At 39.9% G+C, this 72,089-nt stretch overlaps 1 protein-coding gene across 1 annotated transcript; it reads left to right on the top strand.

The window, feature by feature from the left end:
• The first annotated feature begins 33,790 nt into the window (after positions 1-33,790).
• CSRP2 (cysteine and glycine rich protein 2) lies at positions 33,791-71,588 on the top strand. The gene is made up of 6 exons (XM_043965161.1): positions 33,791-33,956; positions 49,679-49,796; positions 62,171-62,339; positions 68,248-68,377; positions 70,353-70,446; positions 71,250-71,588. The coding sequence occupies exons 2-6, from the start codon at positions 49,685-49,687 to the stop codon at positions 71,324-71,326; spliced, it is 582 nt and encodes a 193-aa protein (XP_043821096.1). The 5' UTR covers positions 33,791-33,956; positions 49,679-49,684; the 3' UTR covers positions 71,327-71,588.
• The last annotated feature ends 501 nt before the right edge of the window (positions 71,589-72,089 follow it).

Genomic DNA, 72,089 nt, shown 5'->3' with positions numbered 1-72,089 from the left:
TGGATTCAGGAGGACCTGAGTTCAAATCTGATCTCAGACACTTTAACACTTGCTAGCTATGTGACCCTGGCAAGTCACTTACCCCAATTGCCTGCATACCAAAACAAAAAAAAAGTATTATTGATTCAAGCCCTATTTCCATCTTGATTTCCCTCCTCTGGACATTTTCCAGGTTATCAGTGTCCTTCCTAAAATGTAATTCCTGGTAGAGAACATAAGACTCCAAGCATGAAGTGATCAGAGCATTCAATGCCCTCCTTATTCTTGAATATTTTGCCACTCAACGCAGACTAAGATTGCGTTACTTTTATTGGTTATCTAAAAGGGATGATGGTCTCTTTATGGTAGTGTGTGAGTAGAAGGTGAAAGATTGATGAGTAAAGTTCATTAATCCCTTTTGGCTAGCTCACCATACTTGTGAGGACAGCATGAATCATTCCCGATCCTCCCCTTCAGGTGTGGTTTTCTTTGTAGTCAAATTCTCCAATCTATCCCCTTACCACCAGGTGTCCATCACTGGCGTACTTATCTACTTCTCATCTGAAAAGGTGTTCCAGGTGTCAAAACACACTTGTGAGTCATATTGAAATTGCAGTTCACTAAAACCACAAAGCTTTTTTCCACAGAAAATATTGTCTATCTATGTCTTCTCTACCTCTGTTAATAATATCAACTATCTTGCTAGTAACCCAGTCCTAAAAATGCAGTCATCTTTGTTTCCTCACTGCCCCAGTCATTCACATTCAATCATTTCAAAGTCCTGCTGGTTCATCCTTAGTGTCATATGATGACATTTACTTTATTTGAGCCTCACAACAACCCCATAAGACAAATATTAAATAATTGATAATTACATAATTATTGATTGATTAATAATTAAATATTATCCCCATTTTGTATCTGAGAAAACTGGGATTCTTTTAGCCATGATCACACAGCTAATAAGGAATGAGGTAAGATTTGAACCTAAATCTTTATGACTCAAAATCTAGATCTCTATGTATTATTGTACCACACTGCTTCCATATGTGACCATAATATACAATTTGCCTGGACTATGAGAGCTTCCTATGCAGCCACACTGATCTTCTTAGATCATAGTATCATAGATTTAGAGTTGGGGTGGAATTGATTGGTCTTTAAATCTAACTCTTTCATTTTAAAGATGAGGAAATGAAGGACCAGGCAGAGGACTAAATTGTACTAAGTCACTCACACAGTAAGTGGTAAGGCTGGGGTTTAAATGCAGGTTCTCTGATTCTGGATCCATTGTACTATACTGCTTGCCTCCTTTTCTTGTTTGCTAGGATTATTAATGAATATACCAACTAAATTTCCTTCTTGAGAGACTAATCTGTCCTGAACCATCTTCTGTTTTAGAGTCTATGCCCACAGGATCACACACATCTCTTTTCTCTAAGGTTTTGAGGTTTTGGGGTTTTTTTAATCTCTTTCATGAATTTATTCTACCTCAAATGAAAATCTATCTAAATATGTCATCTTCAGGGACAGCTAGCTGGTGCAGTGGATAAAACACCGGCCCTGGATTCAGAATGTCCTGAGTTCAAATCCCACCTAAGATACTGGCTGTGTGGCCCTGGGCAAGTCACTTAACCCTCATTGCCCTGCCAAAAACAAATTAATTAATTAATTGAGAATATATAAATAAATATGTCATCTTCTTTGCTTGATTTTAAGCTCCTAGAGTCAGGGATTATACCTTGTTCACCTTGGTAGCCCCAATAGAACCTAGTGCGGTGCCTTGTACATAGTATCAAGTGAGGGTCAAATGAGATTTGAGAGAAGGGAGAGAGAGAGAGAGAGAGAGAGAGAGAGAGAGAGAGAGAGAGAGAGATTGAGAGAGAAACTATGCAAGCCTTAAGGACCACATAAATGTTAGCTAGTATATTGTACCTATTATTACCACTCTAGAAGAGGACCTCATCACCTCATGCCTAGATTATTACAATAGCCTGTTGGTAAAACTGCCTGCCTGGGGTATCTGCTCACTCTGATCCATTCTCCATTCGGTCATTAAAGTGTTTTTCCTAAAACAAAGATTTGATCATGTGACCCACCCCTATTCAATAAACTTTAATGGCTCCCTATTATCCCCAGGAGCAAATAAAAAATGCTCAGTTTGTCATTCAAAACCCTTCATAACCTAGTCCTCTTCTACCTTTCCAATCTTCTTACATCATTTTCCCCAACACATTGTCTTTGATTCAGTGACTCTGGCTTCCTGGCTGTTCCACAAAAGAGACATTTCATCTCAGCTCAGGGTATTTTCTCTGGCTCTCCCCTCCTCCTCTCTGACTACCAACCTCCCTGGCTTCCTTTAAGTCCCAACTAAAATCCTACGTTCTACAGGAAGCTTTCCCTAACCCTTCTGAATTCCAATGCTTTCCCTCTTTTAATTATTTTCTATAGTTTGTTTTGTATACAGTTGTTTACATGTTGTCTCCCTCATTAGACTATAAGCTCCTGGAGGGCAGGAGCTGTCTTTTACCTCTTTTCATATCCTCAGGGCTTAACACAGTACCTGGCACACAGTAGGCACTTAATGTATGCTTATTGAATGAATTAATATTATTAGTAAATGCTCTATAAATGTTTGTTGCAATCCATTAAAAGGAAGGGAGGGACAGCTAGGTGGTGCCGTGGATAAAGCACCAGCCCTAGATTCAGGAGTACCTGACTTCAAATCTGGCCTCAGAGACTTGACATTTACCAGCTGTGTGACCCTGAGCAAGTCACTTAATCCCCATTGTCCCACAAAAAAAATTTTTTTAAAAAGGAAGGGAAAGATATTGGGGAAAGTTGAGACATTAATGTAGTTACCGAATGTTTTGCACCTACTGAGAGCAGAGCAAGAAGAATTAATAAGAAATTAATAAGAAATAAGAACTCTGTTTTTTCTAGCTGGCCCATACCTTAAATCAAAGCTTCTTAAACTGTGGGTCATGACCTCATATGGGATCATATAACTGAATGTGGGGGTTGCAGAAAAATTGGCAGTAAATGTTTTGTTTATATAACTATTTTATATACCTATAGAACCTTGGGCAAAAAAAGAGTTGAGTGGAAAAAGTGTAAGAAGCCCTGCCTTAGGGGGGCAGCTAGGTGGCACAGTGGATAAACTTCTAGCCTTGGATTCAGGAGGACCTGAGTTCAAATCCAGCCTCAGACACTTGACACTTACTAGCTGTATGACCTTGGGCAAGTCACTTAACCCTCATTGCCTCACCTACCTCCCAAAAAATCCCTGCCTTAGGTGATAAATTAGAGTTTTAAAACTTAGATTAATGGAAAACAAACTGATTATTTCCAGGAAAAACACTATTGCATAATATTTGACAGTGCATAGAGTGCTGGATTTGGATTTGTAAAAAACTGAATTTAATACCTGCCTCCAGTACTTATTAGCTGTGTGACTCTGGACAGATCATCTAACCTCTCAGTGTCTGTTTCCTCATCTGTAAAATGGGGATAATGATAACATCTACCTCATAGGCCTCTTGTGAGATTCAAATAAGACAAAATATGTAAAGCATTTTGCAAACCATAAAGTCAATGATATACTCCTAGTAAATATTTTAGCAACTGGATCTCCAGAGGAGAAAATAAATGTACCCAATTTAAGTTTACACTGCATTATTAGTATGTTTTCCACCACTTACCTAAATCTGGACATTCAAGAAAACAATTAATTGGGGCAGGGGCAGCTAGGTGGCGCAGTGGATAGAGCACCGGCCCTGGAGTCAGGAGTACCTGAGTTCAAATCTGGCCTCAGACACTTAACACTTACTAGCTGTGTGACCCTGGGCAAGTCACTTAACCCCAATTGCCTCACTAAAAAAAAATAAAACCAAAAAAACAATTAATTGGGGCAGCTAGGTGACACAGTGGATAGAATACTGACTCTGGAGTGAGGAGGACCTGAGTTCAAATCCAGCCTCAGACACTTAACACTTACTAGCTGTGTGACCCTGGGGAAGTCACTTAACCCCATTGCCCCACCCCACCTCCCAAAAAACCCACCAATAAATCAAGCCCTGATTTGTATTGATTTCTGATTGGTAAATGCTCACATTGAAATTTAACAGTTCTTAAGACTCTCTTCTAGCTTTCTCCAGCTCATCCCTAAATAAATAAAATATAAATGCTAGCTATCATTATTACCAAATTTATTTCAGTATTTTTCTATTAAACATTTAAATAGAAACACCATTGAATAATACAAGACCCTGCAAGGCCTGGAAAACTAATTTTATATCACTCAGTCTCTCTTTATAGCAGGAAATAATTGGACTCTTTCTAACTCATGTGATATTCATGCCTGTTGATTAGAACAGTTCTCAGCTTAGATTCAGCCAACATTCTTGGCTAATAAGAAATTCATATTTGACTTCAAGACAAGGAGAAGAAAATCAAAATGCAAATCAAAATTGGGTGGAAACTATGCCTTTTAGACAAGAGAAAGAATTATTTGTACAACATCACAAGTCAGTTTTGAAAGAATGTGTGTAAATGCCTGGAATCCTTCAAACAAACCATTTCTTCTAATAGATAAAACAGCCCCAATGAACAAAAGGCCTTTTTAGTAGGAGAACAATATGGATGTGGAAGTTAGGTTGATAGCTGAACAAAGAACACAGAAAGTTCATGTTTCAAAACAGTTTTAAACAAGCTATCGGCCTGAATTACAAATTCTGTGAACACGAACAACATAGATTCCTAAGGCAAATTTAGAAAGTGACACTCAAAAGTCATAAAAGGACCAGAATATCAACTTTTGAGGGAGATTACAGTTAACCTTGTTATCTGTGATATGGATACAGTTATAAGATCTCAGCCTTGGTGTAGATAAAACCAGGAGGCAGGAATCCTTGGGTTCAAATCTCACCATCTAGACACAGCACCTGTGCAACTATGGGCAAATCTCTTAACCTCTCTTAACCCCATCTATAGAATAAGGATGATAATGCCCATAGCAGATTCTGTGAGGTTAAAATTTGGCAACAGACATAAAGTGTTTTGTAAACCTTACCCTAAACAGAAACCATAAAGTGCTGTATACAGGAATGTCAACTATCTCAGGGAGATCCCTGAGCTTGGCTGCTTTTTTTTGTAGGAAAATATTAAACAAAACAAAACAGGAAAAAAAAGTCTTAATAATTCATGCAAAGTAAAACTACCTGCTGTTTGCAGCTGTGTGACCCAAACATCCCAGGTCTCAGCTCCTGTTTATCCCTGCCCCACAGAAGATAAACTGGTCTGGAAACTAGACAGAGTTGTGAAGTCGGAAAGGCTGATTTCTATCTTAGCCTCCTCTTTTTTTTTCTTTTTTATATTTTTTTCCAATTACATGTAAAAACAAATTTTAACATTCATTTTTTTTTCCGGAGCAATGAGGGTTAAGTGACTTGCCCAGGGTCACACAGCTAGTAAGTGTCAAGTGTCCTGAGGTTGGATTTGAACTCAGGTCCACCTGAATCCAAGGGTCCATGCTTTATCCACTGTGCCACCTAGCTGCCCCCTAATGTTCCTTTTTTTTAAATTTTGAGTTCCGGGTGAGAAGACAATTTGATGTAGATTATACATGTATAGTTATACAAAACATAATTCTGTATTTGCTTGTTTATGAAAGAGAATACCAGACCAAAAAAAAAACCAAGAAAAATAAAGGGTTTCTTTTGTTTTCTTTTTAGCAGGCTTCAATCTGCATTCAGGCTCCATAAGTAAGTTCCTTTCTCTGGAGATAGATAGAATTTTTTATCATAAGTCCTACGGAATTGTTTTGGATCATTGTTTGCTGAGAATAGCTGCATTCACAGTTGATCAACAAACAATGTGCTGTTACTGTGATATTACTTGTGTTTTGCTTTTCATCAGTTCATATGTCTTCCCAGGTTTTTCTGAAACCATTCTGTGTAAGCCTCCTCTTTCAAAGAAACTTTTCCCCCTCCTCAGCAGGCTTCTCTTTCTCTCCTGAGTCCAGGTCCTGAGTACACACCTACTCCTTTTCAATCTTTCCAATTAAAAGAACACGGGACCTGAACAGAGCTTACACTTACAGATTTATTGGGTGATTAAACTTTCACTGAAACTCAGTTCCAGAAGATCATTGCCTCAACCCAAGCATTAACATTTCAAGTCTTTTCTCTCTAATTGTCCAATTTAGTTAATTGCACAGTGCTTTTCAGTGGTCTCAAGTTCCATGGCAAAAAAAAAAAAAAGTCTTTTTAACATCAAGCTGAGCTTACTTTATAGCTGGTCTTAAAGGTAAAACTAACTTGGTCCTAGTAAGGGGACTTCACTGGTGGGTATTGATAGAGAAGTAAGAAAGGAGCTAGTAACAAGCTGCAGTCAGATATATACATGTGAATGCTGATCACTAACCAACTGGGAACATTCATATGTCCAAGCCAGAAATTGGCAAACTTCAAATCAGTACTTAATTTATTGTTTTGTTGGTTGCCTCTACTTAAGAAAGTAGTGGAGAAACTATGAATAATGTAGATTAAATTCAAAAGTCTGTTGAGAATACTTTATCTCCCCCCCCCCTCCTTTCTGGAGAGCCAGTTGTTAAATATTTACCAACAAATCCCCAATTACATGGCTGTGGTAGCTGAATGTTAGAGTGTAAACAGTGTTGGACTTGGAGCCAATGAACCTGGGTCCAAACTTTAATTCCCACATTTACTGTGCATCCTTGGGAAATAAATCGACCTCACAGGCTAGCTGTGGTGAAATTCTATAAACTTTGGGGCATTCAAGAAATGTGAATCATTATTGTTATTATGCAGAGAGAACTTCTAAAGTTTGTTTTTGTTTCTTTAAGTAGCCATCCTTATAAAGCAACATGAGAAGCTCCAGTACATAACAGTTTGGCCAAGGTTCAAGTCCTGTTTCTGCCACATAGGACCCTGGGCCAGTGACTTAACCTCTGCGTGTTCTAGGCAACTCTCTAAGACTTTTCTAAGGCAATCAGGGTCAAATGATTTGCCCCAGAGTAACACAGCTAGTAAGTGTCTGAGGCAAAATTTGAACTCCAGTCCTCCTGACTCCAGGGCCTATACTCTATCTACTATGCCACCTAGCTGCCTTTTCTCTAAGACTTTGTTGTTGTTATTCAGTCATTTCAGTTGAGTCCAACTCTTCATGACCCCATTTGGGTTTTTCTTGAAAAAGATACTAGAGTCGTTTGCCATTTCCTCCTCCAGCTCATTTTACAGATAAGGAAACTGAGGCAAATAGGGTTAATTGACCTGCCTAGGGTCACACAGTAAATGTCTGAGGCCAAATTTGAACTCAGGAAGATGAGTCTTCCTGACTACAGGCACCATACTCTATCCACTGCACATAGCTGTGCCCAAATTTAAGCAAGTTGTTTAACCTATCTGAGTCTCTGTTTCCTCTTCTATAAAACAGGAAGATGCCTAATTGAATTACCACATAGAGCTCTTGTGGAGACAGCACATACAAAAGTGCTTCAACAAAGTACAAGGACTCGTCAAAGTCCCATAATTAGATATTTAGAGTACTTGCCACATGACTACGTCAAAAGAAATGGTTTCCCTGTGATTTTGGAAGCATTGTGTCATCTCAGTGGATTGCTGCCCTTTAGCAAGTTACTATCTTCTTAAGCATTCCTCTGAGAGCTATCAGTCAATTACCACAGAGCCAAGATACCAATAATTGCTAGGTTCCTGGTCTAAAGACTTCTCTAAACTGATTGCAGGCATGACAGACAGCTAATGACAGAGCAGAAGCTAACCAGCAGGATTTGGTACTGAATAACATCTGGATTCCAAAATAAATACCAAGCTATTTTTAAAGTCACATTCATTGCAAAAGTACAAATAAGTAAATGTATCGAAATGTTCCTCTGAGCTGGGAGATAGATTCAATGACACTATTACCAGAAACATGATTAAAATGTTCTGTATTTTCAGAGCAGTCATTCAGAATGTCAGCTCTCCTTGTTTTGTCTGCCCCCTAAGCCCTCCCCACTGTTATACCCCTAAAAGGCAGCTATGAATATCATTGCCCTAAGATCAGAACCTTATGTGTTTCCCATCCCCCCCTCCCCCCCCACCATCCTAACCCTTCCCCCAAGTCTCCTTTCTCTTGATTTCCTGTCAGTGCCTAATTCTGGTCTGGAGAGGGCCAGCTAGAAAAATTCCAGACACAGAACAGAAAAGACAGAGAGACAGACAAACAGACAGACAGACAGACAGACACCAAAAGAGAGATAGAGACAGACAGAGACAGAGAAACAGAGAGACAGACAGAGACAGAAGCAGAAAGAGGCAGAGAAGCAAAGAGAGACATAGAGAAGCAGAGAAATACAGAGATAGAGAAACAGAGACAGAGACAGAGAGACAGGGACAGAGACAGAGAGGAGAGAGAAGTTGGGGTTTGTTCAGTCATTTCAGTCATAGTCAACTCTTTGTGACATCAATTGTGTGTGTGTGTGTGTGTGTTGTGTGTGTGTAGTGGTTTGCCATTTCCTTCTTCGCTCATTTTACAAAAGAGGAAACTAAGGCAAACAGGGTTAAGTGATTGCCCAGGGTCATTTGTCTGACCCCACTTAGAGCCCTACTCCAGGTCCTTATCACTCAGCTATATACAAGATAAAAAGAGGAATTATGAAATGCTGATTTTTTTTAGGCATTAGATATGTCCTACATGAGGTACCATTAGAAAGTAATGTGATATTTGTTTGTGGGTTTTGTTAGTTTTTAATAAATGTATCATGCTTTACACATGCAAATCTCAACAAAATATGCCAGAAAGGAATGGCTAGTCAGCATCTGGGGTTGGGGCTGAGATCAAGGCTGCGAATAGGAAATCCATCTGAGAAGCAAATAAGCATAAGCTAAAGAATTCAGAGGAATCATATGGTATAACATGGGATGCAGAGAAAGAGCCTGTTACACCAAGGAATAGGCAAGCAATAGTCAACATGGGCTGATTTCAGTGAGATACCAAAGAGAGAAGGCCAAATAGAAGAATATAGCTAAAACTGAATATAATGTAATAATGAACAAGTTCTGTCCCAAGGAGGAGGTGTTGCAAAAAATTTCTAAGTTGCCGTGTTAGACAAAGAAAAGCCAAAGTCTCAAGCCAAATAAATAAATAAAAGGTTTATCGAGAGAGGGATTCTGTCTCACAATAAAGCTTGGCCTCAGGTCTAGAACTCAAAGACCTGAACCTCAGGATCATGACTTATTAATATGTGACAACTCCTGCCACAATTTAAATCCTAGGGGTACAAATACAATAAGTATGAAATAGGAAGAAAGAAACCACCAGCCAGAGACTAGCATAGTTACTTGCCATTCTATATACCTTACTTAAAATAGCCCTCTTACTAAGTAACAGGCTCATAACATAGGAAACCATGCATTGGAATGTGTCTTTGCTATCTCAGACAAAACCTATATTCCTCTGGGTTGTTTTCTGCTATGAAGAATTTCCACCATATTGGTTAAGTGTGGCTTTCCAACTTCTCATCAGCTCTGATTGGTCCCTTATAGGTCAGAAGTTACTATTTTAGGTATCTGACCTTTAAGCTGATTGGTAGCTATACCTAATCACAATCGGAAGTCAGATAGTTGGAGTCTAAGTCAGTTGTAGAGTAGACATATTGACAATATAGTGTTTTCATTTGCTCCTTTCAAGATCTATCTTACTTCATTATCATTTGCTTAAGCTAGTAAAAAAAAAATCTAAATATTTTAAATCACGGTTTGTAGTCTAGGAACTGATTAGCACTACTGTTAAATCACTTATATCTAAGGGATGGGGACAGTCCTTGCTCACAGAAGGGAGAGAAGTCCTACAATAGATCTCTTTCCCTTCCTTGTAGAGGTGGAGGGCATAGGGGTATGAGATACTGCATATCTTCTTAGGCTTGGTTTCATGTGTAGATGTTGAAGAGATCTTTCTTTTTTATTCTTTGTTACAAGGAATAGCTATAGCTATCTATCTCTATCTCTATGTATATATGCATATATAGAGAGATTAATATCCAAGACAAAAAAAAAGAGCTGATCCAGTGTATTATTAGAATTTAGAGAAGAAATTTAATAAAAAAAGCCCTGGGGGCAGCTAGGTGGCGCAGAGTGGATAAAGCACCAGCCCTGGATTCAGGAGTTTCCTGAGTTCAAGTCTGGCCTCAGACACTTGACACTTACTAGCTGTGTGACCCTGGGCAAGTCACTTAACCCCCATTGCCCCACAAAAAAAAAAGAGCCCTGGCCAAGGAATCAGGACTGAGCTTTGTTGTAAGATTTAGATACATAAAATTGGACATAACATGTACCTCTCAGGTTCTGTTTCCTCATTTGGTACATGATATTGTTCGCAGTGCCTAGATTTAGAACTAGAGAGAAAGAAGCTCCAAAACTACTTAGTCCAGCTCTCTCGTTTTACAAATGAGGAAACTGAGGCTCAAGAGTTTATAAGACTTGCCCACAGTCACACAGTAAGCAACTAGCAGGGTAAGATTCAAACCCAATCCTCTGACACCAAATCCAGTGCTCTTCCACTTTACGTGACTTCTCCTATAAAGAAGAGAAGGCAGGGTCTTTGTCTTCAATGAGCTTACAGCCTAGCAGGGTAAGCCGGTTAATTTCATTAGGCCTCAGTATTCATATCTATAAAATGGGGATAGTGATGGTACACCTGCTTACTGCCCCAGGACTATTGTTAGAGTATCAGAGTAGCTAATCTAAGGGAAAAATATCTTGAAATTTGTGGATTGTTATATAAATGTAAATCTTATTGTAGTTATAAATTGGGTGAAAATGGATAGCAGGAGACAGCTAGGTGGCACAGTGGATAGAGCACAGACCTGGAGTCAATCTGGTCTCAGACACTTAAACTTACTAGCTGTGTGACCCTGGAAAGTCCATTAACCCTCATTGTCCCACAAAAAAAAAAAAGAAAAGAAAAAGAAAGAAAAATGGATTGCACCTTTGACTGCATCGAGTGAAAAGAGTTCCCAATGAGGTACTTTCTTCATTAATGTACTTTTTAGTCTTAGGGAGTTGCCTGGGGACACTGAGAAGTCAAAATATTTGCCCAGGTCATGTGGTCAGTATGTGTCCAAGGTAAGACTTGAACCTAGGTCTTCCTGGCTTAAAGACTAGCTCTGTAATCATTCTAACCTGTTGCTGTTATGACCACAGCATTGGCATCAGTACTATTGCTCTAACCTTTGTATGAGTATGAGTTATGCTTTATAGGCACCAAATGAGTCACTGAAGGTTTTTTCTGGACTTCAAAAGATTTAAAGTTTTAAAAAAATATATATGTTTTTATTATAAAACTGTCTATCTGGTTAGACAAAGAAAGGGAAGAAGCCGTTAGGATTATTGAGAAATCCTATTTTGCAAGTCATCTTCTGAGCAAATCAAAACCTCTGAGCCACTGGAAGCCTTTTACTATGACATCATCACAGGTAGGTGACTATCATAACAAACATTCATGTGGCCCCAACTCTATTTCAAAGCAGTTGTCCCCATTACCACATGTGCCTTTCAAACATCTAGCAAAGCATGTTGATAAGAAGAAATTAAAAGAAAGCAGAGTTGAGTGACAAGGGGAAGAATGTTGGAGACGCAGTGAATTTGGTCTAGAGACACTTGGCAAAACATGAAGCAACCAAGAAAGACAGGAATGCCTGTGTGTGTCTGAAGGGTAATAAACGGAGTAGTAGTAATGTATTTTAAATTATCTACAGCCATTCAATGAACGTATCTATTGTAGAGGGAAAGCACCTTGTAGTAATAGTGAGTTGGCCTCAGAGTCAGGAAAACTTGGGTTGAAGTCCAACTATGGCATCTACTGGCAGTGTGACCATTGGCGATTGTCTTAACCTCCCAGTGTTTCATGTAATGCTCTAAGATTGTAAGTGAAGTTACAAAGGAACAGCTACTAAGCATTATATAACTGTTAGCTATTAGTATCATTTACTAATCTATATGAGTGAAGAGGGTTTCCATAGCCATACCAGGAATTCTTTATACAAATGAAATTGCAAATCTAGACCTGAGATATAAACTTACATCAGACAGATTTTGAATTTAATTTTGTATAAAATATAATTTTCTGTATACACACTGTTTCCCTCCAGTAAGATGTATTTCTTTGTGGGAATAGACTTTTCTGTCTTCTTATCTCGGCACTTAGCACTGTGCCTGGAACAAGCTTAATAAATGCTTCTTTAATGAAAGTAAATTAAATAGCGATCACCTACGGGCCAAAAGCTGCAGCTATTGCATGGTAGATATAGAGCTAACAAGGGAACATCAGAATCTAATTAAACCAATCCTGTCATGTTAAAGATGGAGAAACTGAAGACAAGAGTAATTGAGTAACTTGCCTAAGGTGACGTGGTGGAGAGTGGATTCCAACTCTGCCTCCAAATGCAGCATTTGAATTATTATGACAAAATAGATCCTAAAGCCAGAAGAGACCTCAAAAAAACATCTGGATCAATCCCATCATCTAAAAATGTGGAAATTAAAGCCAAAAAGAGGTCATATGACTGTGCAGGCTAGCAGATGGTGTCAGGGGTAGGAATTGAACCCATATCCTCAGAGTCAGAGTCAATACTATATTTCTTGCCGCTATTTAATTATTTTTCCCCTCATCAGCTCCTTGAACTTTTTTATTTTTTGGAGGGCAGGGAGTTCTGAAGTAAAAAATTACAACTATTTACTTTGAAGAGAGGTATGGTAGAGTATAAGGAATGCCTCAGGCAAGTTAATAAGCATTAAGTGTTTGATATATGTTAAACCCTAGGAAAACAAACACAAGCCCATTGATAACTTTTCTATCATTTAGAGTTGTTTTTTGTTTATTTTTTTTTTTTTAGTGAGGCAATTGGGTTAAGTGACTTGCCCAGGGTCCACACAGCTAGTAAGTTGTTATGTGTCTGAGGCCGGATTTGAACTCAGGTACTCCTGACTCCAGGGCTGGTGCTCTATCCACTACGCCACCTAGCTGCCCTAAAATTATTTTATTTATTTGGTTGGTTGGTTTTTTTGCACAGGGCAATGAGGGTTAAGTGACTTACCCAGGGTCACACAGCTAGTAAGTGTTAAGTGTCTGAAGCAAATTTGAACTCAGGTCCCTCCTGACTCCAGGGCTGGTGCTTTAACCACTGCGCCACCTAGCTGCCCGATCATTTAAAGTTTTAAGATATGCCTACATTGCTTAACCATTGTCATTTGTTCATTGCTAATATATATATTAGAGGTAAGCCTTGAACACAGATCTCCCTGACTCCAATGTTGGCCCACTCTCCACGTTATTACAACTACTTCTTAGATAGTTAATACTACTAAGGAACAACACAGTGGATTGGAAAATATTAGAAAGCATAGGGTGATAGGGATAGGCATGCTTTTATGGTTATTTTTCAGTCATGTCCCACTGTCTGTGACCCCACTTGGGGTTTCATTGGCAAAGGTACTAGAGTGGTTTTCCATTTACTTCTCCAGCTCATTTTACAGATGAGGAAACTGAGGCAAACAGGGTTAGGCGACTTACCCAGATCATGCAGCTAGTAAGTGTCTAGGCCAGATTTGAACTCAGGAAGAGAGTCTTCCTTATTCCAAGCCCATCGCAGGCTCTATTCCCTGTGCCACCTAGCTGCCCTAAGGAACTAGATACATGATTTCATTAATACAGGAAACTCCCAGCTAAAGGTATTTCCTTTCCAAATGCAGATCAGCACCTTCTCTATAAATCATAATTTTAGAGAATTGTCGAGAGAGAGCCCTGAAAGATGACATAACTTACCTCGGGTCACAGAACTAGTGTGTGCCTGGTCTTTGTGGCTGCAAAACCAGCCTGTTACATACAAGGGCACATTGCCTCTCATCAGAGTACATGTAGACATGAATACACATGTAGAATAATCTCTTCTAACGGGTCCCCCTGTAGCCTCAGAAATCCCCAAACTAAGAACCTGGACAGTTGATTTTATTAACTACACATCAAGAGTTGGCCAAGCAAATGGTAAATCCATCTTTTATATTTCGGTTTAGTAATCAGCAATTATATTAGTGGCATAGCAAGGAAGGAGCTTATTTACCTAAGAGGTTTATCTTGATGAGCCTTAAGTAAAGACAGTTTTTAGTAGCTGTGAAAAAAACACTTTGGTGAAGAATTAAATTAACACAATTCCTTTATCAGACTGCACCTTTGCTAAGACTGCTCAATAGTAGGACATTATTAGTAGCTATGGATGAGCCTGTTTCTTTGGGAGGAGGGGTGTTAAATCTGACATGTAATCCGACAGCAGATGAAAGCACATTAATTTGTTGTTTTGTTTGGCACTCAGTATTCCCATCTTTGTTTTGACAATCATCTCATGTGGTCACAGTACAGAGTAAAGCCACAATTTCACCATGTAATTTAATTATGCCAGTCCAATAATTTGTACTTTTACACAGATGAGCTAAACTACTTCCCAGAGTAAATTGTGTTCTAAGGTCAAAAGGGGGAGAGGGGTAAGTGTCTTGTTTCTTTTAAGCCATATGTAATTTCTTAAATGGAAAGTCAATGTCCTTGGCTTAGAGGGTCTAATTTACACCTAGAGTGGCAATAGAATACTTTGCTATTCCAACATATGTATGATTTCATCCATGTGGGCAATCCATCACTAGACAGATCACAACTCATCATGACTTCTCATCCTGGGCATTCTTGGCCCTGCCAGTATGACTATCTTTTAAGGGGGTTGGCCCAAATCACTGGAAACTTTCCTTTGTTTTTTTTTCTAATTTAAGATTTGAATCTAAATTCTACCCTCAGACACTTACTAGCTGTGTGACCCTGGTCAAGACACTTAACCTCTCTCAGCCTCAATTTCCTATTCTGTAAAAATAATAACAGCACCTACCTCCCAGAGTTTTTGTGAGAATTGAATGATTGGGGGGGGGAGAAAAGAATAAGCATTTGTTAATGTTGGATCCCACAAATGGCTTGGAGGAGTAAGTTCCCCCATAAGCAGAGATAAAAGAGATACTAAAGAATGATGCTGGAACTGCCAGTATTGTGATTAATAAAGATTTATTATAAGCAACTCACACTTGGGTGGTAGAGGTCCATGATGGCTAGCAGACACAAATGAATTGATCCTGATCCCTCATGCTATCCCACCCTAAAGGAGATCCTATTATAAGGGAGGGGCGAACAAGGCATGCAGGAGAGAGGCCAGGTGTACACACATGCTTCCCTGGGAAACTATTGATAAGAAAGACCCCAAGTTAGCCCGTCAAGGATGAGCTAACAATATGGCAGTGTGCCTGGAAGATGCACATGCACACAAACCTCCCTTTATGTAACAGGGTGAATTTGGAGGTCAGATTTCCTTGTGTGACCCAGACATCCAGCTAAAGTCATTGTACCCCACAATTAAGTACCTACTATGTGCTAGTTACTGTACTAAAGTGCTTTACAAATATTACCTGATTTGATATATCTAAATCCCTTGTAAACCTTAAAGTGCTATGTAAACATTTGCTATTACTTTTATTGCTATTAGTAGTATTAGTAGTACCCCTCTTTCACATTGCATACTCATCCCTTCCCTTTCTTCATCTTTTATGCAATATTTCCAATGTTTATTCTCATCGGTGGTATGTTTAAACCTACCTTGCATCTTTCTACTGGTCAATCTGAAAGTTTGATTCTTCTGAGATTATAGCATTCCATGATTTGTATCTATATGGCATCTCCAAGAGAACTTTCATGTTCAAAAGATGAACTTTTGTAGCAGCAAGCACCTTGGGCTCATTGAAAGTGCCCCAGTTTCCAGAGCAAGCCATTGTGCCCTCCTATTCCTGTTTGATTCTGGGACCCACTTCCGGTTTATCATCTGACCCGGAGTGATGATATGCTAACTCAATGGGCTGATTGTGAAAATGTATTTCATAATCTGGGAAATATGTTTTTTTCATCCACTTAATTTTTTCACTATGAGGCAGCATGCTTCAGAGCAAAGGTATCAAACAAGTAATGCAACTGGGAACACTCTGGATTGTAGCCAAACTAGATTAAAATGTAATTGGGGGCAGCTAGGTGGCGCAGCAGATAGAGCACCGGACCTGGAGTCAGGAGTACCTGAGTTCAAATCCGGCCTCAGACACTTAACACTTACTAGCTGTGTGATCCTAGGCAAGTCACTTAACCCCAATTGCCTCACTAAAAAAAAATAAAATAAAATGTAATTGGGACATACTTAACAGAATAAATAAAAATACAATAAAACATAGATAACGTTACATTTAAAAACTAAGTCAACATGTAGCCAGCAGGGATTCTTATGTGTGTTGTAGTATAGTAGCCCCTGTTTCTATTTGATTTTGACAACACTGTTGTAGAGGAAATGTCATTCATACTTCATTTCAAAGAGGACCAGTGACATCATGGGATGCTGTCTTGACTTGTATATAAATTGGATTTAAGTGAGGCAGAGTTGCACAAAGTTGTCAGCCTCACTCTCTCTTCCCAAGTCATCCAAGTCCATTGACAAGACAAAAGTCAAGATGACTGTTGATGGCCTGCGATGAAGTGGATGGCCTTTGCACCTTCAATGCCTGACCAGTTTCTAAGCATTCCCTAACATCGGCTTCATCCATTGGAACTAATTGTTCTTGTCTCCCATCTCACCAGGGGAAGTCTTCACATGCTCAGGGCAGACATACACCAGCAGGTTTGAGTTTTGTAAATTAATCTCAATCTGATTTCACTCATCTGATCAGATAGTCTTACCAGGGTGTTATAGCGTCTTGGAACCACATGTGAGTTGAGTGTATGGGGTATTCTGGAAGGACTAACACTTCTGGTGTGAGGGCTTGCCAAGAACCTTTCAGGGCTGCTCATCTGCCTCTCAACCAACTCTGTAATGGAAATAGTGTTGGCTTGGCATCCCAAGAAGCTTATTTGAATCCTAGACCTGCCACGTATTACCTGTGTGACCTTGGGAAAGTAATCTAACCTTCTTAGGCTTCAGTTTCCTCAACTGTAAATGAGAAGAATGGATGACCTCTAAAGTCTCTTTCAACTCTAAAACATAATCTGGTGATTTTATGAATGGGAATGGATCACATTGATATGATTCCTTAGTGCCTGTGCTAACTGCAAGCAGAGAACCCGGTGAACCTAATTATCAAAAGAAATCCCTCTTCTGTTTATACCCCATGCAAGACAGACTGCAAGGTATTGACAAAAACCTTTTCTGAAGCATATCTTGTGTAATGCAGACACTCAGTGAGTGGCTGAACAAATATGGTTGCATATTTGAATCTTGCATAATTATTACATATGCATGAGAAATACCTCATTGAAGAACAGTATTTTTGTTCTGCGTTCTGTTCTCCCAAATCGAATGATTTTGTTGACATTAACAAGTAATAGATAAAATATGATATTTTGTCTTCTCCTCTCAGCAAATTGTGTGACCATGAAAATGTGGTCTGTTACAGAAGTTATCAGGGCAAGGCTGCTTGATTCCTTCTTATGTTTTCATTAAGCTAAGGAACAATTCTCAGAAATGTTTCAGAAAGATGGGAAAGTAGACATGTGGGTTATTATTTGATTATGTCTTCTCGGTCCTCTTTTGAGAATAATTATAATTTTTGAAAGTGTCTATTCTCTCAATCTTTTGCTCTTTGAAATATTTTGAAAATTGTTCTGAATACCTTGAAATTTGTGTCACCTCCTATGTGGGTTTCTTCCGAATGTATTTGGTCAGGTGCAGTGCTTATTTCTGATTTCATCATCTTAGTACCATTTATTGGTCTTGTGAGAAAATAATGGGTTTTGGGGGGGTCTCTTCACTCGAGGGAGCCTTACCTGACCTCTTTTAAGGCCAACCCAGAGTCAGAAGAATTGCAAAAGAAATAGAGATTGACCTTCCTGACTACCTAAAGGAAGTTGACTCACCTAGGCGACCCCCTAAGTCATGTCAGTCAATGGACTGGCCAAATAGATTGGATCAATGTGCAGTGACCCACCTTTACCTAAGAGAGGATAAAAACTCTCAGGGCAAGGAGGTCTCTCTCTTCCTCTCTTCTCTCCCCTGCTCTTCTCGCTGCACCTCTCCCCATCCTGGGATTTTATGCTGAGTCTGAGATGCTGGAGAAGGCAGTCATGTAGTCCCCACTCTCTCTCTTTTCTATCTAAGTATGTAAGGATTCTAATTCTGGAGCAACGTGTTCTCTATCTTTACTAACATTTAATATGCTTTAACGAATGCTTAATGTCGGGGCAGCTAGGTGGCGCAGTGGATAGAGCACCGGCCCTGGATTCAGGAGGAATCTGAGTTCAAATCCAGCCTCAGACACTTAACACTTACTAGCTGTGTGACCCTGGGCAAGTCACTTAACCCCAATTGCCTCACTAAAAAAAAAAAATGACTGCTTAATGTCCAAAACTGGTACAGAAGCCTCTAATTTATAAGTAGCAATATATTAGAAACAGCTAAGTTCCCTAAAACCTAGAACAGAGACAGGAACCCCCATGTATTTTCAAACAACACAGTCTGATTCATAGATCATAGATTTAGAAATGGCAGGACCCTTAAAGGTCATTGTAGTTCAGCTCTGGTAGTAAACAGGACCAAGATTAACTGACATCAGCTCTGACTCTCAATTCAGCACTTCTTCTGCCATATAATGGATCCTAAGGCAGTAACTAGGGCCCAAATGTGGTGACTCTACTAGCATCATTGATAACCATCTTGTTGTAGAACTTACAACAGTTCTACTCATTTCTAGCTTGCTGTCCCCCTAGAGTTATAGATTTATAGCTAGAAGGGATATCTAATCCAACCATATCATTTTTGTTAGTCAATAAACATTTATTAAAAAGTTCTGTTATTTCAATCATATGCAGCTCTTTGTGACTCCATTTAGGGTTTTCTTGGCAAAGACACTGGAGTGATTTGCCATTTCCTTATCCAGCTCATTTTGTAGATGAATAAACTGAGGTAAATAGGGTTAAGTGACTTTCCCAGGATCACACAACTAATAAGTGTCTGAGGAAAAATTTGAACTCAGGAAGATGGGTCTTCCTGACTTCAAACTTGGCATCTTATCCACTTTACCACCTAGTTGCCCTAAACATATATTAAGCACCTATTTTGTTCCAGGGACTATGCTAAATGCTGGAGATACAAAGAAAGGTAAAACATACTCTCTGCTCTCAGAGCTCACAGCCTAATGGGAGAGAAGAAATGCAAACTACTATATCCAAGCAAGCCACATACAGGATAACAGAAGGGAAAATTCTTTAGAGTGGAATAATCAACAGAAGGAATGTGAGGGCCAGAGAGATTAATGAAAAGACTTGCTTAAGGTCATATAGGTAGGTAATAAGTGATTGAAGAAGAATTTGAGCCTATGTCCTCTGCCCCTAAATCCAGAGCTTTATTCACTGCCTTATGACGCTCCTTCCAGATTCAGCTCCCAAAGCTCTTGGGATCATCTAGCTTTTCTGAGTTTCATGCCACATATTTGCTTTTTTCCCCTCAACTGCTTTTTTTGCTGTTATCTAAAGCAATTCAGTTCATAATCTTCCATCCTTCTTTTCCTCTTCACTTCCCATAAGCAATATTTTCACAACAGCAGAAGCACATGAGAAGAAAATTGTCAGTTTGCAGAATGTTATTATGGAAAGAACACTAAATTTAGAGTGGGGGATGTGGGCTTGAAACCAGTTCTGCCCCTTATGACCCACCAGTGGGTCTTTGGATATTACATCTGGGCCTCAGTTTGCTCATCTATCACACAAGGGTTCTAGATTAAATGTTCACTAAAGTCCTTTTCAACTCTAAAATTCTTAGTTCCTTAAGGGCAGTCATAGATTGAGATTATTAAATTCTCTAGATCTGAGCATGGTTATTTCTGCTTTTGTTTATACTCTCACCCTTCAAATCTATCCCCTGGAATGCTGTATCCTTTTTCTCTGCTCATCCAAATCACAGGGGAAGCGAAATGGTGTAGTGGATATAGCACTGGTCCTGGAGTCAGGAGGACCCAACTTCAAATCTGGCCTTAGACACTTGACACTTCCTAGCTGTGTGACCCTGGACAAGTCACTTAACCTCAATTGCTTCAAACATCTGGACCCAAATCTAGTTGTCCTTGATGTATATCTTGCTACTGGACCCAGATGGCTCTGGAGAAGAGAGTGATGCTAGTGACTTTGCACAGCCCTGCCTCACTTAAATCTAATTCACTGCAAATCATGACATCACTTCCCAATATCATTGTCCTCTTCAAAAATGAAGAACAAACAACAACAATCCAAATCATATTTTTGAGCAGGGTCTATTTTTTTAAACTAAAGAAAGTGTGATTTATATCTTTCTTTACATCACATATATTTCCCACTGTACTCTTCCTTCTACCCTCTCTGAGAGAGCCATCCTTCATAATAATGTTTTTCTTAAAGAAAAAAAGGAGAAAAAGTTATTCAAAAAAATTAATGTTGTTATATAGAGCTCAATATTCATGGTTCCCCACCTCTGCAAAAACAAGCCAGAGGAAGTATGTTCTTCTATTTCTTCTTTGGTGCCAAATTTGATTATTAAAATTTTAAGCATTCAGGTTTGATTGTTTTATTGTTATTCTTTGCAGTTACATTGTTATAATCACAGTGCATATTGTTTTCTTGGTTCTGTTTACTTCACTTTGCATCAATTCATATGTCTTCTGATGCTTCTCTGTATTCATCATTTTTCTCTATCCTCACAGCACAGTAATATTCTATTACATTCTTGTTTAGCCATTCTCCCGTCAGTGGCCATCTTCTTTGTTTCCCTGTCAAGGTTTCCCTGTTCAGGTCCCATCTCTTTTGCAGGATCCTCTATTGTCTGTATCCCATTCAGTCTCACCAGAAAAGCCCACCTAAACTCCAGTGTGGTGTTGTGAAAAGTTCTCTGAACTGGGAGTCATTGGAGCTGGGTTCAAATCTCAACTCTGATATACAACACTGCTGTGTGACCTTGGCGAATCCCTAAACATCTATGGGCTTCAGTTTCTACAGCTATAAAATAAGGTGGTTGACCCACCAAGGTCCCTTATAGCTCTAAATCCTATGATCTGTAACCATTACCAAGAGAGCCAATAAGTTAGGGGAGAAAAGGGATTAGAGTGATGTATTTATATTGTATGTATGTATGTATATGGTATATATACACATAGGCATATGTGTATATACAAATATGTGTTATATGATATATTATCCTCCCAATGGGTTTAAGGCTCTTCTTTTGATTTGCTAAATTAACAAACAAATGATCGCTATTAACTATTTTCTTCTTATGTGTATTAGGAATGTATTCACCAAATTTTATATGTCCTTAGTGCTACATGATATTAAGATAAAATCACATCTGGGGAAACTGAGTAAATTTACATTCTCTCAGTAACTGCAATAAATCCTTTACTGGGTGTTCCTTTTAATTCTATCTTCATTTCTTATTTCCACTCTCTTTTTAAACACAGTGATAACTTCTTTAGGCAATAGATAGATTTCTAAAAAGTTGTGTACACATTCACTTTTTGTAATTAAATGATATTGTAATCCAACATAGCAGATGGCACTGCTTCTTTGGAAGTTGGAACAATGATAAAAAAAATTATAGCAAGAAGAAAAAATGACTCAACTCCTGTTTTATTCTGATTTTCTATCTGAAAGAGGATGATTTTAAGCTGGGTTACATAGAACAACAACAAAAAATTTAACAGGGAATGAGAACCAATGATAAATGAAAACACAGTAAAAGAGCTTGTTAGATGCCCTCCATGAATAGAAGTCATCGGATCTCAATGGACTACATACATCCCAAAGTATTAGAAGAATATGTGAATGTGATAGCCACATTATTGTGAATGATCTTTGAAATACTATGAAGTAGGGAGCAGCTAGGTGGAGCAGTGAATAGAGCACTGGCTCTGCATTCAGGAGGAACTGAGTTCAAATCCAGCCTCAGACACTTAACACTTACTAGCTGTGTGACCCTGGGCAAGTCACTTAATCCCAATTGCCTCACCAAAAAGAAAAGAAAAGAAATACTATGAAGTTGAAGGGGTGCTTCAGGACTAAAGTCAGGCAAACGTGGTCCCAATGTTCAAAAAGGAAAAGATAGATTTTTCAAGACACAGGAGAGTAAGCTTGTTCCTGGAAGGAAAAAATATATATATAATTAAAAGAATAGTTTGTGAGCCCAGAAGGGAAATGGTAATTAACATGAGTGTGGCTTCATTAGGAAAAAGTCAGTATTGTTAATATAGCTATGAACTGGTACAGTCATTCTGGAAAGCAAATGAAAGCAGATCCAAGGTTCCTCCTCATATCCTTCAGATTGGGGAAGTTGGACATTGCACACATTTTCAGATTTTTTTCCTATATATTAATCAGTTTTACTTATTTTTCCCTTTTTTAATCCTTAAAAATACTATTTATCATATGATATATATATATGAGATATATATATCAAAGAGGGAGGGGGGGCGGCTAGGTAGTGCAGTGGATAAAGCACTGGCCCTGTATTCAGGAGTTCCTGAGTTCAAATCCGGCCTCAGACACTTGACACTTACTAGCTGTGTGACCCTGGGCAAGTCACTTAACCCCCATTACCCTGCAAAAAAAAAAAAAAAAGAGGGAGAGGGATAGTGAGAGAAATTATGGTGATGTAAAATAAAACAAAATGCATGAATAATGACTTTTTAAAAAAACTTCTTGTTGAAGGTCTTAACAAAAACCTCAGTCATATGATCTTTTATTTCTAACAGTGCTCTTCTAAACTGAAGTTATAGCTAAGTATTAAGGGTTTTTAAAAGTTTTTCTCTTAGCTGAGAGATTGTACTACTTTGGAATATCTGTGATCCTCCCTCCTCAGAGAACCCAAAACAGTGGTTCTCAAACTTTTTGAGAATTAGGACCCCTTTACACTCTGAAAAATAATTGAAAATCCTCCAAGGAGTTTTTGTCGATGTGAGTTATATTTATTGATATTTATCATATTAGAAATTAAGACATCTTAGTGTTTATATGAAAAGTTTCAACCACACTTTGAGACCCACTGCTCCAAAACATGTATCAGATAGTAAATATGGCTCCCACCCAAGTATAAGTAGATATGATGTAAAGCAGATGGTATCATTCTTGGTTTAATTGTACAATATGTACTAGGAAAGTCATGTGTTGATAACTCCATTGAGATTTTTGTCCCTAGTTTGGTATGCTTAGCATGTTCAGCAGTATGCAGTTTAAGTGTTCAGGCAGTGGATCCCTTGAGGATGATAAGATGTAGGTCTGGACTTCTCAATGCCAAACAATGCTAACTTCTTCCCTCTCTCTCTTGAGAGTCAGCATTTTGGTCCAAATAACTTCTAGAAGGAAATCTGTGACCAATATTCCTTTCACAAAATCTTATCAAGTGTGAGGGGGTAGCTAGGTGGATAAAGCACTGGCCCTGGATTCAGGAGGACCTGAGTTCAAATCCAGCCTCAGACACTTGACACTTACTAGCTATGTGACCCTGGGCAAGTCACTTAACCCCCATTGCCCCGCAAAAAAAAAAAAAATTTTAGCAAGTGTGAAAACTTTGGGTTTGGGGTTGGGAATACCTGGGCCCATGTTTCAAAACAGTGAGTCACCATTAATATATGGCTTATGAGATAGGGAGCCAATGCAGACAAATTCCAAATTACTGGTGCTTATAGTTTCTATATTTGCAGCATGCATTAGTAATAGTTTTCTTTGTACAAGAAGAACCTAGTTTCATGCATCTTTGTGATGTCTTCAGCCACCTTGGAACAATAAACCATTGAGCTCTAGGGTCCTATCTTGACCCATCTCTCCAAAATCATCAAGTAAACTTTAATGATCATAGAATGATATATGCTGGGGAGAATCAATGGCTTTCTGGTGAGATCGGTAATAACTTGGTACAGTACTCCATTGTACAACTCCAATTTGGTCCATCATCTGAATAGTTAAGTGCTTTCTTAAAACTGGAACTTGAGTCCTTCAGCATCCCTGCCTCAACTCTTGGCTCATATCTCTTTTCGTAGTTGATTATCAGTCATTTGTTCTCACTTCCAGTCATCTACAGCAACCAAGATGAAGGAGACTGGTTCAAATAAGGGATATTCACATACATGGCCATAATGCCATCTGCTTGTAACCCAGTTTCCTGAGTGTTACATTCCTGAGTATCCATTCTTTCTTTAGGTGTTGCTACATTGCCTTTGGGACTGAGCTCTGTTTCCACATTAGTCTTCCCCGGTCAAAGGCATGCTAGAGCCAATTCCAAAAAGCTGGTTGTTATATTTTCAGTATGAACATTTACATATTGGAAATTGGCAAATGCTACAAATCAAAGCTTGTGGTTTTGTTAACTGTCTAGACTTTTAAAAGTGATGGAAAAAACATTAATAATGCTGATTAAACTTTAGAGCATCTCATGGGTCCTTTTATCTCCCAGAGAGCCAGTTGTTTACCAGCATAGTCCTGCCTGTACTGTATGATAAAGTCATAGTTTACTAGTGCTATTACCCATCTCTGGCAAATTCAATTCTCTGCTGCTCATAATGTTAGTGGATTATTATGTAAATATTGAGTATCCCACTCAGCCCCCATATGTAACCTTTTTGAGGGCAAGGATTATTTAGTTCTTATCTATGTATCAATAGTGCCTAGAATATTCATTAAGCACCTACTATGTGCCAGATACTCTGTTAAATGCTTGATAAATACTCAATGAAATGAATTGAACCCTGGCTCTCTATTTTAGTGTGTCATCATTATCAGTTAATGCCTATTAAGGACTTGATCCAAATAGGAAAAAGTGAGAGTTCCTACTTCTAATCATTACCCTACTCTTTAACAATCTTTCTTAGAGCATAGACTTTTATTTCAATCATTATTTTAAAATAATATGAAGCCATGTCTCATTTACCATAGTTACTGAAATAAGTTTAATCTCATTGGTTTTCAGTAATATTGGGAAAATGTTGGGTGTCTGCTCTTTGATTCTTAAAATGTGTTAAGAATGGCTGCTTTTTCATAGGATTATCACTGTTCCTGATTCAGAGACTGACCTAATTGAAAATTCCATCCATGTTAATAACTGAGCAATTAGTGAATTAAAAAAAAGTACAGAACATTAATTTGTTTTTGTTTTTGCAGGGCAATGAGGGTTAAGTGATTTGCCCAGGGTCACACAGCTAGTAAGTGTCAAGTGTCAAGTGTCTGAGGTCAGATTTGAACTCAGGTCCTCCTAAATCCAGGGCTGTTGCTTTATCCACTGCACCACCTAGCTGCCCCCCCCCACCCAGAACATTAATTGAACACATTTCTTCTCCATCCCTTTCCCCTCATCCCCTAAAGTCCTTCTCAAAGGCACAGAGGTGAACTGTCATATCCTGTGTCTGTAGTTTCAATAGTACTTTTCATTATGCTCTCCCCCTGAATGCTGCCTTCAGCAAATACTGCATGGAAAGGAAAGGAAACTAGGATCCATTGTGGTCCTCGCCACAGAACAGTCTTGGCAGGGATTCCTTCCTGGCACAAGTGTTATCCCAGAAAGATGTCTTACAAGTGCAGCTGGCGCCTCTTCAGTGTGCTGTTGACTGGCAATTCAACCCGTCTCACTTATTATCTTCAGCAGAGAAATGCGGTCATGCTAGGCTCCATTAAATATCTCACAGTCAACTACAATGTCTCAACAGAGACGATCCGCAGAGACACTTCTTTCAATTTGTCCTTGATTGTTCAGATTCATGCATGTCAATACTTCATGAATAGCCCCTCCCTTTACATGAGAAGCTAACAAAAGCCAAGGCCTCTATGCAGTGGAGTTCTGTTTATTTCATGATGAACAAAAGGGAAGGGAGGCCTTTCTGAAATTTTTGCTTGGGGGTTAGGAAAGAGAAAATGCTGAGATGTGAGCTAGTACTGAGGACAATGTTTGCATTCTTGATAAAGTACAGGTGAATTTCACTTTTAGACAATTAGATACCATTGACAAAATCCATATTTACAGAGGAAAGGTTAGTCATTATTTGAATTTGGGGGGTTAGGGTTTTTTTTTTAAGACTGTGCTAGCCTATTTTACCCACACTTGAAATGCATCAGCCACTTAGGGACTTGATTCTGATACCAATCAGCACAGAAGCTGTCAATTTGATCCTCCTTATGCAGTTTGGTGACTCTCCTCTTCCTGCAGCTGACCATATTAGTACTGATCTTAAAGCAGATACCAGTAGCTCAGAATTCTCAAACTCTAGCAAACTCCCAGCTTCATCCTCCCTAGCAGTGGATTGATCATTTGGATTTGAAAAGTATTCTTCACTTCAAAAAAATTATTCACCACAAAATCCCTTTTTATCATTTAATTTTTAAATTTTGATGCCTATTTATCTATATCACCTTTATTTCTAAATATATCCTTATTCCGACTCTCAGCAAAACATCTCTTATAATGAAGAATTAAAAAGTGACCAAACAGCTAGGTGGCACAGTGGATAAAGCACCAGTCCTAGATTCAGGAGGACCTGAGTTCAAATCTGTCCTCAAACACTTGACACTTAGTATCTGTGTGACCCTGGGCAAGTCACTTAACCCTCATTGCCCACCCCACCCCCCAAAGCAACCCCAAAAAAAGCAGTTTAGTAAAAATTAACCAATACATTATCTAAAGCCTACTGCATAAGCAATATTCCACAGTGATAGTCCCCTTCCTTTCAACTCTTCTCTGGGACCAAGCTTGGTATTTACAGTCACACAGTTTCCTTCTTCTGCTATTTCCAGTTTCATTGTGGTAGTTATTGTATGTATTGTTTTCTTGGTTCTGATGACTTTCCTCTGCATCAGTTCATATAAATAAGTCTTCCCATGCTTCTTTGAATTCTTCATAGTCATCATTTCTTACAGCATAGTAGGAGTATTACATTGGCACACCACAATTTGATTATCAATGGATATCTGCTTTATTTCCAGATTTTTTGCTACCACAAATGTGCTGTTATGAATATTTTAGTGTATATGGGCACTTCTTTCTGAAAATGACTTCATAGATTTCCATTATTTAATGAGCACCTCACATATACTTCACGGATCTGAGGTTTCAAGGGAGTGTATATTTTCTCCACCCCTGCAAACTACAGGCTTTCTACTTCTTTGGGGAATATTTTGAAGACATATTATGACCAAAATAATTAATCTCAGTAGAGAGGCAGGGACAATGGAGACAGAATATTGTAGACCCTGTACAGGTGGGAAAAAATGGTTATTTAGGTCCCCTCCAACTCAGAAATTCTATGATATTTGGGCAAATATCCAAAATAGATTACTTCTAGAAACTTGTTGTGGTTATTAGAAACTTTCTATCAGAACTAAGTATATTATAGCCAACTTGTCCTGGCTGGTGAAAGCCAACTGTGTTGTTAACTGTGTTAAATGTTCAGGGGGAGCATTTACACCTCAGAAATCAGCAAACACTAACATCAGGGCTTGCTTTATTGTTTTGTTGACTGTCTAGAATTCAAGTCATGCTGAAAAAGTTGATAATATAGATCAAATTTCAAAGTATCAGGTATACATTCCTCCCCTCCCCATTGCCCACCCCCAGATCTGGCTGTTAAACATTTACTAGGACACCCCTGATAAGAATAGATTTCTGTGAGGTACTTGAACAGTAGGACATAAGGTATTGTCATAATAAGTGGATCATAGATTTGATCAAGTTTATGAAGCAAAACAATTATGTTGTGAATTGTCTCTGCAAATAGTGGCTACCAACAAAAACCAGAGGATGTCATTACTGTTAGTTTTTGAGTGCTTGATGAATGGGTAATTTGCCTACCAACTAGATCACAATCCTGCTATAACTCAAAACGGTGGTTCTTCAACCTGCACACACTGGCATGCCATGAGTTTTTCTTAGTGGGCCAAGAATTTTTTTTATCTTATTTGGATATGTCCTCACTCTCCTGTAATGTTGCCAATTGAAACATTTGGTACACTGTTATTCTTCAAGGAAAAGAATATTATTCCATAAGCAAAAGTAGTTTGAGAACCACTAACCTAGGAGACAATCTTTATGAGCTACTATGGCAGAAAAATTAAACAATCTACTCTCAATCTAATGACATACTTTGTGAAACTTAAACTGGTCCTAAGAACATGCATATAGTGTCTATTAATGTGTCATGTAAATGCTAATGTTTGGGGGTTTCTTATTACTGGGTTTTAAAAATTTTATTTATTTAGTATTTTTCCCCAATTACACGTAAAGATACTTTTCAACATTCATTTTTGTAAGATGGTTTTCCAAATTTTTCCCTCTCTCCCTTTCCTCCCCACTCTTGAAGCCAGCAAGCAATGTGATATGTTACTCATTACAGTTATGTTAAACATATTTCCACACTAGTCAAGTTGTGAAATAATCAGAACAAAAGGAAAAAAAACAAAAGAAAGAAGAAACATAGTTCTTTTTCTGGATGTGGAAAGCATTTTCCATCATGAGTCTTTTGGCATTGTCTTGGATCATTGTATTGCTGAAAAGAGCTAAGTCTATCACAGTTGATCATCACAAAATGTTTTAACATTCATTTTTAAAATGTTGAGTTCTAAATTCTCCCTCTTCCATCCTCACTCCCCACATTGAGAAGGCAAATAATTTGATATAGCTTGTGTAGTCATACAAAACATTTCCATATTAGTAACGTTGTAAAAGAAAACACAGACAAAAAAATTTTCAAGAAAAATAAAGTTTAAAAAAGTATATATTCAGGGCAGCTAGGTGGTGCAGTGGATAAGGCACCAGCCTTGGATTCAGGAGGACCTGAGTTCAAATCCAGCCTCAGACACTTACTAGCTGTGTGACCCTGGGCAAGTTACTTAACCCCCATTGCCCTGAAAAAAAAAAGGAAAAAAAAAGTATGTATTCAATCTGTATTCAGATGCCATCAGTTCTTTCTCTGGCAATGGATAGGTCAATTCATATTTTTTCTTGGAGTCTTTGGATGTAGGAGCTTTGACTTTATCTTCTTCTGAGTGTGCATTTTGATCTTTCTTGTCACCATAGTAACTTTCTATGGTCAGAATTATTTTCTGTTGTTTGCTCATTTACCCACCCTATTTCTTGACTTTTAACTCTTTGTTAAAGTAGGGCTCTGCTTCCAGAGTGGAGGGTACATTGTCCCAAGCTTCAGGGAGTTTATGCAACTGTTTTTAGAGATATTTCTCAGTGGCCTGTGCTCTGGTCAGTGAGAAATGACAAGCACGCTTTTCTGCCCTGGAACTGTGATGAGGTTCCCTACCTCCACTGTGACAGCAAGCTCTGTCTCTGTCTCAAAGTGGATGTTCTATAGACATCTTAAACTAAACATGTCCAAAAACTGAACTCATTATGTTTCTCTCCTGATTCCCTCCCCTCTTCATAACTTCCCCATTAGATGGTACAGTGGATAGAGGGCTGGGACTAGAGTAAGAAAGACCTGAATTCATATCTAACCTCTGACACTAACTATGTCACCTTGGGCAAGTCACCTAACTGCTGTCTGCTTCAAAATCCTTAATTGTAAAATGATTTGTTATGAGGGCTTAGCACAGTGCCTGGTGAGCTGTAAATTTTTAGTTTTTCCAAGGTGGTATGATCCAAGGAGAGGTGTGTTTACTACCCTCCTGGCGTATGCTAAGCCCTCACATAAATGCTATCATTATTATTTTTATTATTCTCTCAGTCATCCTGGTTTGCAACCTAAGTGTCACCTTTGACTCCTCACTCTCTCTCACACCTCACATCCAATCTGTTGTCAAGTCGTTATTTCTGCCTTTGCAATATCTCTCATCTCTGACCCTCTTCTGCCCTCTGACACTGCCACCAACTTGGTGTAAGCCCTTATCATCTCATGCCTGTACCCCTGGAACAGCCTACTGGTGTGTCTCCATGCTTCAAGTCTCCCCCCACGCCGGGCCATCCCCTACTTGGCTGTCAAACCAATCTTCCTAAAGTATAGGTCTGACCTAGTCACACAGCTTTTCAGTAAAATCTAGTGGCTCCCTATTATCTACAGTATAAAATATCAAATCCTTCATTTGGCTTTTACAGCCCTTCTATAGACTCTTCCTCCCTTTCCAGTCTACTTATGCCTTACTCTTCTCTATTCTCTACTCTCTAGTAACACTGGTTTCTTTGCTGTTCCTCACAAACAACACTCTATCTCCTGACTACATTTTCTTTTTTTCTCTCTCTCTTCTTCATAAGTATCAGGGTTTTTAGCCTCTTTCTTTTTTCTATTTTTTTGAGGCAATGAGGGTTAGGTGACTTGCCCAAGGTCACACAGCTAGGGTTTTTTTTTTTTTTTTAGGCAGTTTGGACAAAGAGCCTCTTTCTTTTAAAAAAGAACTCAGGATAGAGCACCAGCCCTGGAGTCAGGAGGACCTGAGTTCAAATCCGGCCTCAGACACTTAACACTTACTAGCTGTGTGACTTTGGGCAAGTCACTTAACCCCAATTGCCTCACTTAAAAAAAAAAAAGAACTCGGCCCTGGATTCAGAAGGACCTGAGTTCAAATCCAGCTTCAGACACTTGACACTTACTAGCTGTGTGACCCTGGCAAGTCACTTAACCCTCATTGCCCTGCAAAACAAACAAAAAGAAAAAAGATATATTAAGAGTTAGTTGGAGATGAACAACAGAGGGAAGGTACTAAGATGGAGGAGTGGGAAAGGCTTCTTCTAAGAGAGGTTGTGAATTCTCTTCTCTCCAATCCATCCTCCACACAGCTGCCAAAATCATCCTGAAGTACAGCTCCAACCACATCTTTCTGTCCAAGTGTTCCATGGCTCCCACTTGCCTCTAGGATAAGATACAAAGAAAAGAAGCAACAACCATTCATTAAGTACTTACTGTGATCCAGACACTCCTCAGTATGGCAGCAAGCTGTTCCCATGTCTAGAGTGTCATAGAAAATAGAGTAGAAAGAGAGCTAAAGTTAGAGAACAGAGTTCAGTTCCTGTCTCTCATGCTTGCTACTTGTGTGACTCTAGGCAAAAGTTGTTTAACCTCCCTGGACCTCAGTTCCTTCATCTGTAAAATGAGGGGATTGAATTGGATGAATGCATTGATTGAGTTAGGTAGTGTGTGAGGTCCCCTAGAGCAAAGCTTCTTAAACAGTGGGTCAAAACTGCATATGGGGTCATATAACTGAATGTGGGGGTCGTGAAAATTTTGCAACAGTAAAAGGTTATATCTACCTATTTTATAAACCTACATAACCGGAGTTGCATTAAAATTTCTTGGGGAAAAAGGGGGTTGCAAATGGAAAAATGTTTAAGAAACCCTGGTCTAGAGAATGTTCTTTCACAGTCTTTATTTTCCTTCCAGGTTAAATTCCGGTGTTCCTGCCCTCACCTCCCCCAGTTCCTCAAACTTTTCACCCTGAGAGTCCCCCCATTACTTTGTATTTCCTTACCCATCTATATAACAAGAAGTAAACTGAGATAATATATGTAAAGCAATTTGCAAACCTTCAAGCCTGTGTAAATGTTGTTGGCTCTTATTACATGTAGTATTCCAGTAAAATGAATGTAAGCACCTAACTCACTTGCTTATTTACCTTTGCATCCCTCCCCAGTAGAATGGAAGCTTTATTTTGGTAAGGCATTTAATATGTATTTCTGGAATTGGGATATAAGGTATGAGGTGACTAGTGCAAAGTTACACTAGTTAGGAAGCTCCAGGGTTGAAATTTGAACCTAGGTTTTCCTTGATCTAGATCCCAGTATATTTTACACTACACCACAGTCACTCCAGATATATTGGTCAGCTCCCCCCCCCACTCCTATATTTTGTCTCTTTCCTCAACCCCAACCCCAATCTGACCCAGTGCATCAGAAATGGTTTCAAAGTTCAAATCTTTGCTCTGACACTTATATGTAATCTCAAGCAAGTTCATTTCAACTCTCTGTGACTTTGTTATCTCATCTGTCAAATATAGACTTTGGAAAAAAAATGACCTTTAGGGTCCTATCCAGATGACAACAAAAGTTTTGATAGAAAGAAAAAGAAAAAGAAACCACTAGGCAAATCAGCCAAGTTTGGTCAGAGACTGCATGACCTTGGTTGGGCTAGTCACTTAACCTTGGTGTTTCTTCTTCTATAAAGTGAGGGTAATAATAATTCCATCACCTCACAAGATTATAAGCAGAACTAGGAGCTTTCAAGAGCAGAAGGGAGTTTCAGAGGCAGAGCAAATAGCTGTCTAACCTGGCAGAAGGCAAAGCCTTACATTTCCTTTTGTCCCCTTTCCCATGCCCCCTTAACTGCTCCTTCGTCCCCTTCTAGGTTTTATCCAGAGGATATACCAGGGAGTAAATCTCTAGGATATCAGAAGTCCCATGAAGCAAAGCTCTGGCAGCAACGCCTTAGTTACAGCTCTATGCAAGGCTGTTGTGAGGATCAAATGAAATAACTTATATAAAGGGCTTTGTAAGTACAGTATTATGATTCTACCTTCTTTTAATTCCCTCATGGTAATCTGAACTTCCTCCCTCCAGGCATTGCTGTGTCTTGGCTGGAGGAAGCTCCGTTTGATGGAGGGGAAACAAAGCACTACCAGACTAAAAGCTTTTGATAATGTCATATATTTAGTCTACATGCGAAAAGTCTCTCTCTTCAAGAACAGGAGATTGTGGATTCCCAGAAGCTGGAAAACAGACCTAAAATATTTGGTTGTGAGGAAAACCAAACACATTTTTTCTCAATGAAGTTTCCCCCGTGGGAGAAGCTGGAAAGGGGGGGAAGAAGACTAATCTTGCTTGTTTTTTTTTTTTTTTATTAAATTAAATTTTATTATTTTATTTTTTTGCTTTGAATAGAATTTTATTTTCCAAAATATATGTAAAAACAAATTTTAACATCAATTTTTAAAAATTTTGTGTTCCAAAATCTTGCTTGTTTTTAATGAGATTTTGGTTCTAGCTTTCTATTGTTAAAACCTACCAGACTGCATCATCCTCTTCAGAAGAGGGAGCTGCTGCTGATAGTCGTGGGTCAACGTTGGGGGCTGCTCTGACGATGCTGCCTAGTGTAGGGATTTTGGGGTTTTATCATTCTTGTCCCCCCCCCTTTTTTTTTCCCCAACAAGGAAAACCAGCTGCCGCTTGGGCCGCACTGGGATGGGATGCTGTGTGTTTAAGGAAGTGTGGCTTTTGTTTGCCTTTGTTTTGTTTCCCAGTTCACAATCATTTCTCGCAACTCCACTCATCCCGCGTATGGAGGGGGGGGGGGCTGCTGGGAGGGAATCGGAAGGCCTTGGCGTGAATCCATGCGTGGATGCATGTCTAACGTGGGAAGATGTCTCCCGGTTGACATCAGCCCGACTGCAGGCTCGGACCCGGGGAGCTGGATTTGGCCGAATGCACGCTCCGCTCCGCCGCAGCCGTAGAACTGTGGGGGAGGCGAAGAGGGGAATCGGGTCCTTTGTTTCGATGTCACGGAGTTGCCACCAGAGTCAGTGGATGCTAGGGGGCTGGAGAATGCCCAAGGCCCCTCCGGACCCTAGCTCCTTAGTAGCAATCCGTAGCAGAATGTCGGGTGGGTAGGAGTTTGGGGGGTCCGGGGGTGTGCGCAGTGCCGGCCGGACTCCTCAGCACCGTGCTCCGGCCGGCGGGAGGGAGGCAGGCGGGGGGAAGGGGCGCAGGAGGCGGGGGTGGGCCTCCTGTCGGAGCTCCGCCCCATCTTTTGGCTAGCCTTTAAAAATGCCGCAGCCGGCTCGACCAGCTAGCTCTGCTGCTTGGCTTTGCCGCAGGCCTTGGGGGTGTTACTGGCTCCTGCTCCGATCCAACAGGCTCTGGACCCGGCTCCCGCCTGCGCCCGGAGTAAGAGATCCCTCGGGAGTGGCCGGTAAGCGCCGCAGCCTCTTAGGGCTAGGAGAAAGGGGGGCCGGGGGGGGCAGACCTTTGGCTTCCTTCCCCAGGGCTCTGGAGGGGCAGGGGCTCTACTGGGGACCCCCAGCCTCTCTGACCGCCCCTTCCCGCTCGGGTCTTGCCATCCTGGACCGAAACGTCTGTGTCCTTCCCCCCCTCCCCCCACCGAGTTTAGACTCCCCTCTTACCCTCCCTCCATTTCAGTATCCATCCCCTCGGCCCACCTGCCCTTGGCATCTCCAGAGCCACAACTGCCCGGGGGATCAATTGCGCGGGTTAGAAACTCTGCGTTTTGTCTTAAAGGCAAAAGGAGGGCGGGAGAGTGCATTTGTACCGGGTACGGTGATGGGCCGGGGTGAGGATGGGGGTTTGGGGGCGGGGGGAGGCGGGATGAAGGACTGAAGCTTCGTGTAACTAATCCTCCTTGTTGGGGGAATTTAGGAAAATCCCGTGGGTTTTCCCCTCCCCCCGCTTTCTATTCTCGGCGCCAGATTCCCAGAAATGAGGTAGCCGAACAAGTCCCCCTCCACCTTGGCACCCTGTTTATTTAAACCTATTTGGGCCCTCCCTTCACAAAGATTCCCCCACCCAAGGCCCTACTGCGTGGTTCCCGCGTGTACATCTAGCCCTAGAAGTTGCTTTGAGCTCCATTCTCGGCTGGTGTCTCTGCTTCCCCCCCCCCACACACACACACCAAAGAGACCCCATAAATGCTGAACCTTTCTGGGCTGATATGTGGGCATGAATGGGGCCTGACTCCGTAAAATGAGACCCCTTTTCGCCTCTTCCAGGCTTCGATGCTGCGCGGTGTATGCGAGGGGTTGGGGACGGGGGAGGGGAGAACTGGGCTGGAACTGTTTAATTAGGCCCTCGTGGAATTTTTTAGCTGCCTTGCTGGTAACAACCTTGAATTTCAAGCTGTATGCTTGAGTGATTCTTCTACCACAGGTACTTCGAATCAGGGCTATTGGATCCTGAGCTTCTGACAGCTCAGAAAGCAACAGTGATAAAGCGGAAAGAAATGGCTTTTCCCCTCCATCATCCTGCTGGGATGTGGGACTGCCATTATAATTCCAAGAATTATTTGCTGAATGAATGGATTTTCTTCCTTACTCACGATGTGGTCAGAGCACTCTTTTTGGGCTCTGGAGACCTGCAGCTCATTAGCTGTGTTACCTTGGGCTTCCAATTTTACCGTTTACCTCGACGATCCTCAGTTTCCTCATCTGTAAAATGAGAATGATAATAGTATTACCTATGAGCCTCACACAGTTGCTGTGATGATGTTTCCAAAGTACTTTGTAAACAATCTAGGGTTCTGGGAATGAGTTATTCCCTTCCCCCACGTGTCTATGGTTTAGTGGTTAAATCATAAGAAAATTGCCTTAGATCCAATGAGATTGGGTGACTTGTTCTAGGATCTCACAGTTAGGAAGCATCAGAGACTAGACTAAAACTCTTCTCCATTAATCCAGGCTGTCCATAAGGTTTAAGTGACTTGCCCAGGGTCACACTGCTAGTAGTTGTCAAGTGTATGAGGTGGTAATTGAACTCAGTTCCTCCTGAATCCAGGGCAGGTGCTTTATCTACTTGGACACCTAGCTGCCCCCAATCCAAGCTGTCTTTAATGTTATTCTTTAACACATTTTTTTTGGAGCCCATCAATGGAAAACATTTTTATTTTTGAGAATGATAAGCATTCAGTGTTGAAAACCAGATTGTGTGTGTGTGTGTGTGTGTGTGTGTGTGTGTGTGTGAGAGTGAGTGACACAGACACAGAAAGAGAATTACATAGGGGAAAGAGAATTTTTTTTTTCTTAATAGTATTTTATTTCCAGTTACATGTAAAGGTAGTTTCCAACATTTGTTGGGGTTTTTTTTGTACTTTTTGTTTTTTGTAGTTTTGTGAGGCAATGAGGGTTAAGTGACTTGCCCAGGGTCACACAGCTAGTAAGTGTTAAGTAAGTGTCTGAGGGCAGATTTGAACTCAGGTCCTCCTGAATCCAGGGCTGGTGCTTTATCCACTGCGCCACCTAGCTGCCCCTCCAACATTTGTTTTTATAAGATTTTGAGTTCAAAATTTTTCTCCCTCCCTCCCTTCCCCCCTCTGTCCCCAAGACAGCAAACAATAGGTTATATATGTACAATCACATTAAATCTATTTCTGCATTGGTCATGTTGTGAAAGAAGAATTGGAACAAAAGGGAAAACCTCAAAAAACAAAAAAGTAGAAATAGCATGGTTCAATCTGCATTCAGATTCCACAGTTCTTTTTTCTGGATGTGGAGAGCATTAGGGGAAGAGAATCTTAGTGCCTTAAACAGATTTTAAAATCTGACCCTCTGAGAGCTAAGAACTTTTGATAAGACCACTGCATAGCTGAGTTCTAAGTATCTATACAATCATTTGATGAAAGGGTTTTCTTAAACTAAGTCACAGAATTAGAGACCAAGGTACAACCTCTAAGGAAGAAGCCTGATGAGTTCACTCCAGGAGGTTGTCTATTTGGGATTATGGGTTTGAACTTTACTTAATTCGACTTTGGTAATGAGTGAGTGCTTATTAACTGACCTTACCGTGCTATTTTTATACACTTGATTACTTAACCTTCCAAAACAAGTGATTTTCACCAGCAGATAGAGTAAGCTTCTTGCTGGATTCCTTAAGAAGGGAATGTTGATTGGAGTTAGGTCCTAATAAAAACTCCAAGACAAATTGCTTTCTAGGAGATTGCATGGCACCCTCCAGCAGCAAAGCTAGGTACTTTCCGACAGGAAGCTAGATAGTGATTTGACTTGTACTTTCCCCAAACGCCATCCTACCCCACCCAATCCAACATTTGGTTCTCTGCCAGACTTGGCTTGTGATACAAGGCAGAGGGCTTTAGTGGGCCCCCATCAGTACCCGGGAAGATCTGTTTAGTATCACCTGAATCCTATTCCCAATGACATCAAGTCACTTCCCTGAGTACTCTCTTCAGTGGATTCCTGGGATGTTTGGGAGGGCTGGGGCTGAGAAGTTATCCCAGGACCTCCCTGAGAGCATGCTTTATACTACCTGGGAAACCTTTAGGGGTGGGGTAGACCATCTGAGGATGACTGTCCTATGTGAACCCAAATGGGGCATGTCCAAAACACTGTACCATGTGTAGTAGATAGAATTATGAATTCAGAGTAAGGAAGACCTGGGATAGAATCTTGCCTCTGATCCTTAGTAGCCTTATGATCCAGGGCAAGTTACTGAACATCTCTGGGTTTCGATATCCTTACCTGGAAAGTAATCACCTTCAAGATGGCCAGGTCTTTCAGTCCAACTCCCTCATGTCACAGCTGAGGATACAGGCCTGGTGATATTAAGTGACTTCCCCAAGGTCACCCAGGCAGCAAGAGCCAGGGCTGTCAGTGGAGCCCAGGGACGGTTTCTAAATGCAACATCATTTCCACAGCACCAGGACTTGAGCTTGGGTTTATCCTAACAGCCAAAGCAATGAACAGATTAGTCACTTTTACAAGCATTTTTCTGGGTACCAAATGACTAATTTGGAGCTGAATAGTGTACTGTGGGCACCACGGTTGTGGAAGAAAGACAAAAGAATCCATGTAGAAAGAGCAACAAACACACCACAGGATCCTTATAGAGAACTAGAAAGGACCTTAAAAGTCATAGGTTTTTTTTATATAGGAGGAAACAGGCCTAGAGATGTTAAGTGACTTCAGGTCTCTTAAATTCCACCTTCTGAAAGAAACCTTTCTTGGTCCCTCTTACTATTAGTTGTTTTTGAGTCATGCCTGACTCTTTGTGGTTCCATTGGGGATTTTCTTGGCAAAGATCCTGGAGTGGTTTACCATTTTCTTCTCCAGCTTATTTTACAGATGAGGAACTGAGGCAAATAGGGTTAGGTGACTTGACCAGGGTCCCACAGCTAGTAAGTGTCTGAGGCCTGATTTGAACTCAGGAAGATAAGTCTTCCTGACTCCAGGCCCAGTACTCTAGCTACTGTGTCACCTAGCTGGCCTCTTAATATTAGTACCTTCCCTCTAAGATATCCCCAATTTGTCCTGTATATACTTTGTATGTAGTTGTTTGCATGTTGTTTCCTACATTAGAATGTAAGTTCCTTGAGGGAAAGGACTGTTTTTTTTCTTTCTTTGTATTCCCAGCTCTTGGTGCAGTGCCTGGCTCATAGGAGGCACTTAAATACTCCTTGGGGGGGGGGGGGCAGCTAGGTGGAGCAGTGGATAAAGCACTGGTCTTGGATTCAGGAGGACCTGAATTCAAATCTGGCCTCAGAAGCTTGACATTTACTAGCTGTGTGACCCTGGGCAAGTCACTTAACCCTCATTGCCCCCCCCCCCCAAAAAAAGCAAAAACCAAAACCCAAAAAAAATACTCCTTGGTTTCACTCTGGGTCACAGAAATACAAAGTTAAAGGAACAAGATTGTAATCTGGGTCCTCATTCCAAATGCAGCCCATTTTCCACTGTATCACCCTATGAATTGAGACAAATGAAACAATATATACAAAATACATAGCAGAATCCTCTATTCCTCTGGCTTTCAGAGCAGGGAAACTTACAATGCAGATAGTAACTAGTTTGTCTTTAGGCTTCAGAGTTTGGTTTGATCCAAACTATAGTCAACTCACCTAACGAATTGTGTGATCTGACAGTGTTTAGCTGTGCCATAAATTGCAGTGCAGAGGACAGGAGGGAGGGAGAGAGGAAGGAAGGAAGGAAGGAAGGAAGGAAGGAAGGAAGGAAGGAAGGAAGGAAGGAAGGAAGGAAGGAAGGAAGGAAGGAAGGAAGGAAGGAAGGAAGGAGGGAGGGAAAGAAAGAAGCATTGGAGGGAGGGAGGGAGGAAGGTTTGTAGGGAGGGAGGAAGGAAGGGAGGATTGGAGTGAGGGAGGAAGGAAGAAGGGATGAATTGCAGGGAGAAAGGGAACAAAGGGGTAGGGAAGGAAGAAAGAGAGGGAAGATGATTTGTTAAGTGTCTGTGCCAGACATTGTTCAGTGAAGTGCTTTATTTATTTATTTCATTTGATGCTCACAACCCTGGGAGGTATTTGGTTTTATTATCCCCATTTTATATGGAAGAAACTAAGGCAGGCAGAGGTGAAGAGACTTGTCCAAGATCATACAGCAAGTAACAATCTAACTAAATTTGAACTCCCGTCTTCCTGCCTATGTAAGGAGACATTGGAGTAGGTTGGGGTTAAACCTGGAAAGCTTCGTAGGAAAAGGTGAGCTCTCTTTTGGAGGGAAGTTAGGCTTGATTTAGCAGAGAGAAAGAAGGGCATTTCTCCATTTGAAAAGTGTTTTAGTCAGTGCAGTCACTGGGCTTCCTGTATACTGTGCTGGTGTGCAGTTGGCATGAAGAGGTAAAACAAGGCAAATTCCCTGTCCTTAGGCAGCTAGGTGGCCCAGTGGATAGAGCACTGGCCTGGATTCAGGAAGACCTGAGTTCCAATCCAGCCTTAGACACTTAACAAAGTACTAGCTGTGTGACCTTGGGCATGTCACTTAACCCCAATTGCCACACACACACACACACACACACACACACACACACACACACACACACACACAATTCCCTGTCCTCCAAAAGCTTAGAATCTATCAGGGGGAAATGTTACAAGTTATATAAGTGTTTACATTCTGTAAACACTTTGAGGGCAGGCAGTATTTGTTTTTTGTCTTCCACAAGCACATATCTCTGTATATAAAATGATTTTTAAATTGAAATAATTATAATACAGGTTATAATATAAGTACTTAAAGAGAAGTTCAAACAACATGACATGAGCAATCTAAGACAAGATCCATCACTAATACATGCCTGGGGGGGGTGGGGTTGGAACTAGAAGTTCTAAGGGGCATAACTGGAGGGGCAGGGAAGAGAAAGGGCAATACAGAGGATAGTTCACTTTAGCTGAAACAGTTCATGAAAGGCACCCATATGTATAATATGGATGGAAAGGTAGGTTGGAGCCCAGTCTTGGAGAATTTAAGCTAAGTGGCAGGGTGAAGGGTGTGAGGGACAGAAAATGGGGCTGCCATCAACTAAAACTGGGAGGTTTGGAGGAGCAGCAGCTTTTAGGAGAAGATACTAAATTCCATTTTGACCATGTTGAGTCTGAGGTGATGACAACTGAGAAGCCAGGCAATCACTTAGAAATGTCTCACTTGGGGCCCCAGGGAGAGGTTAGGGCTGGAGATTTGGATGTTGTCTGTCGAGAGGTGATAATTGAAGCCATGAGCATAAATGAGGTCATCCAGTGAGGGAGCCTGGAGAAAGAGGAGACAATTGATGATGTTCTAACTCTTGGGCTTTTCCTGAAAAGCATAGATTATTGGGCAGAGGAAGTTCAAGAAGTCACCTGTTCCTTCCTTAATGCAAAAGTTTGGAGGCACTTGAAGCCAAAAATTAGCCTAGAGGTGTTGGGGGGGAGGGGGAAGGAGGGGACACTGGAAGAATGCAAGTAGGAATGACCAGCAAATGGCTTTTTTAGGGGCAGTATATTGGAAAGTCTAGTTCTGGTCCCAACTGCTAAATTAAGGAATTTGCTTTTTTTTTTTTTCTTCTTCCGCATAATGATATCTAGAAGGCAGAATTTTGAGCAGGTAGTAGGGAAGATGAGTCTTCCTCACGTATTTGTAGAACAAGTTTAATTTAATTTTTAAAAAATTTTACTATATTTTTTCAATTAACAAGCCTTTTCTCCTTCCTTCCAGCTCCCCTCTTCCCCAACTTGAAATAAAAACAAAACCCTTGGGGGCTGCTAGGTGGTACTGTGGATAAAGTACTGGTTCTGGATTCAAGCTTTGGATTCAGGAGGACCTGAGTTCAAATTTGGCCTCAGACACTTGGCACTTATTAGCTGTGTGACCCTGGGCAAGTCACTTAACCCTCATTGCCCTGCAAAAAAACCCCAACTCCCCCCCCCCAAAAAAAATCCCCACACCCTTGGAAGAAATATACATAGCTAAACAGAACAAATCCCCACATCGGCCCCATTCAAAAGTATATATTTTATTCTGTATCTTGAATCCAGCACCCCTGTCCAGAGGTAGGTACTCTAGAACAAACTTAATTGCAAAGTGTCTTGAGGTCTAGATTATATGGTCATCCTAATGATTTTATTCTCTAACTTAATTGGTGAATAGATGGAACTCCTTTGAAAGAAGGGCTCCAAACATGGTATATACTGTTATGAAAAGGAAGGGAAGGGAACAAGCATTTATTAAGTGCCTACTATATGCCAGGCACTGTGCAAATATCCTCTCATCTGATCTTCATGACAACGTTGTGAAGTAGGTGCTATTATTATCCCCATTTTGCAATTGAGAAAACAAGACATGAAGAGGATAAATAATTTGCCCAGGGTCACTCATCTAGTAAGCATCTGAGGCTGAATTTGAATTCAGGTCTTCCTGACTCCAGGCCTATTTCCTTTATCCATAATGTCACTAGCTGCTTCCAGTATCAATGTGTGTTGTTTTCATTTGATAAAGAGATTTTTTCCCCCTTTAAAAAAAAATCAATGTCATAAGGGATAATTTGATTGTTAGGGTGGGAAATAAAGATTGAAAAATAAGAGAATAATAATTTTTTTCCTTTAAAAAAAAAGACCTTTTACTATTTTTATTTTAGTGCTGTTGTATTTCTATTTTGAGATTTTTCTTCATTGCTCTGATTTTTCTCTTATAACATGACTAATGCAGAAATATGTTTATATATATATATATATATATATACACACACACATATATATGTCTATATATAAATAACTTATATCAGATTACCTGCTGTCTGGGGGAGGGGGGAGGGAGGGGAGGGAGGGAGAAAAATCTGAAATTGGAAAGCTTGTATAAACAAAAGTTGAGAACTATCTTTACATTTAATGGGAAAAATAAATAAATAAAATACTTTATAAAAAAAAAGAGGTCTAAGATAAGGACCTACCTTATATTGAAGAGTTCATCCTGTCAAAGTTACAACAAAATACTAAATCCTTATCTCCTGCAGAGAAAAAAGCTTCCAGAAACATTTGGTGTCTAGTCTGTAAGCTGGATCCACTTCAGAAAATATTTTATCATTGCTCCAGTGGTTTATGTTCTGAAGGAGTGGCAAATGTACTGTTGAACTTAGTGGATTTGGGTCCCTCAGATTTTTAAATCATGTCAGTGACTTCAGCCTAAGGATATACGTGGTAGGTGGTGATTTTGTGCTTTGTAGTGAGAGGATGATGTAATGTTCTGGTAACCTCACCATTAGGGAAGTCAGATTCAGGCTTTATAATTCATAGGAAATTTCTCTGTCCCCCCACAAGTCTTTGGGTCTTTTTTTCCCTTGAATTCTGGGTGGATTCTAAGCAAACACATACTGGATAAAATGCACATGGGTGTTCAGAAATAAATGAAGCCTTTATAACTTGATGACTTCTCCTGGTGACAGATTTTCCCCAACTAAATTGGCAGTTGTCGATATTGAAAACAAAGGACCAGGCTCACAAAGTGGAAACATTCTACTTTCTGAGATGCATATAAAGTGAGGTTTTATTTCTTTTCCATGCCATTCTGTAAATTAATGCACAAGGATTTGAGAAAGGAATGTGGGCCAGATTTGTTGAGTGAGAATCCATTTTTGCCATGATTGATGTCAGCTGTGGTGGGGTAGCAAGGCTAGACACTTGTATGAAAAATGCAATCTTGACTTTTGTACTGAGGAGCATGGTGAAGAAAGCCAGAGAAATGGCAGATGGGCATACCGGTTGTTACCAACTGGAAGGCTCCAATGTGCTGAACTTTACATTGTTTGATTGACTCTGACTCCTGAAGATAGAATCCCTACCATAAATGAGAAAATGGGCACACTTTTTCGTGTGGATTAAAATAAATTCCACTAAAGTTCATTTGAATTTATCTGAATTCACTAAGCCAGTCTTTTCTTTTCTTTTGGCCTTTATCCACTTTGTTGGGAGGCACTGTAGAATGTAGAAATGTGGGTTGTCCTAAGAAGGCCTGGGTTCTACTACTTATTAGCTGTGTGACCCTGGGTAAAATAACTTGACATGGGAGGCAGCAAGATGCATTGGGATGTTGAATTTGCAGACGGAGGATCCACCTGGTTTAAAATCCTTTCTCTGTGACATACTACTATATATGATCTTGAGCAAATCACTTAATGGTCTGGACTTTGGTTCTGACAACTCTAAATGGACTAGATCAACAGTTCCCAAACTTTTTGATCTCAAGACCCTTTTATACTCTTAAATACATAATTAAGGGCATCCCCCAAAGAGTCTTTGTTTACATGGGTTATAGCTATCAATATTTATTGTATTAGAAAATAAAACACATTATAATGTTATTATTATTTATGGTAGGTAGGTGGCACAGTGGATAGAGCAACGATTCTGGAGTCAGGAGAACCAACCTCAGGCACTTATTAACTGTGTGATCCTGGGCAAGTCACTTAACTGTTTGCCTCCCTTTCCTCATCTATAAAATGATCTGGAGAAGGAAATGGCAAACTGCTCCAGTATTTTTGCCAAGAAAACCACAAATGGGGTCACGAAGAGATGACCACAACTGAGATGATTCAACAACAAAGACACGTATTATCATAAAAATAGTTTTGACCTTACAGACCCCTTGAAAAGGTCTCAGGGATCCCCAGGGGTCTCAGGTCCATACTTTGAAAACTGATGGATTAGATGATCTCTAGAGACTCTTTCACCTCCAACATTTTGTCTGTGGTTTGTTTTAGGAGTATGATAGTTGAGAAAACCAAAGCCCAGACCAGAGAGTGATTTGCTCAAGGTCATATATGGTGGTATGTGACAGAAAAAAGATTTTAACTCAATCCTCTGACTGCAAATTCAACATTCTTCTCCCTCTATCTTGCTGTCTCCCCTGTCAAGTAATTGACCCCAAGGTCACATAGCTATTTCTGTTGAAATATGATAATGTTATCTTTAGCAGAAGATATCATAGGGAATCCTCTTTTCTATTAAGCCAGAGCCTACAATGAAACTAAGGATAATTTAGGAGATCCTTTGGTAAACTGTCCAACAGAATGGAAATTTTTAGAAAAGTAAATATTGCCCTGTAAATTTAATATAGAATTAAAAAGTCAAGTGAAAATGGATAAAGCACCAGCCCTGGATTCAGGAGGACCTGAGTTCAAATCTGGCCCCAGACACTTGACACTTACTAGCTGTGTGAACCTGAGCAAATCACTTAACCCTCATTGCCCCACCAAAAAAAAAAAAAAAAACCTCAAGTGAAGAGGCAGTCACCTGATAAACATTTATTAAGCACCTAGTATGTGCCAGGAACTTTACTAATTGTTAGAGATACAAAAGAAGACAAAACACAATTCCTGCCCTTGAGGAAGGGCAGCTAGGTGGTGAAGTTCATCGAGCTGGTACTGGAGTCAGAAAGATGAGTCTTCCTGAGTTCAAATCTGGCCTCCTACACTTAATAGCCATGTGATCCTGGGCAAGTCACTTAGCCCTATTTACCTCAGTTTCCTCATTTGTAAAAAATGACCCAGAGAAAGAAATGGTAAACCATGATAGTATCTTTGCCAAGAAAACCCCAAATGGGTTCACAAAGAGTGAACAAAATATACTCTTCTTCCTTCTCATTTGGCAGCTAAAGTGTCTAGGATTGGAGTCAGGAAGACCTGAGTACGAAATCTGCCCTCAGACATTTACTAGCTCTATGACCCTAGGCAAGTCACTTAACCCTGTTTGCCTCAGTTTCCCCATCTAAAAATGAGCTGGAGAAGGAAATGGCAACTGTTAACCTGAAAATTAACCATCAATATAAGAGAAATAAGGTCTTTTACAACTGAGCATCACAAAAGCAAAAAAAAAAAATGCTATGAATACCCAAAGATGGGTTTCTATGAGATTACAGAACAGAGGGAGCTATGAGACTGCCCTTGGGAAAGGTAAGTTTCTCACAGACAGAAACTACTTAATGTAAATGATTCTTTTTACATAATAACCTAAAGTCCTGGAAGTAAACTTGGGAATCTGTGGGAAGGGATTGTTTGTTTGGGGGAGATCCATAAAACCAATCAAGAGTCTGGAATTAACAAAGATTGATCAGCCCCAGGCGATTCATTGGCCTGGGAATGGGGAATAGGTGAGGATCTGTATGTTCTCAGTAAATTGTGGTTATCACAACCCACTCCAACATCTTTGCCAAGAAAATGCCAAATGGGGTCATGAAGAATCAGATACGACTGAACAACATAACCCTTGAGGAGCTCATAATATCTCATCCATAAAATGAGACTGTTAAATTTGATGACCTCTAAAGTTCCTTCTAGCGCTAAATCTGTGATTCTAGGATTCAATATTTATCTTGTGGAATTCTAAGGAAAAAATAGTGTGGTGTCTGTGGATGACAGGCCGGTATTAAAGTCAGGAAGACTTGGGTTTAAGTCTTGTCTCTAATACATACTGGCCTATGACCTTGGTCAAATCATGTAACCTTTTAGTGTCCCTAAACAACTCTAAGATTCCCAGTTATAGAGAGTAGCCTGTCTGCACTGGTGAAAGTAATGTCTGCATTAGAGTTGTTCATACTGATAAAATCACAGGTCTGACAGACACACCCTTCACCCCACAAAGAAGAGAAATACTCACACGAGACCATGAATTTTTCAGTGGCTGTGCCATGCCTGGAATGCTCTTCCTCTTAACCTCCATCACCAGGACTCCTTGGATTCCTTCTTTAACTAAAATCCTATCTGATTCATGAAGCCTTTCTTCCTGCTGGTGCTTTCTCTTTGAGATTATCTCAATTGTTTCTATATTTATCTTGTTTGTATGTAGTTGCAAGTTGGTTCCTTGAAAGCTGGGACTGTTTTTGCCTTTCTTTGTATCCTCTGGGGCTTAGCACAGTGCCTGACACATTGTAAGTGCATAATCAATGCTTATCAGATGACTGACTGGTGGAAAAAAGATTGCATTTGGAGTCAAAGCTTGTAGGTTTGAATCCTGGCTTAGCTCTATGTGACCCGGGTCAAAGGGAAGGCATATGGGACAGCAGAAAGAGCAATGACTGTTATCATACCTTAACCTCATCTGAAAAATGTGGGATTTGGACTAGATCGCCTCTGAGATCCCTTTTAGCTCAAGGCCATGATCATAAATAATTGAATTTCCTGGGAATAGCACATTTCTCACAGATGGTTGTATGTCCTTAGTTCTTTAAGAGGACCAATGACTTCAGGAAGGTGAGGTCTTGATAACACAAGTGAATTGGATTTAAGTGAGGCAGGGCTGTTCAAACCCAATGATTAAACAACCCCAAATCACTGCTTTTTGTGCTAATCTGACCAGATCTTACTATTCTGTGAAAGTCTGACTACTTACTTAATGCTTACTTAAGCAGTGTGGTGTTCCTAAGAGAAATTGTATGTTAAAAAAAAAAAAACCCTTCCTATCATTTTTATATGATAATGATAATAATAATGATTTTTGTTTTTTTTGCAGGGCAATGAGGGTTAAGTGACTTGCCCAGGGTTACACAGCTAGTTAAGTGTCAAGTGTCTGTGGCTGGATTTGAACTCAGGTCCTCCTGAATCCAAGGCCAGTGCTTTATCCACTTCGCCATCTAGCTGCCCCCAATAATGATTTTTAAAAAGTCAGCATGTAAGGTTTTCAAACCCCTTTATAATTATTATCTTATTTTATGCTCACAGCAATTCTGGGAAATGTAGGTGATATCATCCCCATTTATAGATGAGGAAACCAAAGAAAATAGAAGTGACTTGCCCAGAGTCACCTGTCTAGTAAGTGTCAGAGACTAGATTTGAACTGGGGTCTTCCTGACTTTAGGGTCATTATACTCTCTGGCTACCTTTGACATTCCTTCAAGGCCCTCTGGTGAGAGATGTCTGGGTTAGCCACTCTGAATTGTTGGGATTTTTCACACATTTCCAAATGTGACTTTTCTGCAAGTACTTTGAATGTGTGTACACCTACTCACCTGAAGTTTTACCTACTGAATGAACTTCAGGAATCCTAATGATTGTTGGCAGAGCTCAGCTAACTGAAGGGTGTTCAAGGGTAGAGGTGACCTTGAAGCCTTGAGGACTGAACACCTGATTACAATCATGGATTATGCACCTAACTAAATAGCTGAAGTGTTTCCAGTTCAGGTTGAAAAGCCCTGGTATTATCTGTATCTTGCCATTTACAATAAGGATTGAATTTCATTCCAAGTTTCCAACAATAGGGCACCTGTCTTATGGGGAAAGTAAGAGTGATTTACAGTACTGAAAGAATAAATAAAAATTTCAGATTTAACTTCATGTTTTCAGACATTGGTATATTGTCACTTATGTAACAATGGAATGCTAGCTGTTTCTGAATCCTGAAAAACACTTGTTCTTGCTTCTCTACTAAAATTACCTATGGATAAGTATGAAAAAAATTAACCTAGGAATGTACGCCATTGGTGAATAACAAATCAAACTGAATTGTTTAAGCAGGAAGGGAATGTTGTAATCTGAACTCAACTTCCTGGACTAATTTAATGATCTTTTCCCAGGGGAAGCCTGACCTTAAAGCTAATACATACCATTATGTGCTGTAAGAATGACTATAGATGAACTGAATTCATCTTAACCAGTTAGAATGGTGGGACTAAAGCTCACTCACTACATCATCTGAGATAGAACACTCTTCTTTCATTTCTGTTAGTAGCACTGACATCTGATATAGTCTCACCTATCAAAGAGCTGTTAACAGGTCCATTTAAAACTGGGTATCTTAATATGGGGTCTTTGAACTTTATATATATGTGTGTGTGTGTGTGTGTGTGTGTGTGTATGTGTCTAAGCATATACACACACATGTAATTATATTTCAATATAATTGTTTTCCTTTGTAACCCTACATTTTTTATTTTATGCATTTAAAAACAGTCTCTCTTTTTTTTTTTGTTTTGGTGAGGCAATTGGGGTTAAGTGACTTGCCCAGGATCACACAGCTAGTAAGTGTTAAGTGTCTGAGGCCGGATTTGAACTCAGGTCCTGAATCCAGGGTCGGTGCTCTATCCACTGCGCCAACTAGCTGCCCCTAAAAACAGTCTGAGAAAGGGATCCGTAGCCTTCACCAGACTGTGGAAGGGGGCCATGACAGAGAAAAAGATTAAGAACCCCTGGACTTAGGTTCTCTTTTTCTGTAGTAATGAAACAAAAACAGGTCTCCATGGGTACCTGCCAATCAGGTAGCCATTAGACAGACAACAATCAATCATTTATTAAGGGTTTACTATATGCTGGGCACTGTACTAAGAACTGAGGATATAAAGGAAGGCAAGAACTGTTTCCCTGACCTCAAGGAGCTCATTTTAATAGGGCAGGCAACATGTAAATGACTATGTAGGTACAAGATATGTCTTGTAAATGAGAGGCAATCTCAGAGGGAAGTCACTATTGGTGTGATGGTGGTTGAGGGTAGAAGGGACTAGGAAGAGTCTCTTGAAGAAGGTAAGATTTGAACTGAGGCTTGAAGGAATGCCAAAGGCAAATATGTCAAGCGGAGAGTTAAAACAATCAAACAAACAAAGGAAAGACTGGCTTCTTTTCTGACTGTACTAGGGCTCATCTCTAAGGGAGGGATTGGCTTTTCATTTTATTTTCAAGAACAGATTGTTGTACGTGTAAACAAGACTGACTTATTGTATTATCTAAGACGTCCGTGTCTATATGTTTGGATGCCGATTGTTAAGAAATAGGGCTTTTTCAGTCTGCCCTAGTAAACATGAGGAAGGGGAGGATCATGAATGTTGGCTCGTGCAAAGATAGCTGAGGTTCTGGGCTAACAGCCTCCTGGTGACTTCAGGCTTTTGTTTGAGGACCATCCTGACCTGTTCACTAAATGGTTTATGATGCTATGAAGTAAATTCTGGACTCCAGGCACTCATACTGACAGGCCTTAGAAAAGGGACAAAGCCCTACTGTTGGCGCCATTTGTTGACTTTCATCCGGGAAAAATACCCCAGATTAGTGAAGCATAGAAACTTAAATTATCTCCATCTGGACTGGTGTTTATTGTAGTTACAGTAAAACCTCGGTGCATACAAATGGACTAGTCACAGCTCTAACAGTTGATGATACAATTACCTTAACTCTTGAGCTAACAAATGAAAACCATGCTTTTGAAGGACAGTGCAATGGTCTTTGCTTTCCCTATGAAGTATGTCATAGCATTTTTTCACTAAATGGTATGAATTTGGCTCTGTCACAAGTGATTAAACCTAACCCAAAGCTCTTTCCCCTAACAAGCCTACTGATTCTCAAGTTTTAGCTTGAGGGCTGGATGGGTTGACAGCCCCTGCTCCAACACCCCCCCCCCACCTTCCTTGGCCAGGAGTGAATTCCTGGGGAGCAGTTGGAGTTTTGTGCCTCCAGGCCTGGACCATTCCACTGAACAAAATCCTTTGTTCTAGAGAAACAGTCTTGTATGACAAACCAAACTCCTCTGAAATGACCTGGTGGCCTCCAATGAGAAAAGAGGAGGTTATTTTGAAAGGTGTTAAGACTTTCTAAATAAGATTAAATCTCTAGTTACCTTCTATTATTTGAGGTTACTGTTACATTTCTGTATTTTAGTTAATACCTAACTCCCAAGAAATCACAGAAATGTTCTTTTTTTTTTCTCCTCTCTAGTCAAAAATGCCCAACTGGGGAGGTGGTAACAAATGTGGGGCCTGTGGAAGAACTGTGTACCATGCTGAAGAGGTGCAGTGTGATGGAAGAAGCTTCCACAGATGTTGTTTCCTGTGCAGTAAGTAACCTTTCCTTGTGGAATAGAGCAGGACTTCTTGAACTCTTCCCACTTGCAGTCCCCTTTTTGGCCCAAGAAATTTTTATGGGACCCTGGGTATATAGTCATATAAAATAAGTTATACATAAACTTTTACTGGAGCCACATTTTTCATGACCCCCACATTAAGTTACGGTCCACAATTTAAGAAGCTTTGGGATAGAGAGGAGAGTGTGAAGGAGTTGAGCTGGGATCTTCCTGACTGAATCCCAACTCAGCTCACATCCTACCTCCTTGAGGAGGTCTTTCCCATCCAGCCTTCCCTCTGAGGTTTCCCTTCCATTTATTTTCTTTTTCTTTTCTTTCTTTTTTTTTAGAATTTATTTTTTCATTCATTTATGTATTTATTTATTTTTTGGTGAGGCATTTGGGGTCAAGTGACTTGCCCAGGGTCACACAGCTAGTAAGTGTCAAGTATCTGAGGTCTGATTTGAACCCAGGTCCTCCTGAATCCAGGGCTGGTGCTCTTATCCACTGCACCATCTAACTGCCCCTCTTCCATTTATTTTTTCTCTCTCTCTGTCTCTCTCTCTGTCTCTCTGTCTCTCTCTCTGTGTCTCTCTCTGTCTCTGACTCTCTCTCTCTCTCTCTCTCACACACACACACACACACACACACACACACACACACACACACACACACACACAAACACAAACAAACACACACGTTCTTGACTTCTGTCTCCCCTTCAGAACAGAAGCTTCCCTGAGGGAAAGGACAGTGTTTTTTGCCTTTCTTTGTATAGTAGCCCTTAGCCCTGTGCCTAGCACATAGCAAAGCTCTTTAAGTAATGCTGTTGATTGACTTGTAGACTGATTGCATTGGTGAAGGAAGCTTCCTGATCTGGTAGTTCCTTCTTCCAAAGAAATCCCAGATCCTTTTCCTATCCCCAACTGTTCAATTTACTTCAATGACCACCTAGAGGGGGTATGATTTCCTGGCTTTGGAAGCAGCCTGCAGGTTAGACTTTGAGCTAGAAGTGACCTTTGAGGTCCACTAGTTCCATGGCCTCATTTTGTAGATTGGATGGGGGATGAGGGATCACATAGGTATTAAATAGCAGAGCCAGGTTTTTTTGTTTTTTGTTTTTTGTTTTAATTTTATTATTATTATTTTTTTAGTGAGGCAATTGGGGATAAGTGACTTGCCCAGGGTCACACAGCTAGTAAGTGTTAAGTGTCTGAGGATGGATTTGAACTCAGGTCCTCCTGAATCCAGGGCCGGTGCTATCCACTGCGCCACCTAGCTGCCCCTCAGAGCCAGGTTTTGAACCTCTGTCTTTAGACTCCGAATCCAGTGTTTTTTCTACTGGACAGAGCTGAAAGGAGCTGTAGATATCTTCTCCCTAGCTTAATATCCTAATTTCACAGGAGATGGGGTTGAAGTCCAGAGGGGGTAGGTGAAGCAATCTTACCTAAGGTTCCATGGGTAGGAGCCTACATTTCAAGCTGAAAGACACTCTAAAGGCCATTTAGTTCACCCTCGACCTGCACCTCACCTCACCTTCAACCCAGCCAAAGTGACCCTAGTATTGACAGTCAGTATTTGAACCTAGATCCTCTGACTCACTCTGGTGGCTCTTTCTACTCCATCAAGCTATGGAATATTTTTAACGATCCTTCTCCACCCTACTCCTCTTTGATAGAGCCTCATAAGCACTCTGGGAGGTAGGTGATCATTATGATCTCCATTTTCCAACTGAGGAAACGGAGGCAGATTTAAATGACTTGTTAAATGACTTGTCCAGAGTCACCCAGTTACTAAGAGTGTCTGAGGTGAGATTTGCACCTGAGTCTTTCTTACTCACAATCCAGCGGACTGTCCACCATTCACTTGGCTGCCTCTAAGATAGACAGACATAAGAATCTGTTCACAGCCCCTTCCTTGAAGCATTTCAAGTTCGGTAGGATCTACAAGAGCTTGTGCCCTCTGGTAGCACAAGTCTATGATAATTCAAGACTACCTCTACAACTTCCAAGTAGGAGCCTCTTTAACTTTAGAAGGGAAACACACACACACACACACACACACACACACACACACAGAGTCTCTGTCTCTCTCCTCTCTGTCTCCCCACCCATGTCTTTCCTCTGTCTCTCTTCCCCCCTTTTCTCTCTCTCTGTTTCTCTCTGTCTCTTTCCTGTCTCTCTCCTTCTTCTCTCTCTGATCTTTTTCTCTCTCAACCTCTTCTCTCTCTCTGACCTTTCTCTCTCTCCCTCTACTCCTCTTCTCCCTTCCTCTTTCTCTGTCTGTCTGTCTCTCTCTGTGTCTCACTAATAAGATTATGCAGGGCAAAGAGCCAAAAGGCTTTCATTCCTTGAGATATTACAGCGTTTGGGCAATTCTGTCAATTCTGCCAGACAAGGGGTGTGGAGTTGTTAATGGTAAGTACCAGGCTTCCTTGTCTCCTTTGACCAATTCAATAAACAAGAAGAATCTAGTGCATGCAGCTTTCCAGGCCAAGCACAGGAAGGAATGCAGAGATAAGGGAAGCAGGTGTTCTTTTCCCTGTGGAACCCATGGTTTTGTAGGGGCTCTGGCACACAGGCAGACAGGATGACAATAAGGATTGAGCTAGGGAATTCATCAGCATTAAGGAAATTATGGTGAGCAACTTCCCCTACCTGGGCAGGGTGGCACCTTCTCTATAATTTACAGTCTTCGTTGTCCAGAGCACCAAGAAGAGAAGTGACTTACTCAGGGTCACACAGCCAGGATGTGTGAGGGGCAGGACTGGAACTCAGGTCTTCCTGGGACCAAGGTCAGCTTTCTACCCATAGGCTACTTATAATGTTCTATTTTATTGTTGCTGTTGTTGTTGAGTCATTCAGTCACGTCTTATTCTTCATGACCCCCTGGACCATAGCATGCCAATGCTGTTGAAAGGGTTTTCTTGGCAAAGATACTGGAGTAGTTTGTCATTTCCATCTCCAGTGGATTAAGGCAAAGAGGGGTTAAGTGACTTGCCTAGGGTCACACAGCTAGTAAAGTGTCTCAGGCCAGATTTGAATTCAGGTCTTCCTAGAAACTCTTGGCCCAGTGTTCTATCCACCGAGACACCTAGCTGTATTACATATTATTAACATATGACATGTTATAATACCATGTTACTATTATATCATATAACACTAAGATATTATGTATTGTATTCATGATATAAAAACAATATAAGTCTAAAAGAGAAGTATGAACACAGTGCTACATTCTAACTGGGAGGATCATGGTGATAGCTAACAACTCACATTTAGATTGCACTTTAATGTTTGCAAAGCATTTTACAAATATTATCTCATTTGAGTCTCACAACCACCCTAGGGGATAAAGGCTATTATTAGCCCTGCTTTACAGATGAGGAAACTAAGGCAGACGGTAAGTGACTTGCCCAGGGTCACACAACTGGTACGTATCCAGTAATAAGGAGGTCAGATTTGAAGTTGAGTCTCCCCAGCTAGGTCCAGTGCTCTATCCACTGTGTCACCTACTAGATTCCGAGAAACGACACTGCAGGTCTGAGGAGGAGCCATGGAGGCAAGAATGTTGCTTTCTCTATCAGAGGTTGTATCTTTGTTTAAAGAAGAAGAGAGGGTGCTTTGTTCCTAATCCATTACCCTCTATCAGATTATGAGAAGTAACAGGGTTTTTACAATAGATAGTTAGAAGGTAGCGAATAATAGCCTGGTTTGCCTTTATTGTCAAGTATATTGAGGGGATGGGGCAGTACCAGATAGCTGGGGGTGAAAAGGGAGATCCTGATACTTTTTCTTCTCTGGCTACTGTATGTGCTAGGTAGGGAAAGCAGCTTAAAGGGGAAAAAAGCATCTTCACTTTTTCTAAGATGAGGAAATTGAGACTCGGGTTAAGTGGTTTTGCATAAGATTACATGCGTAGTATGTGGTACAGACAAGATGAGATGCAACCCTTGTCTGAGTCTGGAGTGCTTTCTCCTTTTACTTCTGATAATCTTGTAGAGGACAATGGACTAGGAGCAGTCCTATAGTAAGAATTCTCTCTTCTCTAAACAAGAGACTAGTGTTGCCTTTGGACACAGCCTCTAATAGACACAGCCAGGTTTTGAAGGGCCTCCTGTGAGATTTAAAATTGGATATAAGAGCATTAAACTCCCCTTTAAACTTTCCCTTATATATCTCCTAGACCAGTAAGAGAAAGAAACCTCTGATCTTTAATTAGAGATGGATTACTTAGTTTTTATTGTTTGGGAATTAATTAGCCAACAAACAGATGATACTGATTAGGGAAATAGGAAAGTAGAAATACAGATAAATAGTCTTAGATCTAAGCTTAGTCTATATTCTTTTATAAAACTCACCGAATCCCAAAGTTACCTCTCAGGCTGAGAAACAGTGTCAAGCACATGCTGCCACCGAGGACCAGGGCCGATCACCCAAACCGCCGTCAAACCTAAACCAGCGTGTGTGTGCTGAGAGCGAAAGACCATTTCTGTGCTCAAGTCCCGGAAGTCTCACGTGCTTGGCCACGCTCTCTCGAACAGCAGCAGGCGCACGGCTGTTCGTCACGGTCTCCTCCCCAAAAGGGCAGTCCTTCAAAAACTGCCGGTCCTTCAATAGTATGTTAGCCAACTCTTAAATTTTCGTTAAAAACTTTCATTTTTTTACCACACTCCTCTATAGGTGACATTCTAGTATCTTGGTCTCCAAATGTCCAGAATGGAGAGCTTTCCAGTTATTTCAGGGAACCAATGTCCCAAATCTTAAATTCTCAATTTGTTATCAAGCACCTACTATGTGCCAGGTACTGTGCTAAGTACTGCGAATACCCCCCCCCAAATAGTCAAAAGACAGTCCCTGTGGGGCAGCTAGGTGGTGCAGTGGATAAAGCACCAGCCCTGGATTCAGGAGGACCTGAGCTCAAATCTGGCCTCAGACAGTTGACACTTACTAGCTGTGTGACCTTGGGCAAGTCACTTAACCCTCACTGCCCTGCAAAAAAAAAAAAATTTAAAAGACAGTCCCTGCTCTCAAAGTTCTCCAAGTTTAATGGGAGAGACAACATGCAAACAACTATATGCAAGCAAGCTACTGGGAAAGTCATCATATAGGAGGTGCCATTGGAGCTGAGCCCTGAAGGATGCTCAAAATGGGTGCCATACTAGTATGAGGTTATGACATTAGCTTGTATACTCCCAACCCAGCCTGGTAATGGATATTTATGAACAATCTATACAAAAATTTTCCTGTATACCATGAAGATAGTAAAGATTAATGAGAGAAACCATAGCTTAGGTGTTTACTTCTCTCTGGCTATCCCTCATTCCTGGAATGCTCTCTCCCCTCTACTTCCTTTTTTTTTTTTTTTTGGTGGCACAATGAGGGTTAAGTGACTTGCCCAGGGTCACACAACTAGTAAGTATCAAGTGTCTGGGGCTGGATTTGAACTTAGGTCCTGCTGAATCCAAGACTGATGCTTTATCCACTGTGCCACCTAGCTGCCCCTCCCCTCTACTTCCAACTACTCACCCCCTTGTCTTCCTTTAATTCCCAACTAAAAACCCACCTTCTATAACCCCTCTTAATTCCAGTGCCTTCCCTTTGTTACTTATTTCCTTTTAATCCTGTATGTAGCTTCCTTTGTATATCTTTATTGGTGTGTTGTCTTTCCCATTAGACTGTTTCATGAGGGGCAGGGATTGTCTTGTGTCCCTTTTTGTAATCCCAGCAGTTGGCACAGTGCCTGCTACATAGTAAATGCTTAAGAAATATTGATTGATTGATTGATTGATAGGCACCATGGTGTGGTGAATAGACAACTAGCTTTTGGAGTCAGGAAGACTTGGGTTCAAGTCCTACCTCTGACACATAATGTTTATGGGACCATAAATTAGTCCTTCACCTTCTTAGTGACAATTTGCTAAGAATATGTTTCCAGAAAAGGTACCAATCTGAAGTGGGTAGAGGTAATTTTCACACCAGGAGTTCCCCAAACCAATGACATCATAGATCCCAGGAATAAAAACCTCAATTAATCCTAACTTTCAACCAAACAGTAGTTTTACTACATTTTTTAAGGGGAGAGCAACAATTGTCTCATTTGTTTAAAAAAAAAAGTTTTAAATTTCTGAAGTCGGTAAAGATTTGATCCAATTTCAAGGATCTTTTTCCTTTAGTTAAAAAAAATGCACTTATTCTGGTGTATTTAGTTAGTAAGGAAAATAAGGAAAAGACAGCAAACACATAGCAGAGACTTTTTCTACAACAAAAGATTGAAACCAAGATTAGCTGGTTTCCCCGACCTCATGATTCTTAAACTACTCTTTACAAGGCTCATGACACTCTCCCCAGCTAGGCCCCAGTTCATTGGATTGTCTGGAAGCTTTTCTAAATTCACTACTTGGGGCTCAACTAGATTGAATGTCCTGGTCTTAGAGAAAATTCTCACTGCAAAAAATCAAGAGAAACACTTTCATTGCTGCCCATCTCTCTGTCATAGCTACAACTCTGAAGACTGGATTTAGAAAAAACATTGAGGAGGGAGGGAGGAAGAAAATTTGGAACTAAGTTTTTAAAAATCAATGTGAAAAAATTTGTGTTTTTTTTTTACATGCAACGGGGAAATTCTAAATAAAAGAATATATCCTTACCAAAAAGAAAGGAAAAAAAAAACAAATGTGCAAAACACTTTTTTTCTCAATTTTAAAAAAAGGCATTACTTCCCAAAGCTTTTGTGAGTCAAGGAGAAATCTAAGTCAAGAAATTCTTTACAAAAATACCATGAAAGGGCCTGCTTCTTTTCAATTTCACCTTTTGTTTCTAGCTGGGTGGCTCAGTGGGTAGAGAGGGCTGTAGTTGAAGTCACAAAGACTGCAGGTTCAAACTCTGCTTCTTGTCGCTAGCTTTGTGATAACAAAGCTATTAGGCTTTCTGAGCTTCAGGAAACCCTAAAGACTAGCATTTTTATGGGCCTTGTGACCTGTGCTGAAAGGAAATTCTCATACCATGAAATCACGGGGCCTTGACCTTGACACGGTTGTGTTTAACTGGGCCCTTCCTTTGCACAGCTCTATCCCAATTTGGACTGCATGTTTCCATTGGGCTGGAACCAGTTGCCATCTCTTAAATAATTAGAACTTTGCATAGTGTAATTCAAGTACATGTGGCCACTTCACAGGACTCATTATTCACACTCAGGGAGACCTATCTGTGTAGTCATTTCATTCAGTACAACAAACATTTATTAAGGGACTTCTGTGTGTAAGATAATGGCACACAACTGCTGATTTTTACTGTTGCTTCCTGAGTTTGTCTCTGAATTTGACTTGTGTTTGTATGTAAGTAGAAACATACATACATACATACATATATAGTGTGAATGTATGTCACATAAGAATTTGGTATATTTGTGTATATATACATATAGACTTATATGCATATGTACATAAAAATGTATTCAATTCAAATTGCTTAAATACCTATTATGTGGGATGAACTAGAAATACAAAAATGAAACAAGATATGATCCTGGTCTCAAGAGGCTATTATAAGAGTGGGTAGTGAGTTGGTCTCAAAGTTAAGAAGGCCTGCATTCCAGTCCTTATTCTGTCTCCTCCTCCTCCTCCACTTCCTCCTCTACCACCACCACCACCAATAATCCACTGTGTTTGACTCTCCATGACTCCATGGTTGGGTTTTTTTTCATCAGGTTTTCTAGGCAAAAATACTGGAGTGGTTTGCCATTTCTTTCTTTGGCTCATTTTACAAGATGGGGAAACGGAGGCAAACAGAGGTTTGTGACTTGCCCCTAGGGTCGTGTCCAAGGACAGATTTGAACTCAGATCTTCCTGACTAGAGGCCTGGTGCTCTATGCATTGGACCACTTAGCTGCCCCTAATAATAAAAGTTTCTATTTATATGCAGCTTTAAGACTTGCAAAGCACTTTACAGATGTTTGATCTTCCCAGTTACTCTGGGGAGTAGGTTTTATTACTACCTGCATTTTACAGATGAGTGAAATGAAGGAGGGAGCTAACTTGTCCAGGATCACATAGCTAGTAAGTATCTGAGGCCAGGTTTGAACTCAGGTCTTCCTGACTCTAGGCCCTTATACCTAGAAAAGATCTTGCCTAATCCCCTCATTTCACAGATAAGGAAACACTGAGACCCAAAAATGTAAGTGACTTGCCCAAAACCACAAGATAAGAAGGAGGCCAAGTGGGGTTCAGGAGGGGGCAAAGTTGGGTTGGGGTGGGAAGATGAGAGAGGGACTTAGATTCCAACTGAGGACTTCTGAATCAAAAATTTTATGCTCTTTCCACTGTACTATACAAGTCCTCCTTCCAGGCTGATTTCAGAATACAAAGGTCCTGGTTTCAAATCCTCCTTCTAACATAATCACTTGATGACAGTGAGCAGAGCCAAACCTCTCAGGGTCCCTGGGCAGCTCTGAGACTTTGAAGTTGTATCAGAGTTAAATAGTGGGAGGAATTTTCCATGCTTAGAGTTGCCCACAATGATGAAATCACTAGACTGGACCAAAATGAAAAGCTCAGTTTTTAAAAAGACATAGCTTGGGGGTGGCTAGGTGGTGCAGTGGATAGAGCACTGGTCCTGGATTCAGGAGGACCTGAGTTCAAATACACCCTCAGACACTTACCACTTACTAGCTATGTGACCCTGGGCAAGTCACTTAACCCCAATTGCCTCACCAAAAAAAAAAAAAGACATAGCTTTTTTAAGTTGCTATTTTTTAAACAGTAATTTGTGCTGTGGAAGATAGGCTATACAGCCCTTTAACCTATGTTATCATATCAATTCAGTTCAATAAACACTGCATAGGCCATTGGAATTACGGGTTTGTTCTTTTTCTTTCTTTCTTTCTTTCTTTCTTTCTTTCTTTCTTTCTTTCTTTCTTTCTTTCTTTCTTTCTTTCTTTCTTTCTTTCTTTCTTTCTTTCTTTCTTTCTTTCTTTCTTTCTTTCTTTCTTTCTTTCTTTCTTTCTTTCTTTCTTTCTTTCTTTCTTTCTTTCTTTCTTTCTTTCTTTCTTTCTTTCTTTCTTTCTTTCTTTCTTTCTTTCTTTCTTTCTTTCTTTCTTTCTTTCTTTCTTTCTTTCTTTCTTTCTTTCTTTCTTTCTTTCTTTCTTTCTTTCTTTCTTTCTTTCTTTCTTTTGCGTGGCAATGAGGGTTAAGTGATTTGCCCAGGGTCACACAGCTAGTAAGTGTCAAGTGTCTGAGGCCGAATTTAAACTCAGGTCCTCCTGAATCCAGGGCCAGTGCTTTATCCACTGCACCACCTAGCTGCCCCCAACGTTATCTATTAAACCCCGAGTCAGGTTTTTTTCTGTTCTTTGGCAGTTACTATATATCATTTTATACACGGGCAGCCCATTTGTGATAGGCTGCCAAAGAACAGAGAATGCCATTTAATTCTTCCCCCCAAAATAATATCTGCCAGTTATGGCAGCTGCCCATCTACTGTAATTTAATTTCAGCTCTGCCAAGATGGGTCATGGGGAGAAGCATCTTTTCTGCCAAACTAACACTTTGGTCTCTAGAGATTTGTTTGTTGTTGCCACGTTGTGGCCCCAGTGAGTTCCCCCATACCACTTTCTCAAACTTAGTTTAAGCTTTCAAAAGTATAATGATAGTGGGAGAAAGACAAAGTGGCTTTTTGTAAGGGATACAGATGTCTGTGACAAGGAACCAAGAAGAGAAGTTGCCCTCCTTGCATGAAGAAATTTAATATCGACTTTTAGCTAAGAGAGAGAGTAGTAGAATTGGAAGGGTCTTTAGAAGACCAGCTTGTCTGGCCCTCTCATTTTATAGATAAGACACAGGCCCAGAGACATGAAGTCACACAGCCAGTGAGCAGTGGAACTCAAAACGTGGATTGTGGTCTCCCATACGTCAGCCGGGGACTCATTCTCCTTGACAGTCTGCAAACATAGAGTTATAATCAGTGCTGGTAGAAGCTGGAAGGGAGGCAAAAGGGGATTTTTTTTTTCAGATTCTAAAACAGTGGAATTCTAATTCTAGTAATGGTTGGAGGGAGAGGTAGGACTGGTTGGGGGTAGGGAAATTTCAATCCTTTTGGCTTGTGCCAAGCTGTGATTTTGCCATTCATAAGATTATTTATATCATTATTATTAAAAGATTATTATTATTATTATTATTATTATGAAAGTCAACATGTTAAAATGAGTTTTTGTAATAAGGAGATTGAGGTTAAAGTCTCACCTGTAAGACATATTAACTATGTGTCCCTGGCAAGTCACTTAACCATTTGGGTACTCCAAACAATTCTTTTTTTAAAAATGTAATAGGGAACAGCTAGGTGGTGCACTGGATAAAGCACCAGCCCTGGATTCAGGAGGACCTGAGTTCAAATCCAGCCTCAGACACTTGACAGCTGTGTGAGCCTGGGCAAATCACTTAACCCTCATTGCCCTGCAAAAAAAAAATGTAATAAACATTTTTATTCATAGTTTTGGGTTTCAATTTTTATCCCTTCTTCCCTCCCTTCCCTCTCTCCTCCCTGAGGCAGTAAACAATCAGATATAGTTTATACATGTGCAATTATGTACATTACAATATTTGTCATTTTGTACAGGAAAACTTGATTTAAAAGAAAAAAATAAAAGAAAGTGAAAAATAGCATGCTTTAGTCTATGTTCCATCAACATCAGTTCTTTCTTTGGAGGTGGATAGTATGTTTCATCAGTTGTCCTTTGGGATTGTCTTGGATCATTGTATTGTTTAGAATAGTCAGGTCATTCACAGTAATTCATCAAACAATATTGCCGTCTCTGCACAATGTTCTCTTGCTTCTGCTCACTTCACTCTACATCAATCCATACAACTCTTTCCAGACATTTCTGAAGTCATCCTACTTATCATTTCTTATGGCACAATAATATTTCATCACCATCATATACCACAGTTTCAAACAATTCTTTAACCCAGTGGTTCCTAACCTGGGGTGGGTGAACTTTAAACCATAGGGGGGAAAAATGACAACTGTATTTCAGTATCATTGGTTTCTTTTGTAATCCTTTGTATTTTATTTTATGTATTTAAAAACATTACTTTGAAAAGGTGCCCAGAAGCTTCACCCAAGGGATCCAAAACACAAACAAAGATTAAGAATCCCTAATCCAGGGGTGGTGCAGTGGATAGAGCACTGGCCCTGGATACAGGAAGACCTGAGTTCAAATCCAGCCTCAGACCCTTAACACTTACTAGTTGTGTGACCCTGGGCAAGTCATTTAACCCCAACTGCCTCACCAAAAAACAAATATTGCTAATCCAAGACTATAGGTTATTGAGTAATGAGTGATCTGCATTGAGACTGGGAAGCCCTTCACCTAGAGTTTCCTACACTGATGAAATCACAGGTCCAGGGACACACACACACACACACACACACACATGCTGATCTTTGTATTGTACTTTAAAATTGGTAAAACTTTTTATATTCATTATCTCACTTGATTCTCACAACAACGCTGTGAAGGGGAGATGGATGCACCATCTAGCTACCCCCCCCCCATTTCTGAGTTTCTAAACATTTTCTGTGTCATTTGTTGGCCTTTGTGTGTCATTTATGGCTTCCTCAAAACTCTCAAAAAATTCCCATTTGATTTTTTTATGCCAATTTGTGTTATAGTGAAACTGTGGGGGAAAGTCAGGATGTGAAAGGGATAACTATATATATTTCTCAATAATGTAGCTAGCAGGTGTCTGAGGCAGGATTCAAACCCAGGTCTCTCTTCCTTTTAGGTGCAACATGTCTTCCATTAGAACAAAGCTTCTTAAACTGGGTCATTATACCATATAGGGTCCTGTAACTGAATGTGAGGGGTCACGAAAAATTTGGCAACAGTAAAAGGCTATGTGTAACTATTTTATATACCTATATAACTGGGGGCTCATAAAAATTTCTCTAATGAAAAGGGGTCACGAGTGGGAAAAGTTTAAGAAGCTTGACCATTCTGGAGAGGCTTGTGGGATAAAGATATATAAAGCTGAGAAACAGCCATGTTTCTAACTATTAAATGTCTTGGAACTCCAAAATTGCTAGGTCTGGGGAAAACCTAAGGCTGTTCCAACTGAACTCTGGATTTCCATGATTTAATATCGAATCCCTGAAAGCCTGGAGTAGAACAGAGCCCTGTCTTTATTTCTAGGGCTAAAGGCAACTTACCAATTCTGCTGCCATTCTCTGGCTTTGGCACAGCACACGGTGAATGAGCAGCACGAGAGGAAGAGTGCCTTTTGACATTTGAAGTTAATTGTGTATACGATGATTGTTCTAAGAAAAATGAGCCCCTTTGGGACACTTTCTCAAGTCTCATTTTTTCCTCTCCAGTGGTTTGCAGGAAAAATTTAGACAGCACAACTGTGGCAATTCATGATGATGAGGTCTACTGCAAATCCTGCTATGGAAAGAAGTATGGACCCAAAGGCTATGGCTATGGCCAAGGAGCAGGCACGCTTAACATGGACAGAGGAGAAAGGCTGGGCATCAAGCCTGAGAAGTAAGTTGATATTCGTGTTGTCTTCAGAAGTGAGTTCGGAAAATGGATGCCCAATGAATAAGCATCTAAGAGTTTCATATATTAAAAAAAATTCTGCATATGTTAGTTAAATGCAGTTAACCTCTGTAGGCATTCAGTCCACAAGGATTTATTAAATGTTTACTATGGGCTAGGCAAAGAAAAAGCAAAATCAGTCTCTGCCCTCAAGGAGCTTACATTCTAATTAAACAAAATGAATTCAAGGTAGTTTTGAAAGGAAATGCTTTAGGAGCTTGGGAGAAGTCAGGAGAAGCTTCATGAAGATGGTAGGGCTTTCAATAGGTCTTAAAGGGGAACCAGGGATTCCAAGAGGTAGAGGGAAGCAGAAAGAGCATTCCAAGTATCGGTGACAGCCAATGAAAATGCAAAGAGAGGGGAGATGGAGCATCCATGGGGGAGGGACAACAAGTAGGACATTGTGGTTATTGTTACAGGGAACATGTTATTGTTGTTCAGTCATTTCAGTCATGACTGACTCTTCATGATCCCATTGGGCGTTTCCTTGGCAAAGACAATGGAGCGATTTACAGATGGTGAAACTGTGGCCAACAGGGTAAAATGAATTGTCCAGGGTCACAGGGCTAGTAAGTGTCTGAGGCAAAATTTGAACCTACATCTTTCTGACTTCAGACCCAATACTCTGACCATTGTATCACTTAGCTGCCTCTCTACCAAGGGTACTTTGAGCCTTGAAGAGAATATGGGTTCCTACAGTTTCTCTATGGGATGTATACATCCCTTCCAGTGATAGTTAGACCTAGGGCATTGTTTTGTTAACCATCCCATTCACCCATTTCGTTGTAGACCATAGCACCTGGATCCTTTTCTGCTTTAAAACCTAGTCATTTCATCTATTTGCTAAGTTTTCCTTTTGAATTATACTTAGCTCTATAAATATAAATTCCACATGCTGATTATATTTGGCTCTGTAAATTCAATTTGCCTCTCTGTTGCTTGAATTCTGGTCCTATTCTCAGAGATATTCTCCATCTCTTTATTTAAAACAAAACAAAACAAAAAACCCCAACACGTATTTGCAAAGGGTTGACTCTTATGGCCTAAGACAGCCAAGGCCTACAAGACAGTCTGGCCCTTTCTTGCTTATCTAACCAAATATAACCCCTCTCTTGGATGGACCTTTTGTTCTAGTTAGGCCTGTTTTCCCACTGTCTCCCAAACATCTGCCTCTTCCTTTGCTCCTAGAATGTCCTTCCCTCTCCTAAGGAAGACGCAGCTTAACCATCTCTTGAGCAGGCTCTTCCTGCTCAAGACTTTACTCTCTCAGGATCTTTACCCAAAGGTTCCCCAGTTCATATTGAATTCTTCCTTTTCCCTAGATTTCAGCAGCACTTCTTGGCATCTTCTAATATCCCTCATTCCAGGATTTGGTCATTATCGTTGTTATTACACAACTGTTGAGGGTGGCCTAGAAGGCCCTGTTAGGGCAGGGATCATGTCCTCCCTTTCCTCTGGGTTCACCCTTCTTGTCTAGACTATTACTGTGCCCAGCTGAGGCACTTGGATTTAATTAATTTAATTTACTCCGTTTAATTCATCACTCAATGAAAACCCAACCCAACCCAACATTTCCACTCAATAGAAACTAGTTAGTGACTTACTAGTCGTGATAGAAATATTGCAGTGCTCCCCAAGGCTGTTTCCTCCACCACGGCAGATCACAGCCAATCCAGGTCTGCCCATACTGCCTAATTCATTTTTAATTAAAAAAAAAATCAAACAAGACATTTCCATATGAGTGGTACAGAAGGGGATTGTATATGAAACCGGAAATAACATCAGGCCAGTGTTCTAAGCTATTTGTGTTTTTGTTGCTTTGGATGCTGAGCTTTTATCAGTATGGGGGAACTTGCAGAAGTGGAAAATCCATCTACTAATGCATAACTTACCCTACATAACTTGTTTTGTCTAAGAGATTTCCTCAGACATTGAGAGATTTTATACAGGGTGGGCCTAAAGTAAGGAATATTTATTGATGCCTTTATTTTTTATTTGCAATACCATAGCATCGTATACAGCATATGTAAGAAATAGATTTACATTACATGTGAAAAGTAACATTTCATAAATAGCAAAAAATAAAGAAAATAATTTTCAAAAAGTTATTAAAACATCAGACCTCTTCGTGACTTTTGGTACACCCTGTATGAGGAAAATAGGGGATAAAATTGTATAAATTCTGCCTAATTTAAAACTAGGTAGTTAACAATATTTTTTTAGCTACTAAATTAAAAAACAAACATTTGCTTAGAAATTAGTTGTGTTCCAAACTCATTTTAGTCAAGCTGCTTAGCAGAGTTTTAAAGGGAAATAGGAATCCTGAAGCTTCAAGAACAATAGGCTTTGATTTTTTTTCTTTGAACCTTTAATAGATGATCCACCCCCCCCCCAAACTGTATCCCCTTTATTTACAGTCCTCACCATATGGATCCTATTTTTGTTCACTCTAAGGAAATGCTTTTTACAAGTGTTAGAAGTTTCCTGAGTGGCTTAAATTTGCTTTCTTTGTAGTGATCCCTGGAAATCAGACGTGAATCATCAGAGGGAGACCTTTTTTCCCCCCAATGCTGGTATCATTTGTAAGGTGATCCAATGTGGGGAAAATATTTACAAATAAAACAAAAGTTAAGGCATTATCTTAGGGGATACAGAGATGACAAACAATGCAACGCCTTCTTGAACCAGTTGTTTTGTTTCCAAAACTGCCAGCGGAACTCCTCACATTGATAGGGACTCCTCCTTATCCTTCCTTTGAAAGTCGGAAGTTACTTTTAAGTGTGCACAGGATACAAGGTTACTTTTGCAACAAGCTAAAAAAAATAGGTCCTATCATTGACCTTGGACTCTGAAACCTCACACTGGTTAATAGAATAGAATGATGTTAAGATTTGAATAACAAATTTCTCTGTTTACGGATGTCTTCTTAAGTAAAAAAAATTGATATCACTTCTCAATTTCCCTTTTGTTGTTGTTCAGTCATTTCAGTCTTTGTGACCCCATTTGGGGCTTTCTTGGCTAGAATGGTTTGCCATTTCCTTCTCCAGATTATTCTACAGATGAGGAAACTGAGGAAAACAGGGTAAAGTCACTTACTCAGGGTTACCTAGCTAGTAAGTGTCTGAAGCCAGATTTGAACTCACAAAGATGAGTCTTTCTGACCCTAGGTCTGGCACACTATCTACTGCACCATCTAGCTGCCCCTTACCAAATGCAGTAAAACACAGAAGGACACAGAAGTGTGGTTAAGCAAAACAAACCAACATGTTGGTCATATCTGATAAGGTTTTGTGACATTAACAAGAAGGAGGAGGCATGCTTCACCATCGGTCCTTTAAAAGAGTGACAATCAGTCATCGCATTGATTGGAGTTCTTCAATCTTTCATTGTTGTTTTCTTTTACATTACTTTGGTCATTATATAAGTGATTATCTTATTTCTGTGAATGTAATTAGTTCTGCATTAGTTTATTTAAGTCTTCCCAAGTTTCTGACTTTTTAACATTCATTACTTCTTAGTACATAGTAATGTTTTCTGATAATCAGATACCACAATTTGTTTAGCTATTCCCCAATCAATGGGCACCTACTTTCCTTCTAGTTCTTAGCTAGTATGTTAGCTAGGGGTTATATGAAAACCCAACCCAACATTTCCACTCAATAGAAACTAGTTAGTGACTTACTAGTGGTGATAGAAATATTGCAGTTCCCATATGAAAAAATGCTCTAAATCTCTAATGATTAGAGAGATGCAAATTAAAACAACTCTGAGGTACCACCCGACACCTATCAGATTGGCTAAAATTACAAAAAAGGAAAATAATAAATGTTGGAGAAGCTATGGAGAAATTGGAACACTAATGCATTGTTGGTAGAGCTGTGAACTGATCCAACCATTCTGGAGAGCAATTTGGAATTATGCCCAAAGGGCGATAAAGCTGTGCATACCCTTTGACCCAGCAATACCACTTTTGGGTCTTTTCCCCAAAGAAATCATGGAAAGGGGAAAGGAACCCACATGTACAAAAATATTTATAGCTGCTCTTTATGTGGTGGCAAGGAATTGGAAGTTGAGGGGATGCCCATCACTTGGGGAATGGCTGGACAAGTTTTGGTATATGAATACAATGGAATACTATTGTGCTGTAAGAAATGATGAGCAGGAGGAGTTCAGAGAAACCTGGAGGGTCTTATGTGGGCTGATGATGAGTGAGATGAGCAGAACCAGAAGAACATTGTACACAGTATCATCAACATTGAGTGTTGATCTACTGTGATGGACTATATTCTTCTCACCAATGCAATGGTATAGAAGAGTTCCAGGGAAGTCATGATAGAAGAGGATCTCCAAATCCAAGAAAAAAAAAAAAGAACTGTGGAGTATGGATGCTGAATGAACCATACTATTTCTTTTGTTTTTGGTGCTGATGTTTTTCTATTTTGAAGTTTTTCATCATTGCTCTGATTTTTCTCTTATGACTAATGCAGAAATATGTTTAATGTTATTGTGTGTGTGTGTGTGTGTGTGTGTGTGTGTGTGTGTGTGTGTGTGTGTATATATATAACCTATATCAGATTACCTGCTGTTAGGGGGAGGGAGGGGAGGGAGGGAGAAAAATCTGAAATTGGAAAGCTTGTATAAACAAAAGTTGAGAACTATCTTTATATGTAACAGGAAAAAAATAAAATACTTTATTAATTAAAAAAAAAAAAGAAAAGAAATATTGCAGTGCTCCCCAAGGCTGTTTCCTCCACCATGGCAGATTGCAGCCAATCCAGGCCTGCCCATCCTGTTATAAAGCACTGTTATAAATATTTTAGTATATGTGGGACCTTTCCTTCTGACTTTGACTTTGGAGATATCTACTTTGTAGAAATATCTACTTTGTTAGAGATATCAGAAGGTCAAAGAGTAGGTACAATTTGAAAGACTTGGCCACTTTGATGAATACAATGATCAGACTAATCCAAAGGACTCATGATTTTTTAAAAATGCTATCTACCCCCAGAGAGAGAACTGATGAACTCTGAGTGCAGATTGAAGTATAATTTTCTTGCTTTATTTTTTTTTTTTGCCTTTTTTGGCAATATGACTAGTAGGTGGGGAAGGGGTGGTAGGCAGGGAGAAAATCTGGAACTCAAAATTTAAAAAGAAAAGAATGTTTAAAAAACCCCAAATAAGCAATAAATTAAGATGGGAGGGGAAAAGAGTATGGCTTTCCAAGATGTTTTCCAGATTTCCTGTTCATTTTGTATCAGTTTACAGACTGTCCAATAAAACTAATTCTCTGTTTAGTTCTTCGAGGTCTGTGGACTTGAAGCTAATAATGCTGTGCTATAACCGAAGCACAGTAGTAGAGAGATGGAGTCAGGGAGACTATTTCCCTGAGTTCAAATCTGGCCTCAGACACTTAGTAGCTATGTGACCATGGGTAACTTACTTAACCCTGTTTGTCTTAGTTTCTTCACTTGTAGAATGAGCTGGAGAAGAAAATATCAAAACACTCTAGTATTTTTACCAATAAAACCCCAACTGGGGTAACGGAGAGTCCCACACAATTGAAACAGCCAAACAACATAACCCATAATTGGATAGTTCTGACTCATTAGGCTTTTAGCATACTCTTTATATATATATACATATATTTTATTTAGATAGATATATACATACATACACTGCAATAAATATTGTGGCATAAATAAGGCCATTCTTTTTGTCACTGACTTCCTTTGGATATCTCCCTAGCAATGAGATATTTTAGGCAAATAGTAGTGACACTTTAATAAGTTTGTATAATTTTCATGGTGCTTTTTGAGAAATCTGACCTGACGTTTTTCCCCCTCACCTCCGTAAGTGTGCAGCCTCACAGGCCCACAACAAATCCAAATACTTCCAAATTTGCCCAGAAATTTGGAGGAGCTGAGAAGTGTTCCAGATGTGGGGATTCGGTGTATGCCGCAGAGAAAGTAATAGGAGCAGGAAAGGTAAGATAATTTATGGTCTTTGTCAAATTCATCTACTTTTTCTGTGCCAACGTTGAATATATTGATTTGAGATCCTAGGAGAATATCTACATGGAGATTTCTCCTAGGTATTAGAAATGATATAATATTATTAATTTAATTAATTATTAAATAGTGTTATGGTAGCTGCCATTTATATGGCAGTTTAAGGTTTGCAACGTGCTTTACATATGTTATCTCATTTGAGCCTCACAACATACTTGTGAAGTCAGTGCTATTATTTCCCCCATTTTGCAGATGAAGAAACTGTGGCTAAGAAAGGTTAAGTTACTTAATTACTTAGTCACATAGCTAGAAAGTGTTAAAGGCAGACTGGAATCAAGTCTTCTTGACCCCAAGATCCACATTCTCTGAGGTGTCACCTAACTGCCTATTGGAATTCAGGAAAGGTGTCGGGGATAGATGATTGATTATGGAGTATTTGCATAGAGAGGATTATTGGATTCACTGAAATGGTGAGATCACTAAGGGAATACTGTAGGACGAGAAGAGAATAGGACCCAGGATTGAGCTTTGGGGGGCACCCAATTTTAGTTAAAGTTGAACTAAGATAACTTAAGTTGTAATCAGAAAGGTAGGAAGAGAATATGGTGAGAATAATGTCATGGAAACCAAGGGAGGAGAGAATATCTAAGATTGGAGTTCTTAACATGGGGTCAAGAATTTGTTTTTAAATTTTTGATAATTACATTTCACTATAATTGGTTTCCCTTGTAATCCCATGTATTTTATGGATTTAAAAACATTATTTTGGGGCAGCTAGGTGGTGCAGTGGATAGAACACCAGCCCTGGAGTCAGGAGTACCTGAGTTCAAATCTGGCCTCAGAGGATTGACACTAGCTGTGTGACCCTGGGCAAGTCACTTAACCCCAAATGCCTCACAAAAAACAAAACAAAACAAAAAAACCCCCAACAACAACACATCATTCTGAGGCAAAGAGCATAGGCTTCATTCCATTGCCGCAGTGGTCCACAGCCTCCTCTCTCCACCCCACTCCCCACTGCTCTCCACATATACAAGTTAACCTCTGATCTAAGAGCATGGGATGATTGATGAAGTCAGAAGTTGTAGAGAGGAGGAGGATGAGAACTGAGAAGACATAACTGGGTTTAGTAGTGAAGAGATCAAGGAAGTAGTGCTGGCAGAGTACTGGTCAGTTTCAAAATGGTTGAGAACTGAATGAATGATGAAGTAGGTGAAAGGAGACAGGCAAGAAGATGAGTCTAGGAGTTTAGCAGTGAAAGAGAAGGTAACAATGAGAGCTTAAAGGGATGGCAGATTCAAGCATAATTAATTGCAGGGAGAAATTTTAGGTAAGAGTAGGAATGGGGGCAGCTAGGTGGTGCAGTGGATAAAGCACCAGCCCTGAATTCAGGAGGACCTGAGTTCGAATCTGGCCTCAGACACTTAACTAGCTGTGTGACCCTGGGCAAGTCACTTAACCCTCATTGCCTCACCAAAACACACACATACACACACACACAAAAACAAACAAAAAAGAGTAGGAATGAGCAACTGGCCAAGTTCCCACATGATACAGAAGGGCCTGCACCAGCCAGCCCCAGTAGAAAGGTTGGCCTTGGCAAAGCATCTCCCCCTCAGAGACTAGAGAGCAAAGGAAGAGAGGACAGTAGCAACTTGTTTCATTTTAGCCTTTTTTTATTTTTAATGCTTGAGACCCATTTCTTGTAACTCATATTTACATTTAAAAAAATGTATTTAAAATTGTTACATTTCCAGTTGATTCTCATAACCACCTGTGAAATAAGTAGTCCAAGTATCATCATGCCCATTTTAGGGATCTGGAAACTGACTTAAGGTTAAGTACTAGCAGAGATGGTGGTTAACCCCAAAGTCTTCTCTCACAGAATGCATGGTTATATCCAGTGCTACAAGCTTTTCATGTGGGTAATTAACTTTTCTGTCTTTTCTAGCCTTGGCACAAAAATTGTTTCCGATGTGCCAAGTGTGGAAAGAGCCTGGAGTCAACAACTCTGACAGAGAAAGAAGGAGAAATCTATTGCAAAGGTAAAAAGACCAAATACTTCTTAACCACTTACTTATTAACTGATTAATTGCCATTAGATAAATGCTCCACAAAGGCTCTCCCTGCAGCTGAAAAATTATGGACTACAATACTTATTCATCTGCTAAAATACAGTGGAAAAACAAGCCCGGCATCAGGACTTCCAGCCATGATCATTCATAAATAGTTAGGGGGAACATTTAGAGAATGTGTGGGGTAGGCTACAGAATCAGTCCTATGTAAAAACATACCCAAAGAGCCTTATGGTAGTTAACCTAATCTACATCAAGATAATTATTATTTCCTGTTTCAAGTTTTAAACAGTTAGAATATATGTGCATATGCAATTATATGTTGTATGTGTAATTATGCATAATTGTGTATTATATGTTATAATTATACTGTGTAGTTGTATATATGTAATTATGTATCTGTTATGTGTGTTATATACATACACATATACATATATATGTGTGTATATGTGTATATGTATATATCTATCTGTTTCTCTATCTCTATCCATCTAAATATAAATAAAAATTTTCATTTTATCTATCATACTCCCTAATTCCAAGATTGGAATTCTGGCAAGCACACATTGACTTCTTTGGGGCTAAGCATTCCCTACATTGTATATTTCATGGCCTTGGATACGTTAGGCATGTAAAACATAATCATCTTGGAATTCTTATGCAATTGATACACTTGGGAGGTCTTAGGGTGGTGGTTGAACAACAACTTAAAAAAAAACTACCCTAACAAAGCTTGATGAATTTATTCTTAGTTACCATTGTCTCTCTCGTAGGTTGCTATGCAAAGAACTTTGGACCAAAGGGTTTTGGTTATGGCCAGGGAGCGGGAGCACTCGTCCATGCACAGTAAAGGCTAAGACATCTAAAACAGCAAGAACCACAGCGCCACGCACTGAGACTGTATCAAGACACAGTGTATCTCTTAATAGTAAACTACTGTGAAAACTATGCGAACAATACCAGCATTTATGTACTGTTGGTTACTATGTATTTGAAGACACTAACTTGTAGGAAGAAAGCATTGCATTGAGTCTGTTTAGTATATATTTACTCCGATTTTAACTACATAGCGTTGGATAGGCTTTTTTTTTTAAATAACCTTTGCTGTTTAAATAAAGTTTCTTATCGCTTCTGATCTTGTATTTTTTTCCAAAAGCTTTGCTATAATTTAGGGGGGTGGGGGAAACATGGCAACTGTCCCTACCCCATGCTTCCCCATTATCATGAGTCCAGTAGGCCCAATGACTTTTATGATTCTGCAGATCATAGAATTTAAAGCTTGAAAGGAAATTTAGAGATCATCTTATTCTAGGGGTTCTTAGATTTCAAGAGTGTCATGGACTCAAATGGGAGAGACATCATGTACACAGATAAGTTTATATAAAATGACATAGAATATACATGGTAACCATTGAAGGGAAAAGACCTGCAGAAGGAGGCAGTTGCTGAATTCTGAAGGAAGACAGTGATTCTCAGAGGCAGATGTGAGAATGGAGAGCAATTCTAGGACAGACGATGATAAAAAGGCACAGAGTTGGGAGCCAGACCATTGTATTAGGAATGGCAAGTGGGACAGAATAGCTAGGCTATAGATTTCATAGAAAGAATTGATG

The sequence above is a fragment of the Dromiciops gliroides genome, chromosome 5, assembly GCF_019393635.1.
Source record: "Dromiciops gliroides isolate mDroGli1 chromosome 5, mDroGli1.pri, whole genome shotgun sequence".
Lineage (NCBI taxonomy): Eukaryota > Metazoa > Chordata > Mammalia > Microbiotheria > Microbiotheriidae > Dromiciops > Dromiciops gliroides.
This window is presented reverse-complemented; position numbering and strand designations above follow the sequence as displayed.

Coding starts and splice junctions, on each gene's coding strand:
- CSRP2 (XM_043965161.1), top strand. CDS start 49,685: ATGCCCAACTGGGGAGGTGGTAACAAATGTGGGGCCTGTGGAAGAACT. Junction 49,797..62,170: donor CAGATGTTGTTTCCTGTGCA/GTAAGTAACCTT, acceptor TTTCCTCTCCAG/TGGTTTGCAGGAAAAATTTA. Junction 70,447..71,249: donor AGGAGAAATCTATTGCAAAG/GTAAAAAGACCA, acceptor TCTCTCTCGTAG/GTTGCTATGCAAAGAACTTT.